General features: G+C 37.7%; 8 protein-coding genes across 8 annotated transcripts in view; 3 read left to right on the forward strand and 5 right to left on the reverse strand.

Moving 5' to 3' along the window:
• CBG07569 overlaps nucleotides 1-4,815 on the reverse strand; it is a gene marked incomplete at both ends in the record, with an annotated part of 7,310 nt that extends 2,495 nt beyond the window's left edge. The window contains 10 exons of the mRNA XM_002645790.1: nucleotides 93-806; nucleotides 1,499-1,750; nucleotides 1,976-2,327; nucleotides 2,374-2,460; nucleotides 2,875-3,043; nucleotides 3,086-3,189; nucleotides 3,614-3,718; nucleotides 3,764-3,911; nucleotides 4,581-4,663; nucleotides 4,711-4,815. Coding sequence (XP_002645836.1) covers nucleotides 93-806; nucleotides 1,499-1,750; nucleotides 1,976-2,327; nucleotides 2,374-2,460; nucleotides 2,875-3,043; nucleotides 3,086-3,189; nucleotides 3,614-3,718; nucleotides 3,764-3,911; nucleotides 4,581-4,663; nucleotides 4,711-4,815 — 2,119 coding nt within the window. The remainder of the gene's footprint in view (nucleotides 1-92; nucleotides 807-1,498; nucleotides 1,751-1,975; nucleotides 2,328-2,373; nucleotides 2,461-2,874; nucleotides 3,044-3,085; nucleotides 3,190-3,613; nucleotides 3,719-3,763; nucleotides 3,912-4,580; nucleotides 4,664-4,710) is intronic.
• A 1,827-nt stretch (nucleotides 4,816-6,642) lies between these two features.
• On the reverse strand, nucleotides 6,643-14,696 carry Cbr-syg-2 (the record flags this gene model as incomplete). The annotated part of the gene is given in 19 exon segments (XM_045240523.1): nucleotides 6,643-6,807; nucleotides 6,856-6,926; nucleotides 6,975-7,059; nucleotides 7,113-7,267; nucleotides 8,140-8,410; nucleotides 8,459-8,734; nucleotides 8,809-9,261; nucleotides 10,155-10,441; nucleotides 10,491-10,633; nucleotides 10,676-11,061; nucleotides 11,249-11,305; nucleotides 11,324-11,723; nucleotides 12,467-12,545; nucleotides 12,593-12,716; nucleotides 12,787-12,959; nucleotides 13,007-13,200; nucleotides 13,268-13,391; nucleotides 14,227-14,353; nucleotides 14,454-14,696. The coding sequence occupies 19 exon segments, from the start codon at nucleotides 14,694-14,696 to the stop codon at nucleotides 6,643-6,645; spliced, it is 3,813 nt and encodes a 1,270-aa protein (XP_045093502.1).
• A 3,085-nt stretch (nucleotides 14,697-17,781) lies between these two features.
• Nucleotides 17,782-17,868, reverse strand: CBG28050 (the record flags this gene model as incomplete). Its single annotated transcript, XM_045240524.1, has 1 exon — nucleotides 17,782-17,868. One exon carries the CDS (start codon nucleotides 17,866-17,868, stop codon nucleotides 17,782-17,784), a length of 87 nt encoding a protein of 28 aa, XP_045098637.1.
• A 5,813-nt stretch (nucleotides 17,869-23,681) lies between these two features.
• On the forward strand, nucleotides 23,682-26,935 carry CBG07566 (the record flags this gene model as incomplete). The annotated part of the gene is made up of 9 exons (XM_002645788.2): nucleotides 23,682-23,811; nucleotides 23,878-24,081; nucleotides 25,106-25,217; nucleotides 25,265-25,514; nucleotides 25,570-25,737; nucleotides 25,783-25,879; nucleotides 26,347-26,480; nucleotides 26,530-26,613; nucleotides 26,699-26,935. 9 exons carry the CDS (start codon nucleotides 23,682-23,684, stop codon nucleotides 26,933-26,935), a joined length of 1,416 nt encoding a protein of 471 aa, XP_002645834.2.
• A 5,782-nt stretch (nucleotides 26,936-32,717) lies between these two features.
• Nucleotides 32,718-36,601, forward strand: CBG07564 (the record flags this gene model as incomplete). Its single annotated transcript, XM_002645787.1, has 7 exons — nucleotides 32,718-32,792; nucleotides 32,886-33,026; nucleotides 34,402-34,509; nucleotides 34,557-34,634; nucleotides 34,715-34,903; nucleotides 34,956-35,039; nucleotides 36,467-36,601. The coding sequence occupies 7 exons, from the start codon at nucleotides 32,718-32,720 to the stop codon at nucleotides 36,599-36,601; spliced, it is 810 nt and encodes a 269-aa protein (XP_002645833.1).
• A 2,986-nt stretch (nucleotides 36,602-39,587) lies between these two features.
• On the forward strand, nucleotides 39,588-42,721 carry CBG07563 (the record flags this gene model as incomplete). The annotated part of the gene is made up of 6 exons (XM_002645786.1): nucleotides 39,588-39,740; nucleotides 39,791-39,928; nucleotides 40,357-40,581; nucleotides 41,183-41,350; nucleotides 41,396-41,551; nucleotides 42,455-42,721. 6 exons carry the CDS (start codon nucleotides 39,588-39,590, stop codon nucleotides 42,719-42,721), a joined length of 1,107 nt encoding a protein of 368 aa, XP_002645832.1.
• A 993-nt stretch (nucleotides 42,722-43,714) lies between these two features.
• Nucleotides 43,715-58,067, reverse strand: Cbr-rbc-1 (the record flags this gene model as incomplete). Its single annotated transcript, XM_045240525.1, has 26 exons — nucleotides 43,715-43,848; nucleotides 44,198-44,278; nucleotides 44,306-45,125; nucleotides 45,370-45,468; nucleotides 45,875-46,114; nucleotides 46,168-46,487; nucleotides 46,537-46,947; nucleotides 46,995-47,403; nucleotides 47,458-47,630; nucleotides 47,678-48,020; nucleotides 48,288-49,095; nucleotides 49,145-49,515; nucleotides 49,913-50,268; nucleotides 50,320-51,062; nucleotides 51,656-51,790; nucleotides 51,834-52,374; nucleotides 52,626-52,741; nucleotides 53,219-53,414; nucleotides 53,462-53,865; nucleotides 53,910-54,230; nucleotides 54,279-54,664; nucleotides 54,699-55,668; nucleotides 56,036-56,496; nucleotides 56,851-57,045; nucleotides 57,716-57,919; nucleotides 57,981-58,067. The coding sequence occupies 26 exons, from the start codon at nucleotides 58,065-58,067 to the stop codon at nucleotides 43,715-43,717; spliced, it is 9,324 nt and encodes a 3,107-aa protein (XP_045093503.1).
• A 3,706-nt stretch (nucleotides 58,068-61,773) lies between these two features.
• Cbr-eor-2 lies at nucleotides 61,774-68,983 on the reverse strand (the record flags this gene model as incomplete). Its single annotated transcript, XM_045240526.1, has 16 exons — nucleotides 61,774-61,920; nucleotides 62,402-62,626; nucleotides 62,671-62,837; nucleotides 62,885-63,254; nucleotides 63,303-63,446; nucleotides 63,494-63,623; nucleotides 64,278-64,584; nucleotides 64,631-64,931; nucleotides 64,983-65,089; nucleotides 65,139-65,352; nucleotides 66,184-66,666; nucleotides 67,109-67,834; nucleotides 67,888-67,989; nucleotides 68,046-68,267; nucleotides 68,702-68,826; nucleotides 68,917-68,983. The coding sequence occupies 16 exons, from the start codon at nucleotides 68,981-68,983 to the stop codon at nucleotides 61,774-61,776; spliced, it is 3,837 nt and encodes a 1,278-aa protein (XP_045093504.1).
• Between the last annotated feature and the right edge of the window lie 1,714 nt (nucleotides 68,984-70,697).

The following is a 70,697-nucleotide window of genomic DNA, read 5'->3' on the forward strand; positions in this document are numbered from 1 at the left end:
TTGATTTCCTTCTGTCGTTCCTAAGTTGTACACTGTGGTCTCTTCTGCATTGCTTCCAGTAGTCGTTTCAGCAATTCCAGTTGTCAATTTACTTTCCTGAGTAGTCAGATAGGTTTCTTGAGTTGAAGCCTCAATATTTGTAACAGTAGAGATTTCAGTCTCAATGCTGGAACTTGTGGTTAGTAAAGCTTCCGTTGTTAGCTCCGAGGAAACTGTTGTTTCGCTTGTTTCTGGCTCTGCTGTTGCTGCTACTGGTGTTGTGGAAGTTTCTATAGCTATTGTAGTACTATCAGTAGTTAGTTGGGTGTTATCAGTAGTTGATATCCAAGTTGGATCCATTGTCGAAAGTCCCTCAACTGTAGATGTTTTGATGGTAGATTCAACAGATCCCTGAGAAGTGGTCAAGTCAATTGGGGTACTTGAAACAATGTCCGTTGACTCTTCTGGGGGTAATTGAGTGCTGCTAACTGCATCAGATGGTGTCGAAGACTGTTCTGTGGTGGCTATCTCAATGGTTACTGTAGTTTCTTCGGGATTAGCGACCGGATGTTCGGTATTGGTGGGATTAGTGGTCTCCATTGTTGTTGTTGGTTCAGTTATCAAATCATTATCCGTGGTAGGTGAATTCGTGGTTGTTTCTCCTGGGACTCCAACTGTTGGAAATGTGACTAAATGATAACCAGTGGAGGTTTCGACGTTGTTAGTGATGTTGAAATCAATTGTGTTCCCTTTGCAGTCAGTGGCAAGTTTAGTATAGTTCAGATGAGCAGGATCGGGGAATATGAGTGGTTCGATAGTGGAGTTGTCTACAAAGTTATGATTAAAAAATGTCATAGGCTTACTAATAGTGACATCTTGCTTCACAAGGGAATCTCAACACCTAGGAAACCCAGATTTCAAATAAAATTTCAGGATATGTTAGAATAATTTATCATCTGAAAATTTTAGAATCGATTCGCCAGTTTCAGTTGAGTCAAATCAGTTCTCAGTACCAAAAATCGCCTATTTAGTGCGAAACAGCGATTTTCTAAAACAATTTTTTAACTTATATAACGTTTCAGAACATGAAATTTGTTGTGTTATACTCAAAATTGAATGAAATTTCATATTTCAGACTTTATATCGAAAAATTATTTTCGGAAAAAAAAAATACTTTTTTTTCTGTGAAAATGCTTGAAATATGAAATTCATCAAATTCTGAGTATAGTGAAACAATTACCATGTTCTGAAACGTCCAAAAATTGTACCTTGACCAACTGAGACAGATCGGCTGAAACTGGCAAAGGGATTCTAAAGTTTGCAGAGGCTATTTAGAACATTCTCTAAAAATTTCATCAACACTTGAATTTACAAGGAGTTGAGGTTCCCTTGTAAGGGTTCGCAGTAGTGACATCATGCTCCAATTCAATTCGCAAAAAAAAACATTCATGCAAACATTCTGAAAAATGTACAACAAATAATATTCAAGGCTTTTTTGTAGATGCTGCAGTTGTTGTACTATTCAGATTTTTCTTCCCATCCTCATCCTCCTCCACCCGATGCTTATATACAATCTTCGTCTTGACTTGTCGCCGGATATTAATGAGTCTCGTCACAGTTGTGCCGTTGGGATAAGTGAATGTTTCCGTTTTGGTGTCGCCGTCGTTGTCGACGTTGTTCTCCTCACTTTCCCACTCACGATACATTTTCTCTTTACGACGCTTCGCCTTGGCTTGTTCTTTTTCGGTCATCTCATCGTTCTCCTCGTCGTCTTCATCTTCGGGTTTTGGTTTCTTCCTTTTTTTCGAAATTTCCGAAACGGAAGGAATTGGTTTTGGAGAAGTCGTTGTTGTAGTAATAAGAGTCGTAGTAGTTTTAAGAGTTGTGGTGGTTGATGCCGTAGTGGTAGTGACAGGTGTAGTGGTGGCTGTGGAAGTAGTAGTAGTGGTGGTGGTGGTGATTGGGATCGTTTTGGTAGGTTTCAAAGTTGTGTTACTTGTGGAATTGTTCTTCTTAGGTGGTGCAATATCAGCGGCAAACTTCATCAAATCTGGTGGAAGTGAAATTTGAGATTTTGGCTGCAGTGGAGCCTCGTCAGGAATCGGCGGAGGTAATAAAACCATATGTGGGGGTGGTGGAGCTTTTGAACCGGGTGCAGATATAACAATAGGTGCGACTATGACTGGTTTGAGAACTGGTGGAAGAATTGGAGGTGGTAGTGGTGGGGGTGGGCGAGCATGCAGATGGAATTTTCTACCTGAATATGGTCCAATGTTTTCGAAACGGTCTTCTGGAAGAGAGAAGCCAGGAAGGTAGGTGAAAGCCATTGGGGAGGAGAGTTTTGTGATCTGGATATTTGGTTGGGTGGAGGTGAATGGTTTTAAAAACTTTTACCTCAAACCGGGCATCTCCTGACTCTATAACTAATCCAGGAACTCCACCAGTGATTCTGATTTCTTGGTGGCCAGTTGTGAGGCCAACCTGAAAATGATATACAGTACCAGTCAATAAGAAATACAAACATGTATTGCTTTGTTTATTTTTGTCCAATTTGACCAATTTCAGGAGTCTGAAGCTCGCCTGTCCTGTTTTCGATAGCTTTGAGAACTTCAGAGTGTGTAAAACAGATCCAGTTTAAACGCACTGAGTTCACAAAACTTTTTGAAATTTTCTAGTTTTTTAAAGTATTTGCAGATTTCCGAAAACACCTTTTATACGTTTTCAGTACCGAATGGGCCAATGAAGTGTGTCTTTCAGAAATTGGCAAATAGCTGAAAAGCTAGGAAATTTCTAAAATTCTCTGAATTCTGCTCAAAACTTTCGAAATGATTTTAAAGTTGACAACCGACTTCCAGGCTCCTGAAAATGCCAGAAGTCAACCGGTTCCGTACTTACATTCTGAATAGATGTTTTCATTAGCGTCTCCGATCCAGTAGCATCTGCATGCAACATTCCATCATTGTTCAACTGCAGAACCAGCATCATCGAGTTTACTGTAACCCCAGTTTCATATACTGGAATCCCACTGATGAAGATTGGACCGTCCCCTTTGTCAAATTGGGTTCTGAATAAATTTTAAAACATTTTTTTCTTATATGACACTTACTTGGACAAGTATCTAGCATTCACAGTACAATCCACAGGTGAAATAGCCACGTCGAAATCGCTAGTGCCGGATATAAGATTTATCAGGCCGTTTCCAAAAGTCACCTGCCGAATAAATGTAGTCACTTGCTCTTTAGGGAAAAAACTCACTCTCAAACTTCCTGGGGCTTTGCTGTCTAGGCAATAACTATAATGATCGTTGTATACTAAGACTTTTTTGAACTCGGGATCAATGCTGACTACATTTGGGCCGTATTTGACGAGGAGTTCAGCACCAACAAACTTTACGCTTGTCAAATGGACAGGTGCAACAACTGAAACATATACGTAATGGAACTTGAAAGAGCTAAAAACCCTACTTGTCAGCTCGACTGCATTTTCTCCTGTTGGTGTATCGTTACTCAGACCTAGAGTGATAGTTTTCTCCACAGGTTTCATCCAAGTTTCACTTCTCACATAGATGCGTTTGCCGTTTATACCCTACAACATCATCGATTTCTGAGCCCTCCTAAAATTTTTTGAGCAATACCTGAAACTCAATCCCTTCCTCGACAAGCGTCATATTTGCATTATCATACAACGCAAATGTCAGTAAACTATGACCATCGGAAGTTCTGTTGGTTGTCATGAAAAGCTGAAAAGAGACAATTTATCATCACTCGAGATTGCGAATTCATACCAAACTCTCGAGGGAGTTGCCAAACAAAAGTTCACACTGCGCAATGTTGATGTGAAAGTATTCCGAGTTGAAAGAGGCATTGACAAATGAGTCGTACGCGTCAAACTGCATTTTCGAGCTGCTACTCCAGAATGTACCGTTGACGTTTCTAGAAAAGTAAGTATGGATAGTTTTTAAATACCGTGTCCAAAGTTCCCCAGTTTGGGATTCCTGGGTCCAGTTGTTTAAAATTTCTGAATTTTTCAGAATGTCAAGAACTCCGATTTCGAAAAAAATCAGGAGTTCGGAATTTCGGAATTTCGAAAGAGTACAATTTTGGGAAATTTGGAATCTTCGGAATTTTCGTAATTCCTTGACATTTTGCGTGTGCTTTTGGCATACTTTAAAAAAAACACTTTGTTGAGTTTTTTGCGTGCCTCTTTGACGTACCGTAGTCCAACAATTTCGAATCCCAACAAAAGCTACGGAAACATTCCTTCCGGACTGTGCTACCGTAACCCTAGAGCATAAAATGGTTTTGCAGGTTTCGACGCGCTGGGAGGATACTGGTTTTGATTGTGCGAAACAAAAATTCTATGCATTCATGTGCCTGGGCCCAGATATTTCAGATTTAAAAATCCTGGACACGTCCTACAGTACCGCTAATAAGGTTAGGACCTTCCTATCATTTTTCCGCCTGGCAAAAACTAGAATAGTTATTAAAAATGATATCTGTTTGATTTTAAATGTAAAATAGCCCTTGGGTGTGTTTTTTGGGCATCCCACTATTTTAGAATCCAAAATATCAAGAATTCATCCATCTTAAAATTTCACCAACTTTTCTAACAGCTGTATTCTTGAGTCCATTGATGCTACATTGATAAACCGGTCCATGTTCACTTTTGAGTCGACGGAATGTATCTAAAAAACCAAAAATATGGTTTTTTGAATCCCCAAAAAAAACTCACCATGATATGTTGAGAAGGGATGACTTGTCGTTTGAATCTCCTAGATAGTTTCGAATCTACTACTAATAAAAGTAAAAAAAGAGACATGAGAACATGTCTCTTCATTGTGACTCTGAGTGTAACTACCTGAAACGATCAACTGGAGGGGCCACTCCACAAGCTGATGTAGGAGAGAGTAAGGAAACGAGAAAAGATACGAGCAAAATTTCACGGATGCATATGTGTGTGATATGGAAAAAGGAGGGCGCAGTAGAGACAAAACGTACAATTAAACATAACACAGAGAAACCATGGAAACCACGGGCGGCACTTCGTTTGGAGAAATAATTTGCTTTTTCTCTCTTTTCGAGGTGCACAAACTTCCCTTCCCTCGGCGGCTCACTACCTCGCCTTCTTTGGAGCTAACTATACTAAATGTGTTGAGGCATTCGTGGCTTATGAAAATTATTTGATGAAAATAGAAAGGGGGAGAATGAATTGAGATTGGAAAAGAAAGTAAGGCGTGTTCTTTTATTTTTCCAATGATAAGGAGAGATGGACTATCAAGAAAAGTAATGTAATGGATGAAAAAAAAGGAAAGAGAACAAAGAAGAAGATCAGTGTAAAACGCGTGATGTTCCTTTCTTATATTTTTTTTGTTCCAAAAAGATAAGGAAGTCGATTTTTTGAGGGCGAGTGAACTTATTCGGCAAAGTGAGCGCTGGGTTGATAAAATATTCATTGAACAGTTATTTTTAGGTGAATTCCAGGAAAATAATTATATGAAAGTCAGAAGGCATGAAAATAAAAAATATATAAAAAAATCAGAAAAGAGGTTCTAAAAAAGTAAGAGAATTCTAAAAAAGTGAATAAACCGTAGTCAAGAAATCATGTAAACTTTTTTTCAAAATTTTATAAACATTTTCTGAGGCCTTATCTCCAAAATCAGATTTCGGAATTGAAAAAATAAAATTTTACATAACTTTTTCTTTTAAATTTTATCCGAAATATATGTCAATTGAAAAAAAAAGATAGTTCGAAGTTTGATAAAATTCCAAGATTCAATTTCTGATCTAATAGTTTTTTCAATAAATTTTAAAAACCGTGTTCAAGTTATTTTTCAATTTCTGGGAAGTATAGAAAATCCAAAAATTTAAAATTAGATAAAATTCTGAAACTCAATATTTTTATGAGTATTTTGTTTTATTTGGGACCATGTCTTTTTCAAATTCATCTTCAAAATATAGGGAAAACGACCACAATGAGCAATGGTAGGCCTTTTTCTCAGTAATGGAAAATTTTTGAAAAAATTCCAAAAATTGTATCCAAAACTTGTTAAACTGAACCCGAAAACGTGTGACAAAAAAGACCAAAAACAGTAGCATAACCACTCCACAAAATATCCATAGAACTTTTATTATAAAGCAATTACATCTCTATCTGGTTGGCCACCAACGCCATTGTCATTACCGTAAAATATAACATGCCGTCATTCTATTCAATACGCTAAACATGAATACTTGAAATACCTTTTTCAATGATATTTTTGGGACAGTTTTGTTTCTAAAAGTTTTAGGTTTTGGTTATTCACGTTACCTGAAAAAAATATTTGGTCAATAATTTAGATATAAATTTATTGAAATTTATAAAGAAAGAAGGAGAGACAACGAAGAAATAATTCTCTATCAATTTGATAAAATTCAATTTCAATAAAATTAGAATAAAAATCATCGGAATGTACTTTCAACACTTTTGACTGTGTTTCGATTCTCCATACTACATAGAATTGTGACTTGATTTTCTTGAGTAACCCGCAAAGTTTGATGAAAATTGGATAGGGGGACAAATTTGGCAAAATGAGCAAAGGGGGGAGGAAAACGGAAGGTAAGACGAGGCAGTGGAGGCAAAAGTCACCGCCAAGAAATGAAATGAGAAAATAATAATGAGCTCGTTCTAAACAAGATCTCCGTCGAGCTGCGCGTAGTTGATTGGACCCGCTCGCACTCCCATCGGATTGATGAAAGTGGAGAGATGATGTTGAGGACTTGTGTTGTTGTTGGATTGCCTTTGAAGGGAATTCCAGTTAGAGTGATGGTGATAACTGGGTTGTGGAGGTTCCTGAAAAACACTTGTTTAATTATTCTGATTTCAGAATTGAAAACCAACCGGGTATGGAACATTCGCATATGTTATATTTCTGCCAGTGGTACCTTGGGAGCTGCCCATGTAACTTCGCCCTGGAATTTATTTATTTGAATCAATTTTTTTACAAAAAACTATCTTACCACTCTGATAATCATACTCCAACAAACCAGTACTTTCATAAAGCATTGGTTCAATAGGTTGCATGTACCCATTTGGTGAGACTTCCTGAAAATAAAATGAATTGTCTCAAAAAATTGTTTTCATTAGGTCAAACTCACAATCATCGTTCTCACTGAATGTTCATCTTCACTCATATCCGGTCGGTCGTCAATGTCGTGACGCGTCATCCCGTCATGACCCATCATCGTTCCGTACATTTGGACTTGACGGACATCGCCGCCGTTAATTGCTGTTCTTGCCATCTCGGTTTTTTCTGAACACAAACGTGTTGAGTTGGTTTTAGTTTAAAGAAGTGTGTTTTAGATATTTAAAAGAATTTTCATTTGAAAGATTTCCAAGGTTTCATAGAACACTGACAACATCAGACTAAGAATTTTTAAACCACAAAAAATCGAAAAAATTATTTGGAAAGTCGATTATTAAGATGCGGTCTAAATCTTTTTGGAATTCAACTACTTTCTGAAACTTAGTTTCAATTCAATTTTTCCGGTTACTACTACTGTTATGTCTCTTTTATTTTTCTCTAAATTGATACACAGTACCGGTCAATAAAATATACAAAGTCGTATTTTTTCAGTGAATTTCGGGCATACAGACCATTTTCAAGAGTCTGGCTCTTGGCTTTCAAGTGTCGGCTCGCTTTGAAAACTTCAGATTATGTCAAACAGAGCTAGATTGAAAATTTCGCATTCACATAATTTCTTGAAAATTATTAGTTTATCAGATATTTTCCGATTTCTGAAAAACACCTGTTTTTGTACAAAAGAAAAGTGCAAAGACAGGTTCATTTTCAAAATCGAAAAAAGCTGAAAAACAAAAATTTTTCGAAAAATTCTGTGAAGACAAATTTTCTAACCTAGGTCTGTTTTATACTCTTTGAAATTTTTAAAGTAATCCGAAACTAGACAGAGGAGCTTCAGACTCCAGAAAACGTCCAAAATCTACTAAAAAACACTTAAAAGACGCGACTAATTTGAAGGGTGCCAAAAAATACTCCAAAATTGTTGCAACCACCAAATTTTTTTTCTTAAAAAGACTTAAATGAGTTCACAAAACATTAGCAACGCGTTTTATCAAATTTGATAATTTGATAATAGATAATTTTCAAAAAAATCCTCTTCTCACCTCTCAGCTTCCTTTTCTTGTTTCGACTGCATAGGAGACAGCACGCGACCAAAATGGCTATCAAAATGCAACAAATGGCAATGAGCAAAACTGGGAAGTATTTTATATATTTCATTTCTCGATTTTGGACCATTGCAATATTCACTCCATCTTCATTCAGAGTTGCGAAAATGACAGGGGACGTCCAACCGGATGCGAAACCTCTCGCGTTAATTGCTCGGATTTGGAAGTAATATGTATTGGCAATAGCAAGGCCGGAGAGGCGAAGGTTCTGAAAAATTTAATTATTGAAAATTGGAAATTATAATATGTAACTTACAGTATGACTAGTATTGACAAGGTGGATGAGATCATCATTTTGTTTCTTATATTTGATTTCAAAAATTTGGTCTGATCCACCATCAAATCTAGGCTCCCACGCTACAGAAATTGTATTCAATGTTGAATTTGTCATTGTCAAATTGAAAGGCTCTTCTGGGTTGGTAGGTGGGATTATTGGGATGGAAAGATAGTCGGTTCCAAAACTGTTTCTCGCAATACATTTTACAGTTTTTGTATAGTCATCTGGCACAATGTTCTTGATCCACAGGGTACTCTGAAAATGATGAAAATGAGGAAGTGTGTGTTTTCTGATTTTATGCAGGTTCCAATTTCCGAAAATATTATTACCTCATACGTGGAATAATCAATCTGTGTATTCACAATTGAGTATTTTGAGCTATTCTTCTTGATCAATTGCTCATCTTTTTCCCACACAAACTCTACTGTTGGCACCGCATAAACTTTGCATCTGGCCTTTGCAACACCGCCCAAAATTCCAGCTGTCTTGGAATATCTCGCAACCGGAAGCACTCGTGGAGCAGAATTCACCAGCAAAAAGGTCTTTCCTTCTGCAGGAACTCCAATTCCGTTGTCAGCTCGACAGATGTATTCACCGGATTGTTGCTCGGTCGCATTCAGTCGGAGGATGGCTTTCTTGTTGCCTCGGTATTGGGTTGGAAGTGGTTCACCGTTTTTGTACCAATTGATCATGTTCGACTTGCTTGGTTCTCCTTCAGCTTCGCATTCTAGGAGGATAGTGTCTCCGGTGGCGGCAATTGCTGGGGTGGAAATGCTGGTGATCTGAAAAACACTTTCAGGTGAAACCGGAAGGAATGAAAGAAGGAGGCGTGATTTCTTTATTCTTCATGAAGAGGGGAGTATAGGGCTCACGAAAAAAGAGAGCATGGAAAAATATTATTCCTAGAATTAAGATAATTATTTTTTCAATTTTTGCAGTTGCCTCCATAAAATCCCAGTTTCTGAATTTTTTTTATGTATACATCAATTTCGTTAATTTTCAATGAACCTCATTTCCTTTAATAGAAGGCTACGTTAACTGTCAAATTTGAGCTCAATTATCTCAGTTCCTATGACAGATATGAAAAATCTGTCAACTGAGAAATTGTTTTTCGTAACATAACCAACATTTTATTTTCTGGCAAATTTTTGATATCTGTCACAAGAATCGAGATACTTGAAATCAAAGTTGACGGTTTGGATGAGCTATTTGGATGACATTTTAGATTTCGATGCTGTATTAGAGGAAACACGGTATTTCAGCAGTTATTGAGCGACAGTTGACTAGACTAAATTTTCCTATTGCTTTATTTCTACTGTTCTCTTGTGTGGCGTGATTGAAATATATCCAATTAATAAAATCAGATAACCTTGTTCCCCGGAACCTCCTCTATGTTCCTAACTTCTTCTATCCAAGCCACAGGTGTTTTTAAACCAGTCCATCGGAATGCTATACAACAGTTGCTAACACCTCCTGTCAATACGAAAGGTCAAATCCACACCAACCGAGAATAATGGACCGTGGCGTGATTGTGATTTATGACATTGGTCAAGATTGCCAACTGGTTTTTGATGAGATAATGGTTTAAAGGGATAGGTGAGAAAAAAAGTGAGAAGTATTATAATGTAACAGGAGCCAGGAAAGTTCGAATAATACAATTTGAAAAGACACTCACTCTCGCACTGTACTCCACTGCCAACTTGATAGTAATATTTGTACTTCCAACACTGTTCGTTGCCGTCAGAGTGTAGACTCCAGCGTCTGTGCTTAATAATTGTTTTCCGGAAAGCACTGCTCCTCTGGCGAAGACTCGTCCAATGGTATGGTCAAATGGAACACCGTTTTTCCTCCACTGCCACAGAGATACTGCAGGATTACCGCGAACAGTGAGATTCTCTTTGAAAGAATCTCCTTCTGACATTATTACAGTAACCGGATCATTAACCAACATCTTTGGGGGATCTAAAGAAGTCAACATTTTTGAATCGGTAGCATACATTCATCAACTTACACATGACATTAAGTGGGAATGATGTGTTCACAGAATGCTTCCATTCTGGATGATTTGCAATGCAATGAACTACAGTACCATCGTATTCTTCAGTTGGAACAAAAGACAAAACATTTTCAACGTTGTATCCGTTATCTCTTGTTCTAAATACGTTTTTTAAATTGCATTCAAATACTGAAACTCACGTTTCATTCAAGCTGACATCTCCAGGATGAACTTTGCCATCATTAGCTCTTGAAAATTGCCACGTTATCTGTGCAGCTGGATTGGAAGATAATGTTCCACAAACTAGTCTAGCTGGCTTGTTGATTAGCAAACGCTGATCACTAGACTCGGCTGGTCGGATTAGTACTCGACGTGGTGGGTCTGGGAATGGGGAAGCTCTATTAAAATATTGATTGATTTGGAACTTACAGTAGACGGAAAGATACTGAGATTCGATCAGTGGTTCATCAAGTGCCGCATTTGTGGCTTCACATTTTAGACGCTGGGTGTTCATGGTGCGGTCCACACGGAGAGCAAGGGTAGAGAACGATGAGAAGCCAGCAACTTCATTATGAGCTCCATTTACCTATAATAATATGTATTAGAAAATAGTTATCTAAGAAGACATGAAATGTCTCAAGCTTTAAAAAAAACTCCAGGCTTTTGGAAAAATATATTCAGCTAAGAAAAAAGAAGAAGCAGAAAGAAAACTGATAGAAGCATGGGACCACAAGAAGCTTATAATACACAATATAATATGTTTTACCTGTGACCATTTCATCTTCTTTCTTCCTTTTACCAAATGCTTCAAAAATATTTTCAGTATCAAACTTTGTTGTTCAACTTACTTTCTCACTTCCACGGTACCATGAAAGCTCGGCTAGAGGGTTTCCACCTTGAGCTTCACATGTGACGTTGACAATGTCACCTTCGAAGAATTTCCGATCTTCTAGACCTGTTATTCGTGGTGCTTTGGGTGGTGCTGGAATAGCCACATTGCAGTAAAAATGCAGAAAAAAAGTTTTACCAATGATTTTAATCAAATGTTGTTTGGCTGAAGAACCCTCCGGATTGGTTGCAATACACTCTACATTAATTTGATGAGCGTCTTGGGACAATTCATTTGAATGCACGGAGATATTTGAACTTGACACTATTCCATTTTCCATGAAAAATTCTCGCTGCGTTGGTGTTGGAACTGTCCGGCCGTTGATGACCCACGTGATTTGAGATGCTGGATTGGATGATCTGAAATGGACTTTTTAGATTTCTTTATTACAGTACCGAGGTTTACAGAAAACGTTTTTTCAGTTGATTTTTGGTCATTTTGACCGTTTTCAGAAGTCTGGAGCTCAGCTGTTAAGTTTCCGATCAGTTTGACAGCTTCGGAACGTGTAAAACAGATTTGGATTGAAAACTTCGCATTAATAGAATTTTAAGATTTAAAGAAAGTTCCTAGCATTTCAGATGTCAATTGTTTTTAGGAATTAAAAAAAAATTTTCTCTGAAAATTCATATTTCACTTGTCCACAAAGAGTACAAAACACAAAATTAAAGCTTTTATTATTTTCCAAAAATTCAATTTTTCATGATTCCTAGCGATTTTACATCGAGAAGACGGAGGTTTAAGCTGCTTTATAACTCAAAATTTCAATTTTCGCGCATCAACTTGTCCACGAAGAGTATGAATTTCAAAATCAATCAATACCCACTATCGGTCGAATTTCTATGGATTTTTAAACACTTCTCACGGAAAATTTCAAATTTAAAACTTTTTTCACGTTTTCAATTTGAACACGGCTTTAAGGGATCGGAAAATAGCTGAAATACTGGAAAATTTAAAAATTCTGTGAATGCAAAATTTTCGATCTAGATCTGTTTTATACTTTCCAAAGTTTTCACAGATCGGAATTTTGACAGCCGAGATTTGGACTCTTGATAATGATTGAAGTCAACCGAAAAAGACGGTACTGTACGTTATTTTTGCTTACAGTGATTTGCATTGAATCATTGCACTGCTACCGTATCGAATATTGCTCTCACCAAACAATTCAACACTTGCAGGTGGGTCTGTAACAGGATTCTTGAAATCTAAGTTTTTCCTCTATTCAACCCACAATTCACTTCAAATTTTAACGCTTTCCTCTTAGCGTTCCCTGAGTGACTATTATTTGCGCGACACTCATACTCGGCCATGTTATCGTTTTGCGTTGCAATGAATGAATAGACATTTCTGATCTCCTGTAAAAATAAAAAAATACAATGAAGAGCTAATGGTAATTGATGGGCTAGAGAAGATTACGCAACGAACCTTGGTGCGCGTGTCGAGCGTCGAGTGCGATTGCAACCTTTTGTTCTCGTGGTACCAAAAAACATCTGGCGGCGGATTACCGCCTGTCACCGCGCATGCAACCGTTACATTATCTCCCGCTCTCAACACACTCGGATTTCCGAGGATCTCCACAATTGGCTCGGATGGTGGGACTGAAACAAGTCGAGATATGCATTTTCCCTCTGCTCTCTAAACTCACAAAGAACATCTAAAGTTGTATTAGTGGTGATTCGGGTCTCCGTTTCTTTCTGAACCACTTCACATGTCACAATTTTCCCATGATCACTACGACCGGGTTGAATGACGAGACTAGTGTAAACTGTGAAAGTTTTATTGAGGTGCGGCATCGACGCTTGCTTGACATCCCGGCTCATCACTTTTCCATCCATGTACCTATAAAAAATGAGATAAAAAATGATTTGATGGCTTCAGTAGTCGATTCTATATGATTTATAATCACCATGAAACTTGAGGATCCGGCTTCACATTTGGTACAACACATGTGATGTTCAGTGGAGTGTTCTCTTTGACAGCGATCACAGAATTTGGTTGGTAGTTGGAGAAGTAGACGAGTTGAGGTGGAACTGGAATATTAGATTAGAACTATTGAATTCTTCGAGTATTGTTTTGTTACAGCACATAGTTCAGAGGTTATAACGATTATGGGGTACAAAGGGGAACAAAATAATTCAGATGTACAAAATCCACAATTCGGGAGTATAAAATCGATTTTTCAGGATATTTTGTACCCCCGAATTGAGTATTTTGTACCATTAAATTGCTTTGTACCCCAATGACCTCGAACTGTTTTGTAAATTCCAAATTATTGGTCTTTTGTTGTAACTCTTGTCCCAATTCAATACCCGTTTATATCAGACATTTAGTTGAATCATTCTTAACGGCGGAAAAGAGTACTACAGTACTTTTGAGCCAATTTTAAAACAATTTTCAGTTTTTTTGGTGTAAATCGCGAAGAAAATGAGTCAAATTAAATTGAAAAAATGAAAATTTGGACAATATTCTTTGAAATGGGCTAAAAAGATACTTACCGTAACTCCTTTAATGGAAGTCCACTCGAATCATCAAGTTTGAGTTCAGTTATCTCAATTACTGTGTAAGATATCAAAAAGCTTCACTAATTAAATGTTTGTGATGTTATGATAAAAAATTTATCAGTTTACAAATTTTTGATATCTTTCACAAGAATCGAGATAATTGAGCTCAATGTTGACGCTTTGCTTAGGCTTCTATTAAAGAGAATTCAGTATTTCAGTCCCTATGCCTTTCACAACAAATTGAAAAAATCCTCTACACGCATTTGTTATATTTACGTTTTTACCCTCCATTCATCAATTTATCAATATCTGCCAACCGGCTAACGCATCATTTTTGCACGGCGTTTAACACCACCCAACTCACCGAGAATGTTTAAAAATGCCTTGGCGCGTATTGGTCCCTCTTCCGGGTGTAACATCTGACACTCATATTCTCCATCATCATCAAGATTGACGTGAGTGATCTTGAGGTGAAGTTCTTCCGCGTTTTGCTGAAATAATGGGATAATTCGATTGCTCATGGAAGTTTTAGGAACGGAATATGGCTCAGGAAAGTGCTTTTGAAATCAAATCATTTTGAAAATAACTCACTTTGACATAACTAAACCTTCCTTGATGACCTGGAAGAACACCTTCTTGATGGTACCCCAGCAATGAGCCCGTATTCGACTTCCATTGACTGTATACTATGGGTTCTGGACTTTTCTCAGCTGCACATCGAAATGTTATACTTTCACCAGCGATAGTTGATAAATTTGAGGGGGACTCGAGAAAAAGCTGCCTAGTCTGGTGGATAATTCCAAGTAGCCATATTACAGTGGCTAGTGGAATCATTTGGATTAACCTCCGAGTCTGGAAAAAAAGGAAAATTTATGAATTAAAAAAACAGAGAGCCGAATAGGAAGAAAAGAGAAAAAAGTGAAATGAAGCGGAACAATACTGTTTTGGCGGGTGGCTTCTCGGTTCACAGGCTTTACAAGAATAGAATCTCAAGAGAATCGTATAATAAGATCAAAAGGTAGCGACGCGCCGCATTATGGAAATATCGAGCACACGATTTGTCGTCGTTAGCTGTGTCCAGCGATGGGGCGGTCGGAGGCAGATGGCTGGGGTAGTGGTGGCTGGTAAGAATAATGAATACGCGTCATCAAGGACCAGATGATTCAAAAAGTGATATATTTACATAAAAAGCTGTATTTTATAATGAGACGTGGGCTTCTTCTTTCTCATTCATTCCAATCGTAAAGCCACCGACAGCTCTTCTGTTTGGTCCCACGGCGACTTCAATCACCAGATGTACATTTTTTTTTGAATTGCTTCTTTGTTTTCTAGTTATGAATAAACTTTTCTTAATCTATTTTTTAACTTTTTGTAAAAATATATCAAAATTATTGGATTACTGTACGTGAACAATTGTATGAAGAGTTAAAAAATGAGTATATTAAAAAATTATGGGGATGTGGTCATTAGTGGGCGGGGAGAGATATAGAGGATTTGCGGGAAAAGAAAGGCAGCTGGCAACAGTATGCCTTGTACAGTAGGATATACGGAACTTTATGCTGGTATTGTAGGAACACAAGCAACAAAAACATTTGGATAGTTTGGTTCGCATAGAAATCAGCCGACTTACAGTACAGGTCAATAAGAAATACAAAAGAAATGTCTGCTGATACTCGGCAATTTCAAGAGCCTGGAACTCGGCTGCCAAATGTCTAACCACTTTGAGAATTTTAGAGAGTGTAAAACAGACCTAAATGAAAACTTTGCAGCTTACAGAATCTTTGGGAAAATCTTAGTTTTTCAGCTATTTGGCGATTTTTGAAGGACCTCTGCATTTTTTCACGTTTTTAGTACAAAAACAGATTGAAAAGAGTGTTTTTCAGTAATCGGAAAAAAACAGAAAAACCAGGGATTTTTAAAAAATTCCGTGAATGAAAAGTTTTCGGTCTAGGTCGGTTTTACACCCAGCAAAATGTTTTAAGTGATCGGAAATTTGACAGTCGAGCTCTAGACCCCCGAAAATGGTCAAAATACCCGAAAATAGAGTGAAAGTCATCCCTTTGAATAATTTTTCAAACTGTACTGTAGGAAAATATACAAGATTGCTTAGGATTCTCAAGAAAGTTCAAAATAAGGACTCATGATCCGAGCTCCAACTTGATATCAGTAGTGGTCACATCGATCACATTAACTCAGTGTCTTCAGTGTCTTGTAAAACACGAAGTTTACAACCACGGAGATATCTCTCGTAAGAAGTGATCAGTATTGACAAGATGAAACAGATGAAAGAAACGGAAAACCTCGAACTTTGACGTCAAGGAGCAATGAAAATGAGACTTTAAGATAATTTGGCGGTGATTTCAATACACGGAAACTGATATAAAAGAAAAAGATCTAAAACAAAAGCAATGTCGGCTCACGGAAAAGAGAAATGAACTCATCGTGGGACCTCGGCAATTCGAAATTTACTCGAGGGCTTTTCGAGAGTGGACAGAGCACCGAGAGAATTAATGTGGAGCTACGGAGGTGTTCGAGGGTAAGCAGCTGACGGTGTTTCTCATCCTTTATCTCGGGAATAGAGGACAACTGCTGCACCTTCCCTCCTCGACTTCTACTTCTTCATCTTCTTCGGGGTTGCTTCTTTTTCTTACTGCTCGCAAATTGTGCACATCTCGTTACTTTATCGCAAAGAGAAAAGCGGGTTTACTGCGTGAAGAATGAGGCGAGGGAAAATAGAAAAGAAGAAAAGGTCCCCCGATCGTGACAATGATTTTGTAACTTTTTCATTTAGCAGGTATCAAACATTTTGTAATTTGTGGTGGTTTTATAGGAAAACAAGTAAAAAGTTGGAAGAATTGGGAGAGTGTGCATGGAAACCAGTAGACTTACCAGGGTGTGATCAGAGAAGAATGGTATGGCAAGAGAATAAGGGGTATAATGAAAAGGAAAATATGATGTACAGTGCCGGTCCATAAGAAATACAAAAACGAATTTTTCAGTGGATTTTTGACCATTTCAATAGTTTCAGAAGTCAGAAGATCGGCTGTCAAGTTTCCAACCAATTTGAAAATTTTGTAGGGTGTAAACTGTCCTAGATTGAAAACTTTACATTAACAGATTTTTTTGAAAATTCCTAGTTTTTCATCTTTTTGCTAATTTGTAAGCTTACCTTCTTTTTACGTTCTAGTACAAAAACCTGTATGTTTTTGAAATCATACTGTTTTTATAAGAAAAAATGTTAACAGGGAATTTGAAGGCCAAAGAGCAAATTACAATACTTTTTGATATTATTTTGAACATTATTTACTTGTTTTTATTCAATTTATCTACGACTCTTATTGTTTTTCGATGAAAATTGGACTAAACTGATTCAAAATGATGATAGTCATTGAAAAAAAAACTTTGAAAATCGTCAAAAATTGAGGAAATAAGTAAATGATTTTTTAAAAGGTCTTTAAAATTACGGCAGCTCGCTTTTGAGCCTTAAATTATACATTTGGACTTTTGCTTTTAATGTGTATTAATTACAGAAAAAAGTAATACAGCTCAATTGATAATCTAGTTTATGAGAAAAAATTGATTCAAGTAATTATAAATAAAAAAGTTTAAAAATCCGGTGAAATTGGGACAATTAATACAACCCAGAATTTCCCTTTGAAACAAAAAATTTAAAAAAACATAACTTGAAAATTGAAAATAATTGAAATGAAACAAAGTGGAATATTTTTCAGGTTTTGGCTCTCGTAAAATATGAATCTCGAAATTCTACTAAAAAAAATAAAAGAAACCGAGGCTTATAATCGTTCCCACCAGAAGGTTTTCTGCCGCCAAAAATGAATGGGAATCTCATTGCCGAAAACATAAATGGTTTTTACTATAGAGCAATATCTGAATAGTGGTAATTTTTGTGGTATCAAATCTACCAACTGAGGCGTTGGTTCACAGATGATTCAAAAAAGTCCAGTATTCTACTTTTCAGATTTTTGTAATTCTGGAAAAAAGTCATGTGAACACCCAGAAGAATTGCACACAAAAAAGAAAACGTCACGGTGTGGTTTATGAACTCATCAAAATCAAATACCAGAATGGAAAACCTTGAGTCAATCTAAACTAAGAACTTGAGACGACGACCTCACAGAAAGGGGATTTGTCATCACCAACGCAATTTAATTAATTTCTCAAGTGCTAGTAATTTCCCAATGCTCTCACTCATAACATACCCATGAGCTCAAGAATTTGCATATAATTGAGAAGGAATGAGGAATAAGAAGTATAAGGAACGGTGCGGTTTTGGATTTCCTCCTTCAATTCCTTTCTTCTTACTCAAACATAATTTATTTTCACGTAAAAGTATTGTTTACTTTAGAATAAATTGGATAAAAAGGTAGACGGATTTTGTTTGGCTTATGTCTGTCTCACCGTTACGATTTAGATGAATGGCAGCAAAAAAGTTGATTAAAACAAATAGATATGCAAATTGCTTTACGAGAAGCAAGTTGTTTGAGCAAAATTATTCACAACATTCGGGGAAAAAGGATGCGAGCGTGAGGAGTAGAAAAAGCTTAACTACGCTCAAAAACGGAAGAAATTCATGAATGAAACATCCAGAAAGCGCCTCACACACAGTTTGATTATGGGAACATGGAGAAGAAGAGGTTTGTACTTGAAGCAGTTAGAATAAATAACAAATGTTCAAAAGGGAAATCGAAACAAACAGAGAGAGAAAGGGACCAAAGAGTTTTGATGCAGCAAGCCGTGAATACATGATTCTTCACCGAGTAAATCGCAATTTACGCTTTGCCAGACTAGCCAAGAATAAAGTTAGATAAAAAGGACGCGGGGACGGGTGGCGGGTGGCGAATGCAAAAATGCAAAAACACACACATTCCCCCGTGCCATCAAATGCTCATCCATTCCGTTTTAAATACATGAGCAATCGTTTCTTCTTCTTCAGCGAGAACTTTTTTTTTCTAGATTTTCTCTGGTTGAAAAAATGGAGAAAAATGTAATCAGAGCTGGAATTTTTCCCTCCGGATGTATAGAAAATTTCTCATGTTAGATTTTAAGATTTTCTTTAGTTTTTTCTTGATATCAATGTCAGAAAATTTGAAGCGAAAACAAATCGAATGTATCTATGCAGAGTTTTCCGGAAATTAAAAGATTTTGGTTTGGAGAAAAAAAATCGGAAATATAGAAATCTCGGAGAGGGAGGAACTTTTCACAAATCACAAATGAATTTTGGAAATATGGAAATTTTAAGAAGGATTTTTTCTAAAAAAATTACCATTTTCTATTCATATCGAGATACTGTAAGAAACTGTAAATAATACAATTCAATTTTTTTCCGTGATTTATTGAGAAATAGATACCGTATTTTCTTTGATACCACCGAAACTGTCAGCGTTAAGCTCATTTATCTAGATTCCTGTGAAAAATATCGATAAATTTTCAACTCATAAAACGTTATTGATATCGTGATAAATAGTTTATCAGTTGACGAATTTCGATATCTTTCACAGAGTTTGAGATAATTGATATCAAAGTTGACGGTTTCGGTGAGCTTCTATCAAAGAAAATGCGATATTTAATTTTTTTAGAAACTGATAAAAATTTGAAATTATAACAAATGTAACAACTTGTAATTATGACGAAATTGCGATAAACACAAGTAAACAAAATTAGACTGGGAAATCGTTTTCGAATTATTTGGAACAGATAATTAAGACAGATAATGTGCCTTTAAATAAATTTTTGGTTCATCGCCGACAGACGAAAATAATAAGAATACATAATAAACAAACATTCTAACAATATAAAAACGAAATATTGAAAAATGGAAGTTTTCAAAAACAAATATGTAAACCAACTCTTTTTTTTTCCGCAACTCTGCATATACATTTCAACCTGCACCTCCAACCCTATCCATGTCCGTTTTGGAAACCAACTTCCATTTAAAAACATTTTGAAAAGTGTATCAAATGAAAAGTGCTCTTTTCTCTTTTTTCTCTCTGACTATGTTGTTGCTCACAAAATACATTCGGTTAGTCAACCTTAGAGTTTTGTGGTTGAGCATTACATTTTCATTCGCCAAAGATTTGTTGAGCGTAAAGGGAAATGCTGTGGTTATTGAATGAGTCCATTGAAAGAATTGCCTAGACCTGATTTGCATAATAAGCTTTAGCAGTATGCCCCTACTCTCTCTCTCCCACTGGGGACCGTGATTGCTGACCGCTGGCGACATAATCGAATCAGTGAAGCAACGCTGGTTATTGAATGTGCCTCATTTGAGAATTGAGTATTACATCGTCTCCTCTTCTTTCTACTTGCCCCATCCTCCCACAAATAAAAATGTCGCAATCTCTGCGGTGGTGTTGGTGTGGCGGCAGGAAAAAGAACAGATGGGATGGGCCCCCCGAACTATTGGGTGGAAGCGCATTAATTAGTATTAACAATGAGTTTTATTGTCGGATGAGGATTTTCGACCCTACATTTGTTCTTGATGCTGATGAGCTTGACTTTTGAAATAACTCGGGAGAGAGAGAGGGAGAAAGAGAGGGAGTGGTTAAGTTGGAACATGAAAAACAAAAAAAAATGAGGCTCTAGAATCAAGAGACTCGAAAATAAGGGTTTGTTGAGACATAAATATTTTGAAAAATTACGAAACCGTTGGAGATGGTGTAAATGACAATAATGGTTTGTTTCGGGAAACATTTGAACAGAGATAATAAATCATGTAAACATTCAAATCATTATGGTAAATTCAAAGAGGAGAGAGTATCAATATATTTCAAAGATACTAGAGAAGGATTTTTAGTTGGTTTTTTGATCATTTCGACCATTTTTAAGAGTCTGAAGCTCGGCTTTTATGTTTCTGATCACTTTGAAAAACATGAAGGTTGTAGAACAGACCTCGAGTAAAAATTTTGCATTAGCACAGTTTTTTTGAAAATTTCCTATTTTACCCGCTATTCGATGTTTCGAAAAACACTTGTTTTTTTTGCGTTTTCAATTTAAAAAACTGGCCAAAAAAGGTGTTTTTCAGATCAGTTCACATTTTTGGGTTCTTTGGAGCGATTTTTCGAGGTTTTCAAATATTTTTGTTTTTTGTTTTTATGTGAATCTGTATAATTTTTATTACATTTTGATACAATACACACTTTTGGGTTTTAACTTAACATAAGGAAAAACCGATGACATGTGCAAAAAACTCAAAATTTGGAATTCTATGCTTAACTTGAACGTGCATAAAAGCTTAATCTCATTCCTAGAAATCACCTAAACACTTTCGAGCTTTTTTTACTGAACCCAATCTTGTATACTTGATTGAAATTAGAGTCGATTCATATAAAAAAACGTGTCACTAGGCAACCGTAAATAATGAAAAAAGAAACGTTTCATAACCAAAAAGAAAATATGTTTGACGATTCGTGAACCGTGAATACATAGTCACATTTCTTGTTTTGCAAATCTGAAAAACAGAAAAATGCGAGTGTCAGAGGGGTAGAAATCTCAGAAAAAAGGATTTCAGATTAAAAAAACGGAAAACTCTGGTCTATGTTATATAGTTCATATCAAAATCAAGAACGCTGCTCTATACCTACCAGTCCCTTTTTTCTCACGGGGGGATCAAAATCCAATTTGTGTACATACGGAGAAAAACAAGGTGTTCGGACGGGGGCAGCACGTTTTAGTTACAAAAAGTTTGCCCTACAGTAAACACATGTACAAAACATATACATATACAAAAGTAACATCAAGTATACACGCACACAAATATACGCCTCTACATTCTAAAAGATTTCCTGAGAAAAGAAAACGGATCGTCGAGACGAGAAAATTTTTAGTGTGGAAATTTTCAAGTGTTTTAAAATTTGTCGTGTTTCAAACATGGATTTTCACGCAAAAACTCCCCAAGGAGCATCGGAAGGCGCCGGCATATATTTTTGACATTGCCATTTCTTCAACTTTGAAACACTAGCCTGTAGGGAAATAGGGCGAAAAACTGAGCAGTCTCGAGAAAAACTTTGTGGGGGTAGGAGAAGGGGAGGATAGGACGAAAAAAAAAAGAAAAAAGGATGAATGAAAGTTTCAAAGATTTTCAAATCTCGATTTGTTTCAACTGACGTTAATGCAAGTATGGTGATGCTTCCTTTTTGGTTTTTTTAGCCCGATTTTTTTTGAAATGCTGATTTTTTGAAAATGTTTGGCAATAATAAATTGTTCTGTTTTTTGCTCCCTCTAGCAAATTCATACAGGTTTTTGTAAAACTATTTTTAAAAATATTTCACGATTTTTTGGTTCCATTTAATTTTCCGCTGAAAATATGTAAAAAATTATCAGTTTCTTTTCCAGTGTTGTTTGGAATGGCTTTTTCGGAAAATTTTCAAAATGTCTAAAATTCCAATTTTCGAAATTTAAGACATTTTCTGAATTTTAAAATATCCGATTTTCAGAATTTAGGATTTTTTGGAATATTGAAAATTCCGATTTTCAAAATTTAGGAATTTTTAGAAATGTCGAAAATTCCGATTTTAGAAATTTTGGAATTTTAGAATATTTTGTTTTCCAAATTCAGGAATTTTCCGGAATGTCGAAAACACCGATTTTCAAATTTTTGCAATTTTTGAAATTTCGGAATATTCCGTTTTCGAAATTTAGGATTTTCAAAATCTTCGGAAGTTATCAACATTGAAATTTTAAACAACTTTTCAGCGTGGGCCTTCGATGTACCGTAGTCCAACAAAATCTTTCGGAAAAATTCCGATATTTTTTTTCGGAGTCATTCCGGTCGAAATTTCTGAACTTCGAATACCTTTCCGTCATCCCTGGTCCTAATGAATGCACTTTTAAAACTTTTATGATTTTTTTTTAGTTTCTTTTTTTCAAATTCAACCGGTATGTATTCACAAACCAATCAAACTAGGCTGGTCCAATTGTAGACAGTATTGTTAATTAAAAATCTGCCAGACACAATCCTCGACTTAGAAATTCTCGATAAACCAAGAAGACAAAAAAACAATACAATTTACATATCGCTTTCAAAACTTGATTTCTTGATTTTTTCTATTCTCTGCCATTTCCAACCGTTCCAAATCGGATCACTTCCACCTCAAAGACCGTTCTAGCTGATCGTTCATCTGAAACTCCCAGCTTTTCCCTCCTTAGCGATTCTTCATCCACCTATTCTTCTCTTTTTTTCATGCGAGAACCGTATACTTATCCCTTTGAAAACTGTTCATTTCCTCCCTAACCGCTTCTTCTTTTTCACACCTACCATGTTTTAATGCGGTCAGTTCGCTCTCTCCCACTGTGTTTCTTCATTTCCTATTCTTGTGGTCTTTGAATGCCAGGAAAAAATGTTTGAAAATGTACTTTTTGTCCGGTATACAGTAGATTTGAAGTTGCGAAAAGCTAATTCTCCCTTTCCGTTGGATTTTTTTTTGAAATTTTAATTTTCGATCCTCAAGTTTCGATTTCGTTCTCTTCTAAACCACTCGGATCCAGAAACATGCTGATAGACAATGAAAATTCAAAATTTCAAGAGGAATTTCGTTTTTTTTCTGGCTGCTGCCTCCTCCGCAAAAGCCAAGTTTCTTAAGGAGGCGATAGCGGGCACTAAACCACATCGAAATTTTTCAAGGAGATCACTTCAGTGATTGAACAGGAAATCGAAATCGAAAGAGAGACATTCCTAAAAAACGATCATTGTAATATCATTATTCATTCTGAAGTTTTATTTCAGCATTGGAACATTTTGAACCTTCTTCCTCTCCATTTCTTGATATTTTTTTCTATTTCACAAAACATTTCATTTCAGATATGTCATTCGCTCTTCAATTCTTATTAGCATCTACCTTAGTTTATGGCGTTCTATCAACGCATCGAAGAAGAGCAGTGCCAACTGTTATACCGAGTATTTACGAATTTATAGCAGAAAATGCGTATATTTGTGAGTTCTACCACTATACACATATTTTTCCAGAACTCACTCATTTCATTATATTTTTATTTTCAGGTTCTCCTGTGCAGCTGCCAGACGGATCATTAGTTACTTTTCTGAGCGAAGAGAAAGGAGCAAAATGTGAAGAATGCAATCATGTCCGGATTCTTATTATTGAGTTAATCTATACGATTTTATTTCAGGCGTCGCTTGGATTTGGAAATGCTTGTGGAGTGAGGGTGATGGGGAATGTGATGGACGAGGTTGCATGTTTTGAAGGTGATTTGAAATTCTGAAAGTTTTGACCTTTTTTGAAATTTAAAAATGGTTTTTTTTTTCAAATTTTTGTCTCGTTGCTGGAATAGTTACAGTACCGGTCAATAATAAAAGGGTGTTTTTCAGTTGACTTTGAACATATTCAGAAGTTTGAAGCTCAAAATTTTCAAAAATTCTGTAAATGCAAAGTTTCCAATCTAGGTCTGTTGTCTAATCTAAAAGATTTTCAATGTGATAGGAAACTTGACAGCCGAGCTCCAGTCTTTTGCAAATGGGGAAAATTAACTGAAAATAGGTTTTTGCATATATTATTGACCGGAACCAAATAAGCATATTTTAATGTTCTGAAAATTCTCTAGAAGAAGGTCAGCCTATACCAGCACTTTGAACTTAATTATCTAAATTTCTTTATGAGATATCAGAGATGAATCAACAGTGGAAATGCTGCTGATTTCATAAAAAACATTTTATCAGTTGACAGATTTTTGATATATCTTATGCAAAGCGAGATAACTGAGCTCAAAGTTCACGTACAGCGTGGCCTCCTATTAGGATGCTTCCGGTAGTGTTTTTTGAATGAGAAAGTTCGTAAGAAAATTTCATCTCGTTGGTTTTTTGGTCTAAATTTTAGGATTTTAGAGAAGGCCAGAAATGTTTTGATTTAAAGAAATCCGTAGACTTTGATTGATAAATTTTGAATTTTAATTATCTTGAAATATTTTTTTCAAATCCAAAAGTTTCTTCAAAATCCGACATTTTTCTCAAAATCCAATTTTTGTCAATCTAAAGTTTTTTATTCCCCATAAGTTTTCTAAACCCAAGTAACAAACAAGATCCAAAGTTTCAGATCCCTCTTGTATTCGAAAATCACATTGTAATTAATTTTTTGCACACTTCATTAAATCTTAATTCAATCGTTTTTTTGACCAACTTTCCACCCTTGATTCCCATTAAAGATAACGTGCATCTGACACACTACGAACATCTTAGGCTCCCCTCTTATAATTACTAAAAAAAGCATTTTCAGTCCCCCCATTGTGCATCGAAGCGTTCGAATTGCGTTATATGGCACAAAAACGACTGCCGTCAACAAGAAAGCCAAGAAAACGTCTGTCATTTGTGAATTCAAAGGAGGAATGGTAGGTATAGATACAATAGGAAGATTAGTGAAATGAAATTATTGCAGGGAACTGGCAAAAAGTGCTCGAATGGATGCACCGAGTACGACAACCATGACAACAACGACGACACCAGTACCAATAACTACAAAGACTACAACGATGGTTACTTTTCCACCTTCAACTTCGCCAACTACAACTACTACAACAAATCTACCCCATCCAACTTTGATTGATGAAGAAATAGAAGACTTTACTATCACTCCGATAGCCGTTCCACAGTTTAAACCTAAAAAGTCTAGATTCACTGAAAATATGGTACACATCTAGTCTAGCGATATCTACTTTTTAGAACACAATAAATTTTTTTCAGTCCCCTATCTCCAAACAGCGATCTGGAGCATTCAAAATTTCAAAAATGAACGATCAAAGAAATGATGAGATGGTTCGAATCGTCAAACGTAAATTGAACTTTATCGGAACCACCACAACTACACAGTCACCAGCACCGACACCAAAAGTTTGCGAGGATAAACATAGTGTATGTAATAAAGTAATGTAGTTTCTATGAGTTATGAAGTTACAGCTCTGCTGTTTCTGGGCAACCACCGGCGAGTGTACAAGGAATCCGTTCTGGATGAATATCAACTGCGCGAAGACTTGTGGAACCTGTGATTGTGAATGTGAGTATTAAAAGAAATTATTTGAGAAATAGAGAAGCGAGGTCTTTCATTGTTTTGGTTGTATGGATATTTAGATGCCGAATACCGTAAAACTTGTAATAAAAAAGACCCATTTCCAACCTTGAGCCATTTTTTTCTCGGTTTATGTCAAAGATACGAAAAAGTTATCTACTGATAATTTGTTAATCACAATATCGGAAGTGTTTTGTCAGTTGATACATTTTTGATTCCTTGCATAGAAATTTTGATACCATGCATAGAAAATTATCGTGAATTAACATTTCTGATATTGTGTTGAACAATTTATTGGTTATCAACTTTTTTTATATTTCTGAAAGAAACCGAGAAAAATTAGCTCAAAGTCAAAAGTAATTATTGTTTTTGTTATGACATGAACTTCGTTTTTTACAGTTTAAAAATGTAACAAATCGTTTAGTTACAATTTTCTCAATTATTCAATTTCACAGTAGGAACAGCTGATAAATGCGTTTCTTCGGGAATCAACTGCACACTCCCCACCACCACAGTCGTTATTACAACTACAACGACAACTCCAAAACCCACAACCACCACAACCACTCTGCCAACAACAACTACAACTGTAAGTAATTAAAAACTCATTTTGATATTAATTTGAATCTATTAATCAGAAGAAAAAGTACACCCGACCCTACACTCCACCTGCTAGCGGATTCCGAAGAACTCAATCCACGACAGCTAACAAAGCCAATAGAGTGAGCATTTTGTCCCATACTTCCTGTGGCGCATCCCGTCCCTCCTAATTGTGCATAGTCGTCGACTTCTTCTTCTTTTTTCCAGATTTATACAACAACAACTCCAACTACAACTACAACAACAGCAACAACGACCACAGTCCCAACGACCACCACTGCTGACAAGTGCAAAGATTATCATAAAGAGTGCAACTTCTGGGCAATGTCCGGAGAGTGTCACACGAATCCATTTTATATGAGACCAAATTGTCAAAAAGCTTGCAACTCTTGTGGAGAGCTGGTTGGGACTGTGTATGCTCCGACTCCTCGGCCAGGTGACTAGTTTTTGGGAAACTCTTTGAGTTATTTTGGGAGCAGACAAATCTAAATTAACAACGTGAAATACAAAATTTTATATTTTGGAATCAATTTTCTTACAAAATGACATCAGAGAAACCATTCGAGATTTTTCCCTTGATAAACATCTTTAGTGACTTTTTTTTCCAAAAATCTTCCGCGGACTTATTTTTGTTTTATTAGTTTCTTCCCGTGACCCGAGTCGTTTTCCCCCGCAAACCCAATGCCTCGCATTCTTTCGGTTTAAAATAACGATGCCAATAAGATTTATGGCATAACCTGACAAGATAAACGTGATGTCAAGTGAAGGATGCTCAAACCGCATTACACGCTTATATCGTGGACTTTTGAATTTTTGAACATTTGATTATTCGGACAAAAAAATGAATGTCTGCACTTCAGTGGGAACACTTGAATCCTAAACTTTGACATTTCATGCCTATCCAAATCCACTTGAAAATTTGATCCGCTTCAAATCGGTGTCGTCATCGTGTTTTTTTTTCAAAATATCTACAGAAAACGTCCTTTCCAGTTGATTTTGACCATTTTCTGAAGTCTGAAACACTTTGTCAAGTATCGGATCACTATGAAAAAAACAGACGTAAATTTAATACTATGCATTCACAGAACTTTTTGAAAATTCCTAGTTTTTTAGTTATTTACCGTTTTCAGAAAGACACCTTTCTTATCTTTTTAGTGCTGATAACATGAAAGAAACAGGTGTCTTTTAGGAATTGGCAAATAACTGAAAGCTTGAGTGCTTGGCATTTCAGAACACGAGATTTTAGAACCCGACATTTAAGAACCCGGAGTTAGTGGTTTTTTGCACACCAAATGAGTGCTCATTTCAATTTGTTGTTTTTCTGATTTTTCTTTTTAATTTATTATCATCTATCGTACTTTAAATAATCATACGTTTAAACTCGGAAACTCTGAAAAATCGAAAAAATTGTATATACGAAAAATATGGTTTGAAACCGTTGGGTTCTGAAACGTCCAGGACCAAAAAAATCAGGAATTCTCAAAAAAAAAACTCTGTAAATGCAAAGTTTCAAATCTAGGTCTGTTTTACACCTTCTCGAACTTTCAAAAATATCGGAAACTTGACAGCCGAGCTGCAGGCTCCTGAAAAAAGTTAAAATAATCGTAAATCAACTGAAAAAGACGTTTTTGTATATCTTATTCTTATCTTATTGTCCGGTACTCTATTTCCCAATTTTCCAGGATGTGATAATGGCCATCAACTGTGCAATTACTGGGCTCACATTGGCGAATGCTCATCGAATGCAAACTATATGCTGCCAAATTGCCGTTTAGCGTGCCGTGTCTGTTAATTAATGTTCACCGAACCTACCAAACGCGCTAGGGAAACAGAGAAAAAGAAAATGCTATATGTGTCTAAATAAATATTTTCGAGAGTATATATCGGATCATTTAGCTACTCTTTCCTCTTTAACCACTTGCTAAGCTAGCGGTAAGCCATACAAATAGAGGAACAGAGAGAGGATTTGTTTGTCGAGTTTCATCGCGGCGCATCTATCGGTAGCGCGCCTCCTCATTTTTATTGTTTAATCAGTTTTTGATTCTACATCACAGGGGAGAAGGTGATTGACGAACTCTGAATTTTGAGATTTTTATTCCTTGGAATTTGACGCTTGCCAAGAAAGAACAATGATGATGACGAGCTGGTTCTGACAATCTAACACCCCATTTCCCGTTTTTTTTTCGTTTGAAAATTTTATCTTAGTTCTCAAATTTCCATTTTCTTGCCACTTCCCACTCTTTATGCAATTCTCCTCTTGGACTTCTTCGGTTTTTTGCCCGGTCTTCTTCTTTTTCTCCTACTTCTACTTCTTCTTTTTTTTCCTTTCTGAGTGCTCACGGCCCGAAATTGGAATTACTGCTCAATAAGTAGAAAAAAGGCGAGGGGATGAAAGAAGCAGAAGAGCACAAAGAAATATTGCTCAAATGGCAGTGAAAAAAAAAGAAAAAAAAAGAAGAAGAAAAAGGAAAAGGGAGGGGAGTTGGTTGGAAAAAGGAGGGAAAAGACCGAATAGAAAATCTCCAGCGCGTCTTCTTCTTTTTTCCATGGGTCCTGTCGTCCCGAAACACTTCTCTGGGAAAAACATTCTCTCCTCTCTTCTTGCCCCCTGTCAGAGTAGAGCAACAGAAGTAGTACATGATGTGTTTTTTTTTTCTTGCTCAGTGAAGGCCCCATGAAGCAGCTCTGTGCTGCTCACTAAAACGTTGCAGTATTTTGTTGAAGGGATGGAGAGATGGAAAAAAAATCGAGTGAGAGAAAAAGAAAAGCCTGCTTTCAACCGCAGCAAAAGCGTTTTATCATTCGGTTGGTTTTGGTTTTGGTTTGGTTGTGGTTCGCCTTTCATGAAAACACAATTTAGTTTGAAAAATTTCGCTTTCCACAGGACTTGTCTCTTGGGAATAATGTATCGTCAGTCGTTTTTTTAACGAAATTGAATGACTAAACTTTTTCAAAAGTGTAATTCGGCTCAAGTTACAGATAATGGAGGTTTGAAGTATTTCCTATCTTTTTACGTTTAATAACTTGTGGTAAGAATGTTTTGCAGTTTCTGTTCTAAATAGATGTGGAGTTGTAGGATTTTCAAATTTACGGTATACCAACCTACCGTATCTGCAAATCTGCACACGAACCTGCCGTATATGCTCAAAAAGGAGCCGGTTTTTTTATGTACACTATGCGCACCATTATCTCAATTCTTGGGAAAGATATCAAAAATGTGTCAACTGACGAAATATTTTTGATAATATAATTAACATTATGTCAGTTGACCACTTTTTTGATATTATTCATAGGAAATGAGGTACAGTACCGGCCCATAAACATTTCTTTAAAAAGTGTTTTCAATTAATTTTAACCTTTTTTTGGACTCTGGAGCTCGGCTGTCAATGTCCCATGGAAAGTGTAAAACAGACCTTTATGGAAAATTTCGCATTCATAGAATGTATTAAAATCCCTAGTTTTTGACCTATTTGCCAATTTCTGGACGTCACCTTTTTTTCACGTTTTCAGTTCGAAAATGATCAAAAAATAAGTAAATTTTAGAAATTGGTGAGTAGATACAAAACTGGAAACTTTCCAAAAATTCTGGTAAAGCGAAGTGTTCAATCTAGGTCTATTTTATAATCTCCGAAATTTTCAAAGTGACCGGAAACTTAACAGGCAAGCTACAGATTTTTGAAAATGGTCGAAATCAAAAGAAAAACACGTTTTTGTAAATGTTATTGACCGGTACTATATATGAGCTCAAAATTGGCAGTTTGGTGTGATGGACACATTATCAGTGTTTACGGTAAACATGACTATTGAAAATTTTTTTGCTCACAACTACCAAGCGTATTGTTTTTGTGATACCAGCCAAAAAAAACATTCTAAAAATTTGCTCTATTTCATAACTGTAGTCATTTCTGCTACAATTTTAACTGGCACCAAATTCCCTTTGCTTGTTTTCCGGTCCAGATCTTCTGAACCATTACACAAATTAATTATTCATCTTGCCCCCCGATATGTCGGCTCATTCTGCTCCGATACAACTTCATTGACATCATTTTGCGCCCCCGTATTACAATACTAGTACACGAATTAACACACCACAATCCGGGTGAGGTGATACATTTTTGAAATTGAAATCTAAATTTCCAAATTTCCCTACCGAAAATCTATGAAAACTAGATTTGCCAATGGAATTGGGTGTATGTGTGTGTCTGTGACTCGATTCAAATTCATTGTCAGTAATTGGTAATTGAAGCGGAGGCAATGGTGCGCCCAAACCCCCCAACACAAACAATGAGCTAACGGGATATCGGTTACGTTTCACTATTCAGAGTGTCAACATTTTTTTTTGCTCTTTTTTCTTTTTTAGGGAGGAGCGGCGTGGCTTTTTAGGCATATTGTTTTTCTTTAAAACACGTTTCTTACTGTCATAATTAGCATTATTATTATTTCAACTATACTGAATAGCATAACTATCTGAAGATATGTGTGTGAAGACGTCGTAAATACACCTATACATCTTTTTTGTCTTGCTTTTTTGTTTTCTCATCGCTCTTGTGAGACACTATCATAACAAAAAGCAAGAGAAAGAGGTTAGGATGGGATTTTCATCTGTTGAAATTTTTATTATTATCTCAGGTGTTTGTTTTAAGGTGATTTTTTTGGGGAACTACCTTCAATTGAAGCCCACCCTAGTTTGAGCTCAATTATCTCGGTTTCTATGAGAGATATAAAAACATGTCAACTGATAAAATATAGACAATATTATGATAAACAATTTATCAGTTGGAATTTGTTGATATTGAGTTCAAAGTGCATTTATTAGATATAGTTCTATTAAGGGAAACAGGCATGTAGGGTATAACTGAAATTGCCAAAAAATCCTGTAATTCTTAGATTTTCAATACATTTTGTATGTTCGGTGGTGTGTGTGCAAGCGAGCGGTTAGAAATCTTGCATTGTGGTGCGGTAGTTTGACGATTGGATTTTTAAAAAATCTTGTCAGATGTTTTCTTCAATTATGAGGTACGGTAGGTCTTGTAAGCTGAAAGTTTGATATGAAGATTACTGTAACTGCGAAATATTCTAAACAGTATTTTTTTCCAAAATTCGTGAATAATGGGTGTGCATTTTTCTACAGTAACCCTGAATCTTATTGAAAATTAGCCAAGAAAGACCTTAAAACTTTAAAGAGTGTGCTGTTTGAGTCTCAATCCCGTAAATTTTTAAAAAATTGTCTGGAAGATCAGGTTAACTGCAAAACATTCTTACTTTTTTTTTGGTAAGTTCGAAAATTGTTGAAAAAATAAGGATTTGCAGTTTTCAACAGTAACATGACTGTCTCCAAAAAATTAGTCAAGCCATGTCAATCACATAAATCTTTGAAATTCAATTGTTCTCATATTCAAATTCTGAATTAACGTTGAATCTGAATATAAAAAATGTGCTCAAAAATACTTGAGACTTTTTGTTTTCTGATGATTTCTTGTGTGAGAACGACTTCAGTAAGTATTTGTTGATGTGTGCGCGCAAAGCAGACGACTCCGAAGAAAATTACCACTCCTCCTCTCCGGTATATCCATCCATTGTTAACTCCATTATTGTATTATAGTCATCATCATCTAGACGACCCACTCTCACACCCGAAAACACGAAGACGCCAATTTTGGGAGTTCTGAGTGAATGGTGGTGGCGTGAGAGCGCTATACTACATTGGGGCAGATGTCTGTGTATGGAAACTGGCCTCTCGGCACTTCAATTCAGACGTCTGTCACTAGCTCATTAGGCTGTTCACCCACTGCCTTCGTCGTTGCTCTTTTCGCTGGTGCTCTTCGGGTCCCCCCTTCTTGTGCTCTCGTCCCTTCGCCCCCCTCCCTCTCAACTCGTCGCACACGTCGCTTCTCTAACCACTCCTTTTAATCTCCGTCCTTCTTTTTCTTCTTTTTCTCCTTCTACGTCGTCTTCAATCCCTTTTTGCCCCTTTTCCTCTCAAAACTTCTTCTTTTAGCACTTGGCCTCTATGCTCGTTCTATTATATCCTCACTATTTTCCACTATTTTCATGCAAAAGCCGTCAAAATGTATTCACAACTTTCTTATGACATTTTTATTCATTCACAAGAGTTGGGGAGGACTTTGATTTGTTACTTTTTCTATTTCTATATTCGCGCAAATTGTACATATTCGTTTTAAATCATAATTAAATGAATTCAGATTCGACACTAAAATAAACCAAAATGAACATTCGATTTTCCTTCCTATGTTCTTTTCTTCTGATTGGCCACACATTCGCACAGGATGAAGTGTCTCAGGTTTGTATATCTCCTTTTTCTGCCTCTCCAAAACCCATGAACCCCTTTATTATGCTAATTCCTCATAATTATCTTGTCACTTTTTTTTTCCAGTGCAATTACGTCGGACTTGTCAAATGCTTCATAAACATTTTGGACGAATGGGCTTGGACACTTTACGAACTCAAGGAAAACGTCGTCACGATTAGACCGGATCAATGTGAACACTTGAAAGAGTTGGACAAATGTATTAAGGTGAGTTTCGGAAAGCAGGTTGACGCGGCGAACCTAGGAGGGCTATTAAAAATTGAGTACCGACGACAAGTTGTGTGTTTGAGTGTAAAATTGGGTTATATACCAGTTGAGCCTATTGCTTTGTAGTTTTCTAGTTGTAATAATCCTGGTGTAAAAAACAGAACAAGAGAAATAAGATCTAAAGATAATAAGCCGGAGCAAAGCGCTCTTCACATTATGTTTTTGATTGTTTTTCTGAGATTTTCCGGTTATCCCATTTCCGGAACATATGGTTATGTCAGATGAGTCGAGAGTGGGAGACGGGTGACCGACAACAAAAGACAGAAGCCTAATCCGGCTACTACTGGTCGACTATCAAATTACTGTAGTAAGCCATTAGGTTTTTGTTTGTGTTGTGCATGTGTCCTTGTGGAAACAGCGGATTAGAAATGGAAATTTATGATTTCTTTTGGCGGGGGAGGGTTGAGAAGATGGTTTCCGGTTGAGTTACAATTAGGAAACGGGGTGTGAAACGGGAGGGCAAAAGAGCCCCGGGAATAATGAGTTTTGGTTGGTAGGAGAGGGGCGGGGGAAGACGTTTTCAACTTCCTCTGAATTATTTAGTGCTCAAACAGGGACGGTTGGAATCACTTTTTTTAAATTTTTTGTTCCGTTCCGATTTCTCAATTTTCAGAATATAAAAAATTTCCGATTTTCAAATTTTCGTAATTTCGGAATTTTTGGAATATTTATTTTTTTTTTGAGTTAGATAATTTCGAAACTTTTGAATATACCGGTTGTTAAATTTTAGAACTTAGTAGTTTCGGAGATTCTGAATTTTCCGATTTTCAAATTTCCGTAATTTCGGAATGTCACAAAACTCCCATTGCTAAATTTTTGTTTTTTTTTCGGAATAATGGAATATTCCGATTTAAAAAATTTTGGAATTTTGGAGTAAATGTTTTTGAATGTTCTAAATGTTGAAGTTTTCGGAACATCCCGATTCGTAAAATTCCAAATTCTTGGAATTTTCGGCGTATTGCAATTGCTAAAATTCGAAGTTTCGGAATGATATTTATTAACATTAAAATTTTAAAGTAAAAATTTCATTTTTCCCATTACGAAAACGCTGCAATTGGCGAAAAATTGACAAAAATATGTCGAAAACGCAAGACAAATTCAAAGTAATTCCGTACGAAACCCTCAAGCAAATTTTCAGTGTGCGCCTTTGACATACCGTAGTTCGAAAATTGCTAATTTCAGAAAAAAAAGGTTTAGGAAAATTCTGGTCAAAATTTCGAATTGAAAAACCTTTCCAGAAATTCGTTCCGAATTTTTTAAATTTTCAATATTCCGAATACCTTTCCAATCATCTCTGAATGTTTAATATTTTCAGGATGACCTCCCAGTTGCTCATTCCTGCTCCCACAATGAAATCGTCCAAGTTTCTAATACCGTATCCGATTTGCTCACCCACCGAAAGGATTCTGGATCTTTCTTGAGAGTGAGTCAGTTTTATATTATTGTGGACTAATTTTATTTTTATTTCAGAGTTATTATCTTCTCACTTACGCTTGCTCCTCCGAAGGTCAAGAGATCCTCAGCAAACATCGTGACTGCTTGAAATCGGTTAGCGTTTTTTTACTTGGTCACCAGATTAGCTCTCCTGATCCCCTGCCTAATCAATTCACCCTTTCATTCGTTTTCAGGAGAAGATTGGAGAGATGACCCTGTCTGCTGGAACCTACTTGAGCGAGAAATTCCTGGAACACTCAAAAGAAGACGTTTGCGATAAAGTGAACGAGAAGCTTCAACAGTACATTTCTGCGCTTGGTGGACTTTGCAGCAAGCACGAAGCCGCTCAGCTTATGTGTCAATCTTTGAAAAACATGTTCTCGGTATGTACCCAGACATATTTGTACCAAAGAAATGCGTTTTTTTTTCTTGTAGGGACTTCATGCCGACAGATTGGAAAACTGCGAATTGGACTGCAAGATTCCGGAGAACACTGACGAGGAGAGCAAGGAAGAGGTGGTTAGTCGGGGGTGTAGAAATGTGTCCGAAATTTTAATTGAGATGATGAAAATATTACGCGTCGTCTCTCCAACTTTTCCATAATATTTTGACAATTTCCGCTCAAAATGCGATATCGGCAAGCGTTGCCACTATACAAGTGCTTAGCATTATCAAATTTCGCGGCTTCACTTCACTCTCTTTTTTCCTTTTTCCCTCTCCTCAATATTTTATGCAAAGTGAAGTAGAGGGGGGATGGAGAAGTTCCGATCATTTCCTGTGGATAAGAGAGTAGTTTGGAATGGCATGTGCTGCCTTCAGAAGGCCTTGCTATCGTCCTCCCATCTATGAATAATTTGAAGAGAGAAATATAATCCGAAACGAGTAGAAAAAAGAGGATGCGTCGCGCACTTTTTTTTGACATTTAATATTTTTTGACATGATGATCTTCGACTCTGCTGTTGACGAGTTTTCAATTTTATGCATTTCTACTCCTTTATTTTTGAAAGGAAAGAAGGCGAATCCAGGGGTTTCCAAGAAGAAAAGTTTTCAACAAAGAAGAACTATAAGCATCAGAAATCTCTGTCTGTTTACGACACATTTTTCTCTGAAAATATGAAAACAGACAGGCTTAAAATCTAGTGTTTAGTTTCTAGAACGTCATCAAATCTATCCAAATGATCATTGGTACAATTCTGGTCAGAAAATATATGAAAAACGTGTTTTCAGTTGATTTTGTCCCTTTTAAGAGTCTGGAGCTTGGCTGTCGTGTTCGATCTTTTTGAAAACTTTGGAGGTTTAAAAAAAGACAAAGATTGAAAACTTTGCAGGCGGGCCGGCCGGGCAGATAGTGGGCCAGCTGATAACTTTTTGCTAGAACGAGGTAATCAGACAGTTTTGGTACCAATTGATATATCTTGCCTAAGCCTAGCACGACTATATCATTTAAGCCGGATTCCATTCCAGTTACATGGAACCTGAGCTTGAATGACAATTTTCGACAAATTTGATTCAAACTATGTTTTTTGTCCTTCAAACACAGGTTTCGACATGTCATCGGGCCGGTATTCGGTTCGAATAATATAGGCGTGATGGGCTCTGGCGAGATCTATCATTTGGTACCAAAACCGTCTGAATATCTGGCTTTTGAGACAAGTTATCCGCCGGCCCGACACCTGCCCGGACCGGCCCGCTTGCAACTACGACCAGAACAGGCAAAAGCAGGGCATCCTTCAGGATTCAGCAAATACCTGAAAAACCAGAATTTTCCAAAAAATTTGGTAAATGCAAAATGTTTAGTCTAGGTGTGTATTACAACAGCCAATAATTTCAAAATGCTCGGACACTTGACAGCCCAGCTCCAGACTCATGAAAATGTTCAAAATTAACTGAAAAACACGTTTTTTTGAATTATTTATGACCAATACTGTATATAAAAACTGTTTCAGCAACTGACCTCTGATGCTCAAGATGAGGAAAATCTGGAGCAACAGCAATCGGAACAAGATGCTCTTCGACCAGCCGACTCTTCCAGCATAGCCTTTTCCTTCTTTTCAATTGTATTCTACGTTCTTCTCAGATGAATTTGTATGCTAAGAACTTGTAACTTTTGAGCTTGCTCACTTTTTCGATAAGCTTCCTGCTCTTTCTTTTCACTTTGACATTGATAAGGTTTTGAAACACTATTTAGTTGTCATGTCTGTTTTTTAATCTAAAAAATTATTCCATAAAAACATTTAGGCATTTACTTTAGTTTGTATAATATAAAAGTATTTTTGAACGATTTAGGATCATCAATTGTACTCATTTGTGGTGAATTTCTTCTCAATTTCCAATTCGAATCCCGATTTCTTTTTTCCATATGAGCTTTGCTTCTTTAATTTTTTTTGTCTTATTTGTCTCAATTTTCAGGCGTCTGGTATTTTATTGTAAGTTTGAAAACCCCTTGCCTGTTTTTTTATTCCCCATTTTAACCTAATTTTTAAATACCGCCCATCTTTCATAAGCAAATGTCAAATAACCATTACATTACATTTAGGATGTCATATAATTTGAACAAGAATTTAGATTCATTTGCTGATTTAATGAATTAATTTAGAAATTTAAAAAAATATAATATTTGAAATTTAGTTTTTTTTGTATACTATAATTAAAAATTTTATATTGCCATTAATAAATTCTATGATAAAATCTTTTCATTTTTTTTTTACAAAATGTCGAAAAAGATTGTATGACATATAAAGAAAATTTTCAGAGAAACGGGGAGGAAAAATGCAAATTCAATTAAAGAAAATCGAAATATCCCTAAACCCCTTTAGGCACATTCAATTTTCCTCTGCAGTTGTACGAACTGTCTCAATGAGAAATTCAACATTTTGCTTTGATAGTTTTCAACTTGTTTAAAACTGTAAGAAATGTGTGGTTTTACCGTACTGGCTCTCATAGAAATCCACCCTATATGTTCATTTTAAAATCACTTATCTTGCTTCCTTCAAATGATATTGAAAAAGTTTCAACTGATAAATTATTCATTATAATATCAGTAATGTTCTATCAGTTAACAAATCACTTTTAGGAACCGAGATAATTAAACTCAAATTACACGTAGTAGATATAGATTCTTTTGACAAATCAAATTCCACGAAATCAAACATTCGCCCCCTTTTTTGATAACTTTCTTTATTATATACTAGTTATTTGTTTATCTGCATATCTACATAGAAGAAATAGGAAGTTCTCGTGATTGAGGAAAACCTAGACACACTATTGGGAATATGTAGACGCACTGAAAACAATGGCAACAACAGGTTCAATAAATGTGTTATCGAGCATACAATAACTGCAATACGGGTGGCCAAATAAATAGAAGCCGCTGTATTTCCTATAATTCCCGCCCAAGCAACTTTGAGCTTCATTATCTTGGTTCTTCCAAGAGATATCAAAAAATGTTCGACTGACAAAATGTTTATTGTAATATCAAAAATATTTTATTAGTTGACAAATTTTTGATATCTTGGAATCGTGGTACTTTGGCTCAAAGTTTAAAGTTATTAAGGTAATCTATTAGAGTGTAAACGGTATTTTTCTTTTAAAAAACCACAATAATCAATATTGCATGATATTCAAAAAGATTGTGTTTCAGTAAGACGACTTTTTTTGTTATCGAAATTTTTTGTTTTTTAGCTTTGAAACTTAGCGTCTTACGGTAACTGATCATTTCGAATGACACCATTCAATTAATGTGGCAATCTCAGTTTTTAAAAATTATCTTTGAATCTTTACTCGTGGAACAAGAGATGACACATCTAGATAAACTTTCTGAGAATGAAAGCTCAGCTTGCACACGTAGGGCGTGTAAACTAAGCCAATTAGTTTCGTGCAAATATTCAATCGTTTGAAAAAATGGAACTCGATTTTTTTTTGCTCTTTCCGGTTCTTTTGCTTCTTGTGCTCTTGATTGGAAAATCGAGATGTTCTTTGAAATTGACTTTCTTACCCTAACGTCATTTTGTAGTTGCTTTCGCACCATAGTTTTATACTTATTTCCAAAATACTATTAATTTGAGCCTGTTTTTCTTTGTTTCTGTCAATGGTATAAAAAAGTTGTCAACTAATAAATAGTTTAGCATAATATTACAAATATTTTATCAGTTGAGACCATTTTAATAGCTCTTATGAAAACCGAGGTAATTGAGCTCGAAGCGCCCGTATTGGGTCGGCTTCTATAATCTGTGTTTCGTGATTTGACAGGATTCTGATATCTTGTATAGGAAGTGAGATGACTTAATTTAAATTTAAAATGATCCTTCTATTACAGGTGTAACTGTGACTATGGTTTTTTGGCTCAATTTTGAAATATCCACTTTTTGGCAGAAGTTTTACCTCGAAATTGGAAGAGAGATAATAATTGAGGATATCCGTTTCCTTTTTCACAGAAATTTAGGGCCGTTTCCGTATTTTCTTTGCACCTTTGCAGCCGTATTGACATTCCATTTCCAGCGCCCAGAAAATAGAGAACTCCTCAAACCAGAAGTTTTTTGATTCTGAAATCTTTTCCCAATCTTCCTCCCCCCATCCAATAAAATCTAATTTCCCGAGAGAGGTATCCAACACCTGTGTGTGTAAAAAGTCTCTGCCCTAGTCAGCTGTAACATGAAGAACAGAAATCATTGAAGTAAGATTTATCTGGTTAACATGCCCGTTTTTCCAGTCTGGCACTTTTGACACTAAAGTCTTCCGCTTCTCCTTGGTACTCATCACTCATCAGTGAAGAATTTCTGCTCTCTTTATATTTTTTCTTCTTCCCAATAATCTTGCGCCTCCTTTTCAACATTATATTCTAGAGATTTATTCTGCATGATGAGAGGAGGGGAAACCAATATCTTCGAAATCCTTGGATGCGTGTGTCGACTCGACAAGAGTTAATCCTTCTTTCTACATGCTAATAAACTAATCTCTGCAAAAAAGAGGAGATAGGACTGCCCATCGATTTCGGGAAGAGTGTCCTGTTGTGAGCGGATAGCAGAACGCCTGCTCGCTTTTTTTCAATCCTACTTTATTCTTGAAATCATGAAGCATTCCACACTAATTTGGCCCGGTGGCGATTCTGCTGTGGGTATGACTATCCATTCATTCTACTTTGTTATCATTTTCATTGGATTGGTCCTCAACATTTATGTGGTTTTCCGGATGCGTAAATTCTGCAGAACAGATAAGGATCAAGTAAGTCTGAAAAATTTAAAGTCAATTTAATTAAAATTGGCGCTTTTCAGTTTTTAAACGGAACAGGACTATATCTAATGTCTATGGCATGTTGTGACGCGGTCAATCTAGTTTTATCCAGTGTGGAAATGGTCACATACCTTTTACCAGTGGCCGCCAGCGAAGAAACTGCTCATATTTTGTGTAAGGTAAGCGGATCGATATGATATCACTTGGTCATGAATTGCTGTATAATCTCTGGTTCCTACCGGATGTATAAGATGATTTCTCGAGGAGCACATTAGCTATTTTTAGGTTCTCAGTAGCAGAAAAAATCTCATGACAACCTTATTAGATTCTCTATAGAAGTTCAAATTAATTATCCCTCAATAATCCCTGTTCCTAGACACTCTCACACCTCTAAATTAATGTTCAGTAATCCCCTATGGCTTCCGTTCCAGACTTCTCTAAAGAGAACTCATAATCTAGTGTTAAAAAGCACACCATACGAGCTGAATCACTCGAAAAAAAAGTTCATAGTGATGAGTAGATAGTGATAAACTTGTTGCGGTGATTCACATAAATTCCGGAACTTGACCAGAAATTAAATTGAAGATCACAAAAAAAAAGTTTTCAGGTCCTAGAATTCACTGTCCGATGCTGCTACACCTATAGTATGTATTGCTGGCTGTTCATGTCTGGCCTACGGTATCTGGCTGTATTCCAAGCCATCCATTATACTACAGTGTGGAGGAGCCCATGGCACATGGTCATTCCTTGCTTCATTGTTGCGCTCATTACCAATATGTATCTTTTGGTGGCAGTAAAGCAGGATAACTACAGATGTGCTTTGACAGTTGATGTATGTACAGTACCCGATATAGAAAAGCGTGTTTTTAGTTGATTTTTACAATTTTCAAAAGACTGGAACTTGTCGGATCACGTTGAAAATTGGGTTTAAAACAAACCTAGATTAACAATTTCGCGTTCATAGAACTTCTCGAAATTCAATTGTTTTCTTCAGTTATTAGACAATTTTTAAAAGATACACATTTGGTTATGAGAGAAAACGAATTTTTTTGAAAAAAATTTGGATTGAGACTTATTCAAAACATGTTAACGTTTTTCAAGAAAACATGCTTAAAAAATTGTTTAAAGGGAATCAGGGTTATTGTAGAGAAGCTCAAAACATCCCATGTATTCTGAATGACACCCTTTGGCCCGCTTTTCTACTGAAAACATGAAAAAAACTGATGTCCTTCAGAAATCGGCAAATAGCTGAAAAATTAGGAATTTTCAAAAAAAATTCAAAAAATGCTACATTTTCAATCTAGATCTGTTTTACATCCTCCAAAACTTTCTAAAAGATCGGAAACTTGACAACCTAGTTGTAGACTTTTGAAAATTGTCGAAATCAACTCCTTTATTGGATTTTGAAACTTTCTACTTCAGACTTTTTTTAGGACTACTCATCCTTGTACAGTAGCGTTGATGTATTCATCTCCACGTTGGTTCCAGTATCCTTCGTTCTTGCGTTGGACCTTCTTGTCCTATGTTTCCGTCCAACACGCCAACAAACCGATCCTCTTCTTCAAGTCGTCTTCCATAAACTTGACGAGGATACTGAGAAGGTAACTTACCAGTATTTAATTTCTCTTTATTGCTCATATTTCCAGAAACGACAACAAACAACACGAAAGTTCATGTTTGTCACTTTTCTCGCTATCGGCATGTCGGCTCCCGATGGAATCCTCCGAGCCGTCCGTCTTTATTTCGATGGGGATGTGGTGTTCACGTTGTTTCAAATCTTCAAAGGATTATATTTGATACGGGTTAGCCTTGTGCATGCATAATTATTGGACTTATTAGTTGCGGGGCTTCCTGTGGTGTTTCCTGAAATAGATTAAGGGCATTTTTGGTGTTGGTTTGGTTTTGTTAAGGAAGGAGAGGGAGGAACACAACTTGCATTTTCAAAAGTCTTGAGCTTGGAAGTCCAGGTTCCAATCACTTTGAAACTTCTGGAGGTGTAAAATAGATATAGTGTGAGAACTTTGCATTAACATAATGTTTTTTTTTTGAATATTTCTGTTCTTTAGTTCTTTAGGTTTTATACTGACTTTTGAAAGACCGTTTTGAGAGCTATGTTGGCTTGCGGGCCATCCGAATTTTTTGAATTTGGCGCCAACATGCGGGTGGTGTATTAGAAGGAAAACGATGCGTTTTTCCCTGAACCTATAACTACAAACACAAAACAATAAAATTTTGGAAAAATTGCTCTCGAAAAAGAACTGAAATTGAGAAAAAATCACATTTCTCACTGAAATTGTTTTTCAAAAAAATTTTTTTTTTCTTGTTCAAAATCATATGCTTAGGCTAAAACGCATTGTTTCTGTCTTACTGTGACATCCGCAATTTTTCAAAAAACTTTTCAAAAAATTTGAGTGGCCACCCCCAACATAGCGGAAGTTTTATCAACATAGCGGAAGTTTTTGTACTGAAAACGTGAAAAATACGTGCTTTTCAGAAATTCCAAAGTTATGTGATTTCTAGGAATTTCCCAAAGATTATGTGATTGCAAAGGTTCCAATCTAGGTCTATTTTGTAACCTCCAAAATTTTCAAAGCAATTGATAATTGGACAGCCGAGCTCCAGGCTCCTGAAAATGGTCATAATCGAAAATAAATCAACTGAATATTACGTTTTTGTACATAAAAAGCTAAAAAAAATAATTTCAGTTCACCTTCAACGCCTTCTATCTAACCCTATTTGTTTTCGACCGGAACCTTCTTTCGAAAGTTTCCTCATCCCGTCATTTGTCTGTGTCCATGCGCCGTCTCGAAGAGGAACCCGCAATTGTGCCACGTGAGCGCAGCCGAACCCTTTCCTGTCAACGGCCACCATTGGTTACCCAGCTAACCAGAAACGCCTCATGCATTATTTATAATGAAAATAAAGACGGAAAAGAGAAGGATAACGAGAGATCAACATCCTTGTGGGTGTGAATTTCGGATTCGTCTGTTTCCTTTTTTAACCATTCCATTGTTTTTTCTCCGCTTTCTTGTCATTTTTCTCATTTTTCTCACACATTCGAGTTGTTTATTTTGTATCGCATTACCAGTAATTTACGATTTCCCTTCTCAGAAACCGGTTAGCTGCCCCTAAAAAAGGGACTTTCAATTTTAATCTCATTTCTAACAAAATTCGTAGAACATGTTGTATTTTCAACATGACGACGAGACAGTGAATCACTGAGTTCTTAGAAATAAATCCCGATTTTTTTCACTTCCCCATTCATTTTTTCCCTCTCTCTCTCTTTTGTTCTCACTTGAACTTTTTGTCTAGAACCAGTCAGACAGATATAATACATGTCTGTTATGTACCCATGATATGTAAGTCCGATGTTGTTTACAAATTTTCCTGTGAACTGATGACGTTCGTCCTTTATGTGGACGTTGCTGAAAACATGTGTTGAAATTTTTTTCACGGATTTTGATGTTTTAAAATAAATGAAGGCTTATGTCTGACATCTAGAATTCACAAGTTTATTGCATTTTGGAATGTTCTCCTTCAAGGGGGCTTATGAAAATCTTCTAATACAAACTATGGGGTATCTTTGCAGATTACACAGTCAGGCGGGAAAAAACTAGACAATGAATAAAATTCTTAAAATAAATAAAGCACAATTCAATACAAATCTCACAAAGTCTGTAGATTCATTATTTTTTTGACAATTCTGACACTAACCATTTCAGGATGGGGGGGGGGGGGGTTTACTGGGCTTTGTTTGGCGGGGTTTGGGCTGTTGGAAAGGGGGAAGGTTCAATAAATTCTGGCACAACGAAAACAAGTGAAATGGAATTACACATGTAAATTGAAGAAGAACTGGGAGAAGGGCAGGGAGCGTAAGTAGAAGAAAGTGCTAGAAAGTCTAAGCTGAGTTAGCAGTATGGCGGATGAAGTAAAAAAAAAGGATAAAAAAGATAATAAAGGATAAGTTAGATGAGATTCGTCATGTTGAAAATAGATGGTAAGGTTCGGAACTTGAGCGAGGCGTCAGCACCACACGAGAAGAGGCGCATGTTTTGATCGATGAAAAGTTGTTGGACTCCTTGGACAGACGATTGGCCAACTAAAAAACAGACAAATCTCAATTTTAGAACTTATAGATATCTGGTGATTGAAAAAACAGGGATGTTCGGAAAGGAAGTCGAATTTTGAAAATTCAGATCAAAATACTTCCAAAGATTTTTCGGAATTAGAAATTTTTGGTCATTGGTATGCTTAAGGCGCACGCAAAAGGTTTCCATGAGGGTCTTGAGAGAACAGTCAAAGGTAATTATTTCCGGAGTACTGTATCAACGGCGCATGATGTTATTTGTAAATACGGCACCTGCTTTCGCTTTAGGGCCGGCGATGCGCTGTTTAATAAATTTTCGTCAGCCAGTTGCATCGCTGTCGGACAAGAATAACGTCTTTACATTTTTGAATTCCGAAAATGTGAAACTCTGATTTTCGATGTTTCGAAAAATTCCGAATATGGCATTCCAAACTTCTCTGGTCTTAAACAATCTTAAACAACCGCTCACCTTGTCTAAACGAGAATCCTCCCTTCGCCGTATGCTCTCCAGGCAGATTGTACATCAATTGAGGATTCGCATCGGCCGACCAAATCTTTATATCTCCTTCACTGGACCCAGACACAATCAAATCTTGTGCCGAGTCTGTCGCCAACGTCTTCACAATATGCATCTGATCGAAAGCCTTGATGGTGTGTCTCAACTGACGTTGTCTGATATCCCAAAGACAAATCTCTCCATGTCTTCCTCCAGAGAAAATGGTCTGCTGGTTTGGCACGTAAAGTGCGCATGTGGCACCTTCCGGATGGGCAGCCCAGGAATGAACAAGAGCTCTGTTGGTTGGGAGAAGAGTGTCCCAGAGGCCAAGATTGTAGTCGAGAGATGAGGATCCAGCGGTGAGGAGAACAGATGATGAGTGACCAAGGAAACAAACATCGGCTGCTGATTTGTTGTGACAACGTTGACTCTGAAAGATAATTAGGATAATTGAGGTATATTCATTCACCCAAATAGCTGAACTCACAAAGAATGGTTTCTTTTGTTCAGTTGCCTGACTGGCTTGCCAGAGACACAACATTCCATCTCCGTCCACAGCGGCAAATTTGTTCCCATTGCACGAGAACGCAATTTTAGCAACTTTGGCGTGTTGTCCGGCAACTCTTGCAGTGTAAACCGTATCCTTGGCTCCCCACTTCCAGACTTTAATAGATCCATCAGAAGATCCAGTCACATAGAATGGAGCGTGTGGATGGGAATCGATACGTCGGACACCAGGGATGTGCCGTTTGATCATCTGAAAAAAATTCGGGTTGTTATAGAAATGAACATCCTACTAAAGCCGATCCAATCATGCCACAAGCACAAGAGAACCCCAAAAATAAACATTACGACCATCACAACAGTTTTACTACCAAAATGAAAACGAAACCTTATTTAATCCCCTACGACTTCGATCAATTATCCAAGGTGTAAGCTGAACATAATTATAGGAGTTTGTGGATCATCTCCAGATACAGAACAATGAGGTGAGTGAGTGTTCTGGTGTCAAACTAAAAATACAGTGAGGAACTTACCACGTTAGTATGCTTGGCATTGTGGGCGTTTGAGTCCGTGAAAATTTGATAATCATCATTGTCTCGCAATGCGTCTCGTTTGGAATGAATGTTCTTCATCTGAGAAATAAAAATAGTTGAAGGAGGACATACAGAAGATTTTTTTTTTTACGGTATGTATTCTGACGTGACGCGTTGCTAACCTGCCACGTTTCTACAGTACCGGACAACAAGATACACGAAAATGAATTTTCTGGTTGACTTTGACTATTTTCAAGAGTTTGGAGGTATACTGAAAAGTTTCCGATCACTTTAACAATATTAGAGGGTTTAAAACAGTTTGCAAAAATTGGCGTTTCGCTAAAAGCATTATCCTAACAAAGAAATTGAAAAAATCGGTGAAATTTCTGATTTTTTCAGCTGTAATAAACCAGTACCGGGCCTTAACGAACCCTGACAATGTCCGGCCTGGTCCGGCCCTAATTTTTCAAGTATGGGATAAGACAATTCAAGGTTTCAAACTCACATCCAACTCTGCTCGATTCCACATCCAAGAAGTCTGATCATATTGATCCTTAAACACATTGGACATATCCATCTCCTGGAGTTCTCGTCCATTAGAGACCACAATGAGCCCTGGGCTCTCTTGATTGCAAGCGAACGCAACAATGGGTTCGCTATCCTTCTGAACAATCTTGAACGCTTCTGGAAGAATTGGGTTGCTATCAATTCCAAAGAACGCGTCGACCGGTTCTGGGGCGGATTCCTGAAAAAATATATATAATTGAAGGATAATAATTTTCAAAAGGGGAGGATTACCATGATGCTGTGTTGTGAGAAGATGTACTTGATGAAGATCTCTTGAAGATGATCTTCTCTCACCAAGAATGACCATAAGCGGCGAATAGTTTGGATTTTCTTATCGTCAGATTCAAATGGAGTGTTATTCTTCTTCACCAATGCTGCATACTTCTTCATTGTGGCGGCAAGATGTTGATCACTAGTATCAATGGTCATATCCGGCAACAAGTCATTTGGAATTCCACCAGGAAACGTTTTCAGAGTCTGATGTTGTTGAACAATCCAGTTGCTGAGTTGTTGAAGGACGGCGTCGATTCGAGGAGCGACAGTTGGAATATCTGAAACTGACTCTGTTATGCAGGAAGACTTATTCATTTTTAGACTTACCTCTGGGATCAAATCCAACCAACACCAAAAACTGCTTGACACGATACAGCTGTTGTTGGATCAGCGCGAGTCTGAGCAATTGCCAAGCAAAACTAGAAGGTGCTGCATTCTCACAACATTCGTCCTCGTTGTCTTCGTCGTCTGAATAGCCGGTTCCTTTTTCTTCTTCATCAGAATCGTACATAGTCTCATCTTCATCGTCTTGACGACTAACGTTGGGTTTGTCGGCAAACAACTGCACAATATTCATTTGTGGTGGAACCCACTTTGAATAGGATTGCTCCGACGGGAGACTATCTTTTGATGCCGTTGAGAATTTTTCGTTTCCAAGAATTCGCAAATTCAAACGACTTCGAATTTGTTCCCCATTGTTTTCGACTGTTGAATCTTTTGGAGTTGGTGCGGCAGGTCCTGAAAATAAATAGCGAATTTTCACTTTAAAAAATAAAACAGCTTACGTGGCGGTCTGGCTGGTGGATGAGACGCTTTCTTAGTTTCACCACCTCCTCCGAAGATTTGCCCAAATTTGTGTGGATCGATCTCATGAACGCTGAGACGGTACAACCAACGAGAGTCGTAAGCAGACAATGCAAAACAAAACAGTGACATTGAGATAGCAAGGAATGACTCGATGATGAGCAATCGGAGTTGTGGAGCATCATCTTCCTTCTCACGTCCTAACAACGCCACTAATGCTTCTACACCAGGCCATTTTACAGGTGGGGTCACAACATGATTGTCGGATCTTCCAATTGGAGCGGGTCTTGGCTCCAAATTGAGCATCGAGGAGTAGGTCTGGTCGATATCCGTCAACGATAGATAGATGCAGCAGGAGAAACCTTGGCAGAGATTGTAGAGCATGTAGCACTGAAAATATTTGATTTATTTAAAGATCCGCCAGTTTTTGAAATTCTCTCTCACCTTCTGCAAGTCACCAGCCATATTCGGCACATTGTGAAGCTCGCTGATAGAAGCAAGAAGATCATTTCCTTGATTCTCAATATAAGCCAATGGAGACGATACAAACATCTTCGGAGATGAAACGGCTGCATCGAGCAGAGGGAAAGTGCTCACACCGGAGGCTAAGAGTTGCTCTGTAAAAATAAATTTTGGCGTATTTTTAAAAAAAATTTCTCCTCACTTGGCAAGATGTCATCCTCCGCATCACGTTGAACATTGAGCAGAAGTAAAAGCAATTCCATAAGAACTGATGCCAAACGATGGTTGTGTGCCGAGTGAAGCGTGCAAAAAGATGTGAAGGATCTCAGTAGCTTTTGATTGGCTTTCAACCATATTCTCCGTTTTGGTGTGAGTCCTGGACTAGCACGTGACAACTTTTGCTCAGCATGCTCATAGTTTGCTCCTGTAGAGCTCCAGTAGTCAGAATCTTGATTTTCTTCATGGGGCAGTGTTGGTTTCCGCTCCGCATTGTAGTCGCAGTTGGTTTGGAGCACTTCCACTTCTCGTTCAAGCCAGTTCAAGAGCTAAAAAACACGGAAAATTAGGTGATTTGTAGGAAAGGAATGAAGAAGTGCATAGATTTGATGAGTTTAGAAAAGAGAATGTTATTTTAAAGGGATGGGGATAGTTTTTGATAGCTGCATAAATCCCTCCTCCATGTTTCCCTCAAAAACATGCCTCACACAAATTACCACTAATCTATCGCAACTTTCGAAAGTAGGTAGCTGAATTCAACGATATTTTCAACTTTTTGTTCTGAACAGATTGCTTTATTTACTATCAAAACATACCTGATTTCTCAACTGTCCACCATCGACATCAAAACCACTAGCCAGTGTTGACAACTCCTCGGTGAGTATCCTTAGAGACGCCACAAACTTCATATGCTGCGCAAAAATGTCAGTTGATCCTACAAGTTGACTTTGCAACACTGCAGAGCTGTCCATGCCGTTGACAATCAAAGGTGCAGGTTCTTCTGGCTTAACCTCCAGCTCAGCAGCTCCTTCCTCGTCTTCATCATCACTCCAGTCTAATTTCAACTCATCCGGCTCATCAGAAGTTGTAGGTTTGCTCCAATCAACTTCCACAGGCGGTGGTGGCGGTACTGCTTGCTCGGTTCCTCCGAAGATAGTCCTTAGTGCCTCGTCGTAATCCTGCACGATACTAATATTCTTTGGTAGCATTGTGAGCACATCTAATGAAAGCATTGGACATCCACGAGCCATGTGTTCAGCGGATGTTCTGAAGAACAAACGACGTTCTGGTGGGGTTAGAATATTCTCGAGCTGTCTTCCAAGTGCCAGAAGTTTCTCTGTGGTTCCGACTTGAGCTCCAATGTTGTTGAGTCTTTGGCGGACAACCAATGGATGTTTGCGAAGATAAGAGTAGAAATTGAAAATGTCAGAGAGGCTGGATAGAAGGCGGTCGGATTGTGCTTCTTGTACCAAAGTGTGTGCAGATCTTGTGTAGTCCTTGAGCATCCAGAAAGCCATAGATCTTTCGAATGGTTCTTTGGAGGCGTGAACACTAACAGGGGTGTCTTCGTCAGTGCGACCACGTTGCTGCTCGAATTCTTCGTAGGTGATTCCAAGAACCTCTCTGAAAAATATCATGATTATCAAAAATTTTATGAATTGCAAAATATTACCTGCACAACAACTCATTGACCATTGCTTGTTGAGATTCTGGATCACTTTCATACATTCTCACGACAACCAGAGCCAATTGAACGTCATTACACTTGCTGCACAAAGTCTGAACCGCATCTTTAAGACTTCCACTCAACAAGAAGAATGCTGCAGCATGTTGGAATCGTTGTTTTGACATCAAGACGAATGCATTCTTAGCGGCGACCTTTTGCCAGTGCTCCTGGTTGAAGTCGTTCATGAAGAAATCAGCCATTGTCTGGTTGCGGACAGTCTTGAACAAATGAGTAAGCACATTTTTCTTTCGAAGAGCAAGATAGAACAAGGAAGCGTCCATTGGGTCTTGGTTTGCTTGGAATGACGCTTTGGCAATCTGAAAATGGGGATATATTGAGCTCAACTTATAAAACACTGAACTTGTAAATCAGGCCTTTGCCGGGCTTTCGCGGGCCCAGCCATTTTTTTTGGACACACCAAAAAGGATTTGATAGAACTTAACGAGTACTACAAAATGAAACTATTGAAAAAACTGTGCCTTGTCTATGGATAAAGTTACAAGCCATAAGGCTGCAGAGCCAGGCCAGGTCTGTTTTTTGATTTGTAACTTTGTTTAAAGACAAGGTACAGTATGTCAAACACCATAATATTTTAGTACTTGTCAAGTTCTATCATAACTAATTCAGTTGGTCCGAAGATATTGATTCTAAAAAAAAGACTATGACAGGACCCGTGAAGGCCCGTCAAAGGCCAAGTTCACGAGTATTTAAAACACTAACCTTTTCAATGCAAATTCTCAAACTTGCGGTATTCTTCAACCACCATGCCACTCCAAGGCCTCTCAATTCCTCCCACGATGGACTTGTTTTATGCATCCCTGGAACCGCATTCAACAACTCGACTTCAGTTTCCGAGTGCTGTGCCCAAATGATATTGGCTGCTGAGAGTCCAGTCTTCTTTAGTTCCATTCGCTGTTTCATCGGAAGACACACCAAGAGATATTCGTGTTGCTTCATAGCCATCAAGTATCTCAATCCACACTCGTCGACAGTTTCCACTCCGGCAGCTGCGGTTGCATATCCGCCAGCAGCATTGTCTCCAAGAACTGATCGCACAACTGGCTTCATTGCTAAAAAAAAACTCAATTAAGAGAATTCGACGACAGGATTCGAATTCTTACCTGCATTAGCTTGTTCCACCTTGTCCTGAGCGTCACTGGCAAAGTGACTCAAAGTGTCAGCTATAGCCAACAGATGCATTTGATCTACACTGGATAATCCTGGAAGATGAGTGTGAGTGAGCAGCTCGGTTAGCTTTCTGTAGTCCTTGGCAGTGAACGTTGCGGTGACGTGACTCTCGTTTCTAGCAGCAGAATCACTTCCAACTGATAAATGACGGGATCTTCCACTGTATACAGAATCTGTATCTTTCAATATGGCATCAATGTCACCATCTTTGTCATATCCATTGTCAAACAAGTCATCGTACTCATCAGTGTTCTTCACTACCAATTCTTCTTGCTTCTCGTGAACAACTGGAACTTCATGGTCAGCTTCAATCAAAGCATACAAAGGTAGCAGTGGTATGTCGTCAATCTCATCGTAGTCCATCGAGTCGTCATCCATTCTCGCATCTACTGGCATTGCTGGTACAGAGTCACCACGGTCTACAGTAGACATTCTTTTGATAGAAGCTGCTCGACTGAGTGGGTTGTGAGCGGCGCACTTTTTCTGCTTCAGACAAGACAGAACATGATTGAGAATCGCTTTGACACGTCGTTTCTTGCCGGCATTTAAAAGAACAATAAGCTGTTTGGGATGGTATTGTGGAAGGATTGGTGAAGCCATGCGAGCTGTCTCGAAGACTCCTTCGCTCTTCAGAATATCCAAAACCATTTGACTTTCGTTTTCTTTTGGATGTGCTCTGGAAAGAGGAATTTTGAGTTATATACAGAAATAAGATTATCAACAACGCATTTTTCAGTAGATGTAAGACTTTGAATTCGCAGAATTTTTTGAAAATTGTTAGTTTTCAAGATAATTTCCGATTTCTGAACGACACCTTCTTTGACTTTTTTCCACCGAAAAAAGTAAAAATAAAACCGTAATCGTTTTAGAAATCGGCAAATACAGTTATTACGCTTACGATTCTTCAGTTTTTGTCCTGTCATTTGGTCCGTTTCAGATTTCAAATTACCGAAATCATTTTCTCATAGTACATTCAAATGCTGATTACGATTCTGCTTTTGGATTTTCAAAATAATTGTGATTTTCAAAAGTTATAGCTAATTTTATGAGGTGGCTTCATACTCATGTTACGCAAACACAGTAGCTGAAAAACTGGGGATCTCCAATGATTTTGTGAATGCAGAGCTTTCAATCTAGGTCTGTATTACACCCTACACCGTTTTCGAAACGATTAGAAACTTGAGCTTCGGACTCTTGAAAATAGTCAAAATGGTTCAAAATCAACCGAAAAATATTTTTTATGTTTTTAAAATTTTTCAATCAACTCACTTGTGCATAGTGTTCACAAACTCTAGGAAAACTCTGCTACGACTGGATACCAATGCCTCCTTCTTGCGAGTCAATTGATCCAGCATCGAATGAGATGTGGAGACTGTCAAGCTGACGATATTGGGGTTGGCGGCTCTGAAGTAAATTTTATAAAGTTTTTTTTATCAGATCAACTCACGGGATGGCCTTCTTCAACTTATTATTATCAGTGGTTTTGAAATTCCACTGATTATACACTCTCATCTCACTTTGCATTCCAACAATCAGAATACCGTCGCGCACCCAACTCAAAGCAGTTGGAATCGGTGGAAGTCCGTCGGCAGTGTCCAAATTAAGCACACGGCAGCAGACCCAACTGGTGAACCGACTATTTGGCTGGATGTTCGGGAGAAGAGATGACGCTTTGCGAATTGATGGTCTTCGCATTGTTGTCTCACTTTCTCTCATCAATGTGACATTTTGTTGAGCAGGATCCTGACCGATTTGTGCATAAATGTATACTTTGGTACCCATTCCGACGGTAAGCATGTGAGTTCCATCCTCCGTAGATACCCAATCAAGACGAACAATGTTCTCAATGTTCACTGAAAAAAGTTCCATAAGTTTCGAAATTTGTATATTTTTCTTACTTTGAGCAATATCCGTAACCGATGGCGATGAATTCTCAATTGCACGAATGAGCTCATAAGACGGTTTGGTTGGTTTTCCAGTATTGATTCCTGAAATATCCAAATTATTGACACATCGTATGCAATAGGAAGAAAAAAGCCACTACAAAGGGAGATTGACCAACAGGAACAACAAATAATTCAAAGTGGTTATCCCCAACTATCTAACAATTAACACAAAGTTAATGCGACAAAACGTGAACAGTTTTGTTTAGTAATAAAAATGAAACAAAGAAACTACGACACTCATATTAAGTAAAACGGATAGAGGAAAGCGATAGAACAGGTCACGAAAAACAAACGAGAAATCACACCACGTCGGAAACTAGCACGCAAAACTTCCGTACGCTGTTGCAGTAGATTCAGATGCTCCTGCTCGCCGGAGGAGGATCGTTTGTTGTGCGCGTCTTGATAGTGTCTGAAATTTTGGGTTATTTCTGAAGAAAATGTACAGTATAGGTCAATAAGATCTACAAAAACGTATTGTGCGGTTGATTCGTGGTCATTCTAACAATTTTCAAGAGTCTGGAGCTCGGCTGTCAAATTTTCGATTACTTTGGAAATTTTGTAGGGTGTGAAACAAATCTAAATTGAAAAATTTGCATTTACAGAATTTTTTGAAATTTTTTTCAAAAAAAAAATCTAGTTTTCTATGTTAGCTATTTGCCGATTTTTAGAACACATATGATTTTTTCACCTTTAGTACAAAAAAGGTCAAAAGGGAGTGTATTTCAGAAATCGATAATCTATGTCTTTTTTACACCTTCCTAAACTTTCAAAGAGATGGAAAACTGAACAACGGAGCCCAGATCCTAGAAAGTCCTCAATATTGCAAAAACTCTACTGAAAATTATGTTTCGTATATCTATTGCCCGGCACTGTAAGGATTACTTACGGTTTCGAGAATTCATAGAAATGATTCTGTTGAATACTGAAGGAATCCTCACGGAACCATTCCACTCCTCCTGATGATTCACATTCAAACACTGCAACTTCAATGGAAATATTGGGGTCGGACGAGTTCCTGTTTGGTTTTTGGTATGCACAGGCGATTCTTCCGCTGTGCGCTGCGTTGACTTTGACGATGGCGCCTAAATATATGTTTTTGGATCAAAAGGTTCCTAAGCAAGCACCGTACCTTCTACTCCTAATTCACTTGGATGATTCTCGCTAATCATGTTCCACTCTCTCCATTCAAACTTGTTCGGACTCACTTGATCCGTCACTTTGATGCATCTCCAGAATCTCACCGAGTCATCATTATCAGATGACACCAAAACGTATGGGGTCTCACATGCTGGGTAGATGGAGGAAGAGGAGAGGTGTCCAGCGGCTGGGACAACGTTGGTGAGACGAGTTCCCTCTGGAAGTGGCATGACTTGTCGACAAACAAGGTCCGCTTCAAAATTCAATTTCGCCATGGAAGGAGCCAGAGGACTGGACGGACGGAGGAATCCTTTCTCGCCGGGTAGAACTTCAGTGTCAAAGTTTGGAATGGATTGTGGCGGTTGGGAGGAGATGGTAAGAGAGAACATCATGATTCTGAAATTTAATCCGTTGATTTTTTCAAACAGACATCAACTTACACATCCTCATTCTCCTTCTGATCAACAACGACAATGAAGAATTTGTCCTTGAAAGTTGGAGTCTGACTTCTATCAATGACACTGCTCATCGCACTGATCTCACTTGCATCTTCTTCATCATTAGCAATCACAATTCTCGATTGGAAAACGTGAAGGAACATCAAATTCAACTCATTCAGATTCACGTCTTCAATTTTGCCAACTTCTAGCACACATCCTGGTTTTGCTGTCGATTGTGTAGAAACTACATTGAATTGCTTCAAGAAAGTTGGTGCACGATCACTGCGTGGTGATGGAGTCCGAAGAATTTTATCGCTGTAGCTGAAACTAGGTAGGCGGTTTGAGCCAGCTCAAAGTACTAGGACTTACTTGTCAAGAGTTTCTCTTCCGGAATATGCAGTTTTGGCGTTGGAGAGTTCAGAAAGAAGTCCACGAGCGTCGAGAACTGCTTGGTAAATGATTAGTTGGCTTCCATCACACGAGATGAAGCATGAGGATGGCGAATTGCAAACTGTTCCGAGTGTACAGCTAGGGAGAATTGCAGGGACCCATCCAACAGTAGAGAAACCGCTGATAATAGGACTAGCAACACGCGCCAGCTCCTTCACTCCTCCATTTTTGCACAACGGTCCGACTGGGGTAATTTTCCAGAGAATAACTTCAGAGAGGACATCCATAGTTGAGTCTACTTTCACTTTGGGAGACTTGAATTTGGAAGTGGTCAGTAGGAGAGGGAGAACCGGGTGAGCAATGATCTAAAAATTAGAGAAGACTTTTTGATTTATTCACATGAAATCTTACCTGTTGCATCTGGAATCTATGTCCACACATTCTGGAGATATGGGTCATACTGACGACACAAGAGAAACTACTCTGATCATCAACAGACATGTGCCATAGGTTAAGAGTTCCGTTATCGTGAGAAGTGAGCACATGAATTGTGTTAGAAACTCTTCTTTCCAGTAGCTTGTCATGCAACATCACACTTGTATCCTTGTCCTCGGAATTTCTCAACGCATCCAGATAAATCGGCTCATGTGGATTGAACGTATTCAATTTAGACTGCAGAGACATTGAATCACTTGAAGGCAGTGCACCAGGAAGTCGAGAACTATACGAGATGACTGGTTGACGGAAATGATCATCTAACCACTCGACAGTCCAGGTTAGAAGAGATCCGTCAACTGGGTGAATGGAGAACAACACATCGTTTGATTTTGTCCATTGTCTCAAAAGAATTTCCAGTTTCACATCGAGAATATCTTTGGATGAAGGAGCATCCGACGATGTACTGCCTGCTGTCTTAGAGCTGTCAGATGGAGCCTGATCATGGTCCGTCGTTGACTTGATCTCCTCCATCGGCGATTCTTCTTCAGGCACGTGGTTCGCAGTAGGTGTACCTGAAATTTTAGAATATATTTCGAACTTTGTCAAGCTGTTCAGCTCACCATCAAGATCTAAGAGCACAGCTTCGGCGAGCAACTTCTCCGCTCCAACACTGAATACCAACTCCTTATTGTTCAACCAATGCACACAAAATGGTTTCCGGATGTTGGTGTCATTGAAAGAAGGAACCAAGAGACAATCTGTTTCGGCATTGATGGTGGCAGCCAAGTAGAATGACACCTCGGACTGCTCGATTTTGTCTTTTTCGCTTTCTTTCGACAATGGTGATGGGAAATCAAGGAGTGAAGGGCTCTTGCCAATTTGTGCGCGGAGCCCGATAGGGTTGGAATCGGTTTCCTGGTGTTTTTCGGGCCTGGAAAAATAGATTAGTTGAATAACCTGTTACAGGGGGAACCTCAACACCTTGTAACCCCAGATTTTGTTGAGAACTTCAGGATAGGTCAAAAGTAACCTACCTGAACATCTCCGAATTTCTTTTGAGAAAATTTAAAAAATGTGGAAGTTTATCCACAATTATGTAATTTTCATTTAGAAAATGGTATTTGAAAATCGCTTTTTTACACTGACAACGGTTATTTGGTACTGAAAATGATATTATTCGGTTGAAACCCGCGTTCGGGTTCTATATTCAGTGGTGTCTAGATAGGTTATTCTTAACCTCTTCTGAAAATTCCATTAAAATCTGAGTGTACAAATTTCCCTTATTAAGCAATACTCACATCATTTTCCGTATCTTGTTCAAAATCCTCGTCTTCGTCTTCTTCACTCTGATATATTTCCCCAAAAACTTCTTCTGCTTCTGCCGATCCCACAACGGATCCCCACCACCTTCACCAGTCAAATCAATGATCGATCCTTCAGGTGCTGGTGTCTCCTTCCAGATGCGTGACGTTCGATCCTCACACCAGGACATCAAAATTGGTGAGATGCATTTTCTTGGCATATATCGTCCGGTTTTTCGCCATTCAAAGCCACAAACCGGCGCTGGATGGTTTAGGATTATTTCACAAAAATCCAGCTCCGAATGTTCCAGTGTGTTTTGATGGAATATTTTGATAAAGCAATCGCGGTCGCCGGCCAAAGCCAGATAGTATCCATCCGGTGAGTATTTGATAAATTTTGGCTTTGATGGAAGTGCGGTGGTCCAAATGACCTCCCAAGTGTGCCGCTCCTGGAGATCCTGAAGTAAAATAGTTTAATTATTATGAATAAACTGTTTCTTTAATCTTCTGAACAAAATATGATAGACGAGCACTACAAAGTGAAACTATTTCGGAAACTGTGTCTTGTCTATGGACAAAGTTACAAGCCATAAAACTGCAAATCCGGGCCGGGTCGGGCATTGACGGTTTTTTTCGGCCCGTTTGGTATGTAAAGTTGATCTCGGGTACGATAAAGTTTCAAAAATAATTTCATTTTGTACTGCTCGTCGAGTTCTATCATAACTAACTTAGCTGGCAAAAAACAGTGATCTTAAAAGAACGAGAGGACAGCCTCCGTCTTGGGCCAATCTTCAGGTTTGAAAACAACTCACTTCTTCAGAAATGGAGAATGAGACTGGAGTGCTGGTGAAAGATTTGCTTGTGCTACTGACACTTCTATGCTGATGAAGTACGAGTTTGTTTCCGATAACGAATAGAAGACGCAATCCTTCCATGGACCATTGTACCGAACTGATGGGTTCCTTGTGAGTGAAAGAGTAAGTCTCCACCCAATGGAACTGGAAAATCTGAAAAATAGAACAATTACAGTACCGGTAAAAAAGATATTGGAATCATTTTTCAGCTATTCGCCGATTTCTGAAGGACATCTTTTTTTTTCACGTTTTCCGTACAAAAACGAGCGCAAAGGGGTGTCTTTTATAAAAAAAGGCTGTGTCACGTTCGACTGTAGCATTTCAGTTTAATTCACGTATGGGATCGGTTTCTGTACTGCTGGTTATCGTGTTTTCGAAAAAACGAACTGCTTGGTCTATGGCATACATACTTGTCAACGGGCCGGCTGATAACTCATTTCGAAATTGGGATTGTAAGCAAAACAACATACGAGATGATGAAGCTTGGAGAGTTCTACAACCTCCAATAATTGACCGGCTTCGAGAGCGCTATCATGGACCTGGCTAAAACTTTTTTGCCGTGGTGACGATTTTTGCTCGGCTATCGAATGCCGGCCCGCACCCGATTATTCAATCAAGTGCTGGTAAACGCTTTAATGAAAATTGTAGAGCTTGCCGAGCTCTATCTTATGGTATGTTGTTTTGCTTACTATTTCAATTTTGAAACGAGCTATGAGCTGTTCCGTGCATTGCCGAATTCGGTCAGGCGACAAGTAAGACGGCAACCAAGCCATAGTCGCAATTTGCACAATTTTTGTATTTTTTCTCGTCGCAAAAAACTTACAAGGCTTTTGAGCTTGCTCTTATCCACAACTGAATTTGTGACCTCCAATATTTTGACAAGGTTTCCATAAGTCACCGCAATCTTTCCTGTCTCCTGACAACAGCTCAAACTACTGACTATCAACTGATTCTTCGATTCGGGAATAATTTGTACACGATTGAAGTCCGAGTCCAAAATAACGACATCGGAGCCGACGGCGCATGCCTTCAATTTTGAAAATGAGATAAAAAAACGGATTAGGTGGGAAATGTGGAGAATGACTCACCGTGAATGTTAACCCTTCGACGTTTCCTAGTGCATATACATTTTCGCCATTGTTGAGCGCTCCTGTGATCACCTGATGAGCATTCATGGGTCTGATGTTTCAAATGACCTTCAACAAAACAAAAATATAGATTATAGACGGATGTGAATATAATTATTATACGGTTTCCGATGACTCGGAAAAACGAAAAAAACAGCGAAACTACGGCGCCGAAAAGACAAACGATCGGTCAGAGTAGCTAGAGAAACACAGAAAATGATGTGGTGTTGGTTTGGTCAAAGTCAACCATCGAAAATCGAACCAAATCAAATGAAGAATCAACGCAAACATACACTTTTTTGCTGCTATCAGAAACGGAAGATCAGACTGGTTTTGTTATACCGCAGTGAGAAAAATATGGTTACGACTAGCAAATATAAACAGTACATTTCTGATAAGATGTTTATAACTTTTCCGGAAATCAGACGCTCTTAGCTAAATAGCTGTGAAAATGATGAGCGAGAGCGTTTTCTCACTTTTTCTCACTTTTTAAAGGTGGGAAAATGTGTAAACAGGTTTAAGAAATTGTAATGATTTACTGTGTGTTCGTTTTTTCTTTTTTTTTCAGTTTTTTTCATCTGTCGCACTTTTCCGCAACACCTGCGACGGGTAAAAAAACTAAAAATCGCGGTTTTCACACTACAATTTCGCCATATATGCTGAGAAATCTTTTGTAATAAAAAAGCAAAGCCCGAGAGCTAAAAAAGCTGCGGAAAAGGTCGATAAACACGTACTAAAAAAGGCAAATGCACGACGAAATAATGCGCGAAAAAATATCGGCCTCGCAAAACAAGAGGAAACAAGAAACAAATGGCAAGATAGGAGGGCAGTGAGGAATCTTGGGCATAGAGAGAGAGTGCACGCGTCGAGAAGAGACGCAGACGCGTTTGTGTTTGTTTCCTGCGCGCGCAGAGAACTCAACGTTGTGCGGCCGTCTCTTTCCTCTCTCGTTTTCCTAGGCCTCCTCTCTTCTCCCTCCTCGTTTTTCTGTTGCGCTCTTATTTTGGTCTGCACTAAACCCCAAACGCGGTCTTTTGTCCAGTAGTTGTCATGTAAAAATGAGCGATTGCGAATGGGAGAAGGAAAAAAATGAACAAGTTGTAATAGCAATAGGAATAACAAGTAACACTGAAATATTCAGAATATACCAAAAAAAAACCTTGTATCTTTTGTACGTGAAAAGAAACAAAAAGGAAAAAAAGAGAGAAACCAAAAAAGGCAAACAGAGAACTCTAATCAAATTGTAATAAAACATTCCCTTAGTTCTTGACGTCACTTCTCCCTCACAATCAATACAAGAAGCTAGTTCGATGATTCAACAACGAGATAACGAATGTCCGCTTGAAAACTGACGAGAAATCGATGGGCAAAAGCATAAGGACCCAGTGGGGCTTTATGGCAAAAACAAGAAAAAGAAGAGAAACGAGGGACGGGGAGAAGTTACTCTTTTTTTCAGACTGGAAAAGGAAAATGCGCGGAAGAGAAGAGGGACCACGAAATTTGACCGCACAAGATTGATGTTTAAACGTTTTGAAAGAAAATCTAGGGAAATTTAGAATAATAATCATTTTGCGCTTTGAACAGCAAAGCCAGACACCCTAGCAAAACCTGGATATAAAAAAACGGAAAGCTAGAAAATCAATCCAAAACAATTTTTGACCTAGTACAAACGATGTTGAGTTGATGAATTGAAAAAAAAAACGTCAGAAACATGCAGAAAACATGAAAAAATCAAACATTTTTTCCGACAAAAAAAAGTAGTGCGATCGGGAAGATTACGTTGAAGGTCAAGATGGCATTTTTAATGATGATAACCCTGCCCTTGTCGCCGCAACTCCGTGTTTGCTTTACCTCTCACATCTCGTTTTTTTTCTCTCATCACGGAATTTTGCTACCCACCAATCTGATCTGTGCATGGAAATTTTATGAGTATTGATTTTGACTAGAAGCATCTTTTGTAATAATAATAATGTTCGCGTAATACAAAAGTATCAAAATTTGCTTTTTTATTATTAATTCATTTTTCGGTTGAAAATTGAATTATTCAGAGGTTTTCCAAGAAATTTCATTTTTTCTACCGATTATCCTCAAAGCGTTCAAAAACTAAAACAAGTTTAATTGTAATTTTCTGATTGTTCTGAGTTTTGGCGGCGCCAATATAATAATTACCTTTTCACAATCAATGATGTACTATTTCGTCGGCCCGTTGATCAATTTTTGCTAGTTTTCTAGTATTAAAATGATACATGTTCCAGTTAAAATAAACGTCAAATTTCATAATTTCATAATTTTTGAAAAGAAAGTTTAGGTAGCTGTAACAGAATCTAATCATTTGAATAAAAATTCGAAATTATCTGTGCGACAGTTTGTGTGCAAGAGTTTATAAGAAAGAGGTATCTATTTAAATATTTTATAATTTTTGAAAATTAATTGTGAGTTCATTTTCAAACTATGGGTAAGATAATCAAATTCCGTTTTAAGAATTTGGTTCAAAAGATAACTGAATAAAAATAAGGCTGTTCAGAAAATACTTGTTTAATCTTTTCCAATTCACAATTTCTGGTGTAATTCAAAGGTAGAATCGTAAACAGCGTCCAAAACTACCCCAAACAGACAAATTTTTGTGATGGAGTCGCACACCATCCAAAAGACGGGATAAAAATTACAAAAGTGAAATGAGCGGAAGCTAAATATTTAAAATTTCTAGCATGTTCTTGAATTTGTTAAAACGTTTCTGCGAATCCGATGTTATCAAAGTGATCAATATTTCAGTAAATTGAGAACGTGTTCAATTCAGTAAACTGAGTAATCATTCTTATAATAAATAAATTGAATTGCGAGTCTTTGTCTGTTTGTCAGTTCGCACAATTTTTAGAATATTGAAGTTAAAATACTTTTTTCCAAGAAGGACAAATCGAAAAAGTAAGAAAAGAGCGATAAAACATACATTAAAACGAACCGAATGAGCACCAACAATCTGTTTGAAGCCCCAAAAACGCTGCAAACAGTTGGCATTATTTAAACCATCATTAGACACTTTTCTTTAAAATTTTTCAGTTTTTCGAAGGTATTCATTATACCAAGCCGCATCATTTTGTTATCTGAGATACGTTGAAATTAAAATAAGATATTATATGTGAAAAAATAAATCGAACATTTTAATAATTTTTTTTTTGGAAAAAACAATGAAACAATCAAATAGTTTGCAATTCGATAGTTCCCGTAATATGTTAATTTTATTTGACTGTTCTCTCGCTCTACGTTTTTAACGCAATATTATTTCTAATACGCTTATTTTCCCCAATCACACTATATGTTATGTGTTTCTCTTTCATATGATAACCAACATAACAACACAAATTGATATGCATGTTTATTTCTTTGAACATTGCTTATATTTCAATTAGAATAGTACTAATGACAGTATTACAATCACCGGTTTCTTTGGCTTGAATGGAGGATGTTAAATATTGAATAGTACATAATTGAGACCACGTTTTGAAATTTGAAAACAAAGTCAAGAATAGAAAAAGAATAAAATGAGTCCTAAAACAAAAAATATATACAAAGTTCAATAAAAACAACGAGATGCATGAATTCAGGTAAGATCATATTATAGGATGTTATTTTCTCGTGATCGGACAGAAAAAAAGTGTTACAATATCTCTCTTTTCTCTTCCTTTCGATTCTCGTTGAGAAATCAAAAATCAGGAAATCAAAAAGAGATTTTAAAAAAAAGTTTTGGTGTTCTATTCTAAACTTCGCGGAATTCAGAGCGGACTTGGTCCCATAGGTGGAAATTCTTGTCGATGAGTTCATTCATCCATTTTTTGTCCGTTGTCGCCTTTTCCATCATTTCCTCAACGGACAAATCAATGTCGGTGGTTCCCAGTTCTTCCAACTGAAACAAAAATTGTTCAACTATTGAAGATATACAAAACTCATAAAAAACGGATTTTTCAGATAATTTTTAGGCTTTTAAGGTGTCTGCAGCTTGACTGTCAGGCCCCCTGATCACTCTGAAAACGTTGGAGAGTGTAAAACAGATCTAGATTGAAAACTTTGCATTCACGAATTTTTCGAAAATTCTTATTTTTCAGCTAATTGCCGATTTTTTGGAAGACACCTGTTTTTTCACGTTTTTAGTACATAAACAAGCAAATAAGAGGAGTAATTCAGAAATCGGTAAATAACTGATAAATGAGGAATTTTCGAAAAATCCCGCGAATGCAAAATTTCCAATCTAAGTCTGTTTCACATCCCATCACATTTTCAAAATGATCGGAAACTGGACAGCCGAGCTCCAGGATCCTAAAAACGGTCGAAACGACAAAAAGCAACTCAACAATGCGATTGCTACTGTATAAATTCCTTGTCCTTACCTTATCTCGACATTCTCGCAACAAGTGAAATCTCATATGATGCATTTTGTGTAGAAATTCCACCGCCATTGCACACCGTCCACATGAGATGGCATCAGCTACAATCGGATCTCTCCATTTTTCAATCGGCGTTTCTTCCGGCTTCTCTTCAACCGTCATATTTAGCGTGTATGGCGTTTTGTCGAAAAAATGAATGATTCTCCTTGGTTTTTTTCGTTTACATATCTGAAAATACTTTTTGTCTTTAATCAATTTTTATTAATCCTTACCTGACACTTTCCCAGACAATAATACGCTGATTTTGAAACAGCAAGTCTAGTATACGTTCCGATCCATCTTCTGTGCTTTAGTTCAATTGGTATACGCTTCTTGATCAGCTCTTCGCACTGCGAATTCTGACTTTCCACTTCATCGACGGAATGGATGTAGTTGAAATCTGAAACTGTCATAATTAACATCATGACGTTGATTTTTCTGTTTTACCATTTTTATCATTAAGATATTCAATGTGTTTCTTGTTGAAAACTTGAATAATATAAGCAGTGACAATTTTCTGCAAAGCAAGTTTTATCGGATTCGAGATTTCCGGATTCTCCGTTGCCGCTGCTTCATCAGTATTCTCGTTGGTGTCTTCTAAAAAAGTAAAATTTTGTGGATAAATTTGGAAATTATGTGATTTTTTACCTTTGATAAACACAGTTCTTGGATTTCTAAAAAATTCCACAGATGATGCGCAGAAGAGGTCGGCTAGCGGAACTTCGGGTTCCACAGTTGTTTCAGAACGATTCTGCTTTAAAATTCGCACGAGGACACGGAAGTAATGACATGCGATTTGTTCACACCATCCGGAATACTGAAAAAGAATTTCATTAATAGATTACTTATATTTTAGACAACTCACCGTACTACTACTTCTGTACACCAGCTTATTCGTCTTTGTATCTCGAAAAGGAGGAAACTTTTGAAGCAAATTCTGATTGTCGACCCTCCACACCGCACAGTCATCTTTCAGAATATCGGTTTTACAGACAACATATGTTCCTTTCTGAAAAATCGGAAAGTTTGAAAAATTGAGAACAAGGTAAAACTCACCGGCAGAATTCCTTCAGCTGGACCAAACGTCCGTACTCGTTTTTTGTCCTCATTAGATACGCACGGTCCAATTGGGAAGTCTACAACTTTCCTTTGAGAAATACCACCTGTGTCTCGGTGGATAGTGTACCTGCAAAATTTTGGATTCAGTTGATAAAAAAAACGCTACGTGATTCATTCAAAGAAGAACATTTTTAGGATTTATAAATTTTACAATTCATTTAATCTCCTTCCTTTTTGAAAAACTATTGTATATGACACTGATAGAAGCATAGAAATTTAAGAAATTTTATCTATTGCCGAATTTAAAAAAAAACTAGCACAGGAAAATCTCGGGGGTAGCTTTGATGACGATTTTTGGAGATTCGCCACCAAGTTGGATATTTTACTATCCGAAATTAATTACCGTAACATTTTTGGAGTTTTCTGAGCTGAATTCCGGTTTTGTTTGATAGATATATGATCGCTAGAACCTCTAGAATCAAATTTTCACACCAAAAAAAAACTAAATTGCTTAAATGGCCGGAACTAGCCAATATTCTTAAATTGCACGTGTTTTTGCCGCGCCACGTCGTAGATCTAAGACACATAGTTCGGGGAGTACAATGATTTTGGGATCATTGGGGTACAAACCGATTCACATGTACGGAACCCTCTAATCGTCAGTTTGTACCTCGTTTTACCTATTGTTCCCTCCAAATTATGTGCGCGGCCTCTACGCCCTGGGACCCAAAGAAAGCAAATCGTAGAAGTATGTCGCGTTCACAGTGATTTAGTCACTTACACTTTTCTTGTTGTTTTCCTTTTCCTGTAGGCCACATCTTCATAATAATCATAGTCCTCGCTATCGCTGTCATTCTTGTTTTTCTTCCGTTTTGTTCGTTTCCTAGTTGCCATTGGTTCTTCACTGATGGTTTGCAAATGATCAATTCGAATTATAAACTTGGGTAAAAGTGGTTGCTCCTTAGTGAACCTTCTTGTATTCTTTGCGCACTCCGTACTTGCAATTTGATTGATTTTGAATAGTGGACAGCTTAGTTCTTCGTCTCGTTCGGAGCGTAGTTTGTCTGCGTCCGTGAGGAATACTTTATCTGGAAAAGTCATTTTGTGAATGAGCAAAGAAAGTTATGTATTTACCTAGAAAAGAATCTTGGTGAACTACGATAGCCGTTGGTTTTGGTTGATACTTTTTGGGTGCTGGCTTTTCGGGACCTTGAATTTCAAATCCTACTCCAGGAATGTATATACTTTTCATTTTAGGTTGCTCAACAACTGGTTTCGGCAGATCTTGCTCTGGTTTTATTTCTCCTAATGTTTCTCCTCCTATCAATTCATCATCATCTTCAAATTCAAACGCATCGTAAGTCGGGTCTTTCTTTTTAGCGGTTTCTTGGGCGACCAATGACATCAACGCCGCCTTTTGTCGGTATACAGGAATCTGTAAAATATAATGAGTAAATATGTTATACTCCTGCTATTGGTAACTCACGGTATTTGGTTTCACGAAATTATTAATGAGTTCTTCGTCTTCCTTCGATAGAGCTAGTGTTGATTTGACAAGCGAGGTAGAGGTAGATGGGTCGGAGGAGCCATGAGCTGAAATCAGTTATTTTTGGAATATTTCCGTTAGCACTCGGTTTCTTACCGTCGAAAGTGCTAGTTGTAGGGCTATCACTGAATCTGGGCTCCATTTTTGGCTTGAGTGGGGCGGGAAGGACTGCTGGTTCCTTTTTGGAACTCGATTTTGGGTCAGATGGTAGACCAAAAATGTCATCAAGTGTGAATTCCTGCTGTGGTGAGTCGGGTGGTGTGAACTGAACATTTGTTTTGTTTTTGAGGGTTGCAGAACTTCGATAGAGCTTTTTGTAGATTTTTGGTTTTCCGAAAATTAGTGGAGCATTGGCTAATAATTATCATATCATTTATCTTCGAGTAACTTGTTGAAATTTTGACCAGAAACGGGGCACTCAGTTATAGCTTAAGAAGATAGTATTGTGCATTTTTCGTACGATAACGAAATTTCAAGTTTCAGATTTATTCATTAATTTTCTTCTTATGTATGTTCTACGATTCTAATTCAAACGCACTTTAGATAATTTCACCATTCTTGAAAAGTGCTCTGTATTCTGTCTATGAACGAAGTTACATACAAAAAGAGCAGAAAAACCCGGAACGGTCCGGATATTGGCTTGTAACTTTGTTTTTTAACAAGATACAGTATTCCAGCTAGTATTAGGGGTTTGCAAAAGTAATGCTGACGCGCAGTTTGTTGTTTTGTATCTCACCCAAAACAAACGGTTTGTGTTCAATTTTTTTTTTGTTTTAAAAAGCGCGTTCTTGGGCTTTATTTTGTTATATTATATTGCTGTTTCAATTTGACTTCTATGAAAAAAACATTCTAGAAGATATCCGACCAAAAATGTCGCCTTCGAGCATTTTTGTGGCACCAATTTAAGGAAGGAAAATCGGCTGCCGAAGCTCACCGCTCACTTTCTCCTGTATTTGGTGAAAAAACTATATCCGAAAGTCAGTGTCGCCGCTGGTTTCAGCGCTTCAGGAGCGGAGATGAAAGATTGGAAGATGAATCGCGCCCTGGTCGTCCAGAGCAGGTGGACAACGATGCCTTGAGAGCAGCAATTGAAGTGGATCCTTGCCAAACTACTCTCAGTCTCTCGGAGCAGTTCGACTGCGATTTTTCCACAATTCCCAGACATTTGCATGCAATCGGAAAGACAAACAGATGTGGAAAATGGGTCCCTCATGAGCTTTCCGATTCGAACAAGGAAAGACGTGTTGAAGTTGCCAATATTCTGATGCGTCGCTCCAAAAATCGTGGTTTCTTCGATTCGAATTTGACATCGGATGAGAAATGGATTTAGGACAATAATGGGAGAAAAAAACAGTGGCTGAGTCCTGGCGAGACCCCGAAACCGACTCCAAAACCGGACATCCACGGAAAGAAGGTGATGATATGTGTCTAGTGGAACACACGTATCGTGCATTTTGAACTTCTGAGACCAGGTGAAACGGTGAATGCGGATTTTTACAAAGATCAGCTGGACCGTGTGGACCAAGCTCTTAAACGCAAAGGCGTGGACACTTCGACAACACTCTTGCTCCATGACAACGCTCGACCACACACTGCAAAAATCATTCAGCAGAAAACTCAGGAGCTGGGCTGGGAAGTGCTGCCTCATCCGCCATATAGTCCCGATTTGGCACCATCGGTTTATCACCTATTCCAATCCATGCAACATCATCTGGCCAAGAAAAAATTCGAAAGCGGTGAAGAAGTGCAAATTTGGGTGGCGGGCTATTTCGAGTCACAGCCAGAGGAGTTCTTCAAGAAAGGCATCGCTGAATTGCGCACACGTTGGCAGCAATTAGTGAACAATAATGGAGAATATCTTATTGATTGATGATCTCTTGTTTTGGTTTTACAATAAAAGGAAGTTGCATCAAAAACGCGCATTACTTTTGCAAACCCCTGATATTATTCCGTAATACTTGTCGAGTTCTATCATATCTGTATTAGTAGATCAAAATTATTGATGCTATGAGAAACTGGGGCCCGCCAAAGCCCTTTTTCATATATGAATTGAATTCTACACTCACATCAATCGGACTTAATCCACCTTCCGCTGAGCTCGGCCTTCTATACAACGCACTTGTTCCAACCGCATCTTCTGGTAACGATAATCCAAAAATATTATCAACATCATCGTGCGCCTCATCAAATTCTAACGCCGATTGCGCTTCCGTATCCGCCCTCTCAGCTGTTGCCTCGCGCGTAATCGTCGCAAGGGTGGCGGTAGGTGTGGCCGTCGCTGCCCTTTCTGCAGATGTTATTTCCGCGGCCGGTGTCATTGCCTTTGCAGGAGTTGAAGTATCAATTGGCGTTGATGCTTCGGCGGGCGTTGATGTTTTGACGGGCATCACAAAATCGAGAGGCGTAGATGGTATTTCGGAGTTGGAGAGTGTTGCAGTTGAGGTGGAAGGAGTATCGGTAACATGGATGATTTCAACTTCTGGTGACGGCACTTGAGGTTGAACTGGTTCAGGAGCCGTAACTTTCGGTTGGACTACTGTCGGCTCCGATTGTTGTATCAATGATGACTGCTCGAATTGGGCTTTTATTAATTGTGATGTGTACTTGAATGCATCATTTGAAAGGGCTAATGACGACATGGGCGCAATTGGTGTGTTTAGAGACAAAGAGGGTTGGAGGGTGGAAGTATTAGCAGCCTTGAATGGGTCCAGCAAACTGTCCACGCGTATGTTCTTCATCCAATCTTCAACAACTGCCGCTTGCGTTTGATCGATTGTTGTTTGTGGTAGTTTCTGAAAAAATAGTTAGTTTGAGAATGAATTTTTTGAATTTCAAGTAAATTTACCATATTCAACGCTCCTCCCAGTTTTCCATCGAGCATTAGCGTACTTTGTAGAGCTAAATTTGGCAACGTTGATGCAGCAGCAAGAGCATGTTGAGATACAGTCTGAATCATAAAGGTTGTTAGATACAGCCTCAACATAAGAGTAATAAAAAACCTACATTTTGTAATCCTGAAGTAGATGGTAAGGAAGAGTAGAGATTCGTGGAGGTAGATGGCTCGGTTCCTGTCATGGTGGAGAAGAGATTGGGCTGTGAGATTGTGGCGAACTTTGAATCCAATTTTTGAGTTGTTCCATTGATAGTATTGTACATGTTCTGCATACTTTGCATGTTTTGCATATTTTGCATGTTTTGCATGTTTTGCATTGCTGTTAGCTGTAGCTGTAATTAAAAAGAGTTTGAAAGAGCTTATCTCATAAAATCATCAAACCAAGGTGATATACCGTAAAACCTTTATTAGAACGGCAGGCCTTTCTATTATTCCAAGGCCTCTCCTTCTAATTTTCCGGCATTATTTCCGATATTTTTATTGAAAAAAATCGGCGAATATTCGTTCAAAAGTTATCAAATGCTCTTAAAGGTATTCCAACCAATTTCTGCTAAATTGTGGAATTTCCGGAATATTTTCACATTTTGAGGAGTGCCTTTTTTTTATTACAGGGGACTTTAGTTTATTTCCAAGCCTTTCTCAGAAGGCCCTTCTATTAGAGCGTATCATCCTAATACAGGTCTCACGGCATCTCATAGAATCATCAAACCGAGATGACATAATTAAGACTGTTCGTAGTTCAAAAATTTTCGAAAAATAGACAAACCTGTTCAAGTAGAAACTGTTTTTGAATATCGTTATGGAGATCGGTGGAGGGTAACAATTGGTTACCCATACTTTGCAAAGTATGTAATGTGGACATGAGCGAATTCGCGTTGCCATGTGGAATCCCTGAAATTTGGTCTCGTGAGGAGGAAGCAATAAACCAATTAAATGAAACCAGTTGGCTGAGTAATTGTAACTTTCGCTCTAGAAACTAACCATTAAATTGCCCGGCGAAACTATTTGAAAAATCGGGCAACAAGGATTTTTGGTTACGTTGATCCATCGAATTTCATTAGTGCGAATGTGTGCTTAGCCTGCAAATTGCCCTTATTAGGTACAGTAGTTCTATCTCTCTCGCGACCAATAAAAAAAGATGCTATGGCGTGGGAAAAAAAAACAACGACAACGACGTCATACACATTTCGAATGACCGCCAGTTTATCGATTTTTTTTCTCCGCGTAAAAGAGGGGGGGGGGGGGGGTTGAGGCCAGGCAGTGCAAAAGAACACAGCGGTCGGAGGGGTGCTGTGTGTGTTTAAATGTGAGTAGTGGTAAAGGATAAGAGGCTCGAGAGAAAAACAGAGGGCGAATAAGATAGAGAGAATGGACGGACCGACTCATCTCTCGCGGATGGTGACTGTGTAAGGACGATTGGGTGGCGGGCCAACCCGGTGTAATTGTATTCGGAGAGAAGGAGAGAGGGCAATAGCCGTGAGGAGAAAGAATATTGGATGAGGAGGTGGCCGCACAGACAGAGCTATGTTTTTGTGCGACAGGCCGGAAATGAGGAAAATATTCTAAACAGATGTCTTTTAAAGTTTGGAAGCGTAATAGTTCTCACCAATAATGTGTTTACTCATAAAAACGCCATAATTATAACATAATGTGACTGTTTGTTCAGTGTGCAGCGATGCGAGAGGGAAAGGTGAAGGCCAACTTGTTGCATAAATGGGACACGAATAGCTAAAAGGTCAGAAATTCTCAGACAGATTGTTCTCCTTCAACTTTCACTTTTTCTTGAACTTTGATTCATAAGAACATGCAAGCAGGACATATTGTACGTGAATCTCAATCTAGCTAGAAGCGTTTTCGAAAAATTTGATATGTGTAATTGTATGAAAACATACAAAAATTTTGTTTGGGAAAAGTGAAGCTGTATAGCTAGAAGAGTTTTGTGGAAAAATGAGTAAAAGAAGTGTCTCATTTTTCGCAGCTGGCAAAACTGAACGACAGATGCTCAATGAAGACGGATGGTACAGTATGCATCTTTAGCTGAGTGACTTTGGAATAAAAGGGATTCCTCCCTACAGAGTTTTTTTTTAACGAAAAGATACGAAAAGCGAAAATGGAAAATAGTGTGTGGTGAATTAATGAGCGTCTGTCGTTTCGCAAAAAAATATATTCCATTCTTAGGACAGCCGGATACAAAGTCTGCGTAAATTGAAGTTTCTGGACTTTTAGTTTGGAAAAAAACGAACTTTTGCTGGAAAAATTCAAACTATTCAATGCATTAAAAAAGCTGAAAATGCTTCAAAGGTGAAATATATTTTTCTTGGACTTTAAAAATTTTCCCGAACAATTCAATGACTTTTCTTAAGAAATAAAACTCACAGCTACATTAGCGGTCAATAAGATTTACAAAACGCATTTTTAAGTTGATTACCGGTGATTTTGACATTTTTCAGAAGTCTGGAGCTTGGCTGTTATGTTTCAAATCACTTTGGAGAGTGTTAAATAAACCTAGATTGCAAATTTTGCTTTCACAGAATTTTTTGAAAATTTCTAGTTTTTCAATTATTCACCGATTTCTGGAAGTTATCCTTTTTGGCTACTTATTGCACTGAAAACTTTAAAAAGTCTCATTTCAGAAATCGGCGAATACCTGAAAAACTAGTAATATTCAAAGAAATTCCGTGAATGTTGAGTTTTCAATCTAGGTCTGTTTTGTAGCTTCCAAAAGTTTCAAAGTGATTGGAAAACTTAAATCCGAGCCCCAG

The sequence above is a fragment of the Caenorhabditis briggsae genome, assembly GCF_000004555.2.
Source record: "Caenorhabditis briggsae complete genome, chrX, whole genome shotgun sequence".
NCBI lineage: Eukaryota > Metazoa > Nematoda > Chromadorea > Rhabditida > Rhabditidae > Caenorhabditis > Caenorhabditis briggsae.